Here is a 72,089-nt window from a genome sequence, read left to right on the forward strand (position 1 = left end):
AAAATACAAAACCCAGAATTTTAACACAAAAATAGCATATTTTTGCATACGGTAGTCATTTTTACCATGAAGACAAATCCAGAGGTCAAATTTTTTTTTTTCACATTAAAGTATATTACATAAGCTTTAATTTAAGATATATTTAAAAGTGTCAGTATTTCCGGAATACTTTCAAAAATTAAATTGAAAATATCGTAGTAACAATACGCATGTTTAAAGTTTTGACCCCCCTTGTTAAAGGGGTATGATCCGATTTACAAAAAAAGCGTGCCAGATGAAAGGGGTATATAAATATTTATTATAAAAAAATAATAATATTGATCCATACATTTTTCCAAAAGTTATATAAAATATAAATTAAATAATATAACATATAAAATCGAGATTTTTTTCACGGAAATCGTACGTTTTTCTTTAACTTTGATGTCCGTTTTCACCACGAAGACAAGTCCAGAGGTCAAATTTTTTTTTTTCAAATTAAAGTATATTACATAAGCTTTAATTTAAGATATATATAAAAGTGTCAGTCTTTCCGGAACATTTTCAAAAGTTAAGTTGAAAAAGTTCTACTTTCTATACGCATTTTAAAAGGTTTGCACCCCCCCTGTATAAAGGGAAATGGTCCGATTTTAAAAAAAAGTATGTCGAATGAAAGAAGTATATATAAAGTATTTATCATTAAAGAATAAAGTTGATTCATGCATTTTTTAAAAAGTTATAGCAACATAATGTTAAAAAATGTAAAATATAATATCAAGAATTTTTTCACAAAAATAGCATATTTTTGCATACGGTAGTCATTTTCACCATGAAGACAAGTCCAGAGGTCAAATTTTTTTTTTTCAAATTAAAGTATATTACATTAGCTTTAATTTAAGGTATATATAAAATTGTCAGTCTTTCCGGAACATTTTCAAAAGTTAAGTTGAAAAAGTTAATTTTTTGTAAAAAAGTTACCATTTTGAAACCCCATCCTTTGGGCTGTTAAAGGGTCAAATGTTCACAAAAATATATAAAATGATAGGTAATTATCTAAGGTATCTATAAAAAAAAAAATTATATTGATTCGGTCATTTTTAAAAAAGTTATGGCAATTTTAAGTAAAAAAAATTGAAAAAATATCGAAAATTAGCGATTTTTAAATTTGTAATTTTTTGGGGGATTTCCCCCGTTTACGGGGAACGAGGGAATTTTTTTCAATTTTTGAGGGTAATGTCTTCGACTAGATACGATTTGTGATCTTTTGACATATTGTTCATCAAAATCGGTCCAGCGAGAGCTGAGATTGAGCGTTCACAGACACAAAAAAATAAAAAAACACATCATAGTAAAATTAATACCTTCTCAGCTTCGCATCGAAGCTAAAATTATATTGATATGTTTATTTTTAAANATTATATTGATATGTTCATTTTTGAAAAAGTTAGAGCATTATTAAGTTAAAAATATAAAAAAAAATTATTTTACAAAAATCGTAATTTTTTATTAAGTTTAATGTCTGTTTTCACCATGAAGATAAAATAAAGTCTGAAATTTTTTTTTACCATTATAAAGTATATTACATAAGCTTTAATTTAAGATATATATAAAAGTGTCAGACCTTCCGGAACATTTTCAAAAGTTAAGTTGAAAAAGTTAATTTTTTGTGAAAAAGTTGTCATTTTAAATCCCTCCCTGTGGGCAGAAAAAAGGTCAAATTTACAAAAAAAATATACCAAATAATAGGTAAAGACATCAAGCATCTATAAAAAAAAAAATTATATTGATATGTTCATTTTTGAAAAAGTTACGGCAGATTTTAGTAAAAAAAATTGAAAAAAATGTCGAAAATTAGCGATTTTTAAATTTATAATTTTTTAAGGGATTTCTACCGTTTACGGGGAACGAGGAATTTTTTTTCAAATTTTGATGGTAATGTCTTCGAATAGATACGATTTGTGATCTTTTGACATATTTTTCATCAAAATCGGTCCAGCGAGAGCTGAGATTGAGCGTATACAGACACAAAAAATAAATTAATTAATTAAAAAAAAACACATAGTATAATTAATACCTTTTTAGCTTCGCATCGAAGCTAAAAAAGATTGACATGTGTCACAAATGTGAAATACTTTTACTGAAAATTAAATTTAAAGAGTTTTAATATTGTATTTTATTTATTATCAGTGGAGAAGCTGATAGTAAGTAACCATTGCTTATTTAATTGTTTTGTTATTACATGGTTTGAAAGTAAGAAAATGATTGTCTAATATTAAACATGGTTGTTTTCAATTGAGCAATAAAACTATTGTACTTCTTTACATTGTACTTTGTAATGATTTAGAAACAAAGTTTGTAAACATTTTTATTTTATTTTATTAATGTTTAGGTAGAGTTAAAACTTACATTGAGATTCTGTAACAAAATATAGAGGCTATAAAATAAAAAAAAAGTTTTTTAGTCATTATATTTTATGATTATTATATTTAATTATTTAAAATATCAAAACGAAAAAAAAGGTATTAATATTATTATATTAGGATTAGCGCTTACAATACAATTTAGAATTTATAGTAGGGTAATTAATTACTTGAATCAAAGTCGTATTTATGATGGCCTAAAAGGGCTTGGAGTCACCTTCCCCAAAATTTTTATTCAAATTTAGGTATAAATTGAAAAGTAATAAGCAAAAAATAGTCATCAAAATATAAATTTTTCTTGTTAGCTATCGAGAAAAAATTCCTGTATGAACAGATACAAAGAAAATGCTTATATTTACACACAAAAATATTTTAGATTGTTCTTAGTATATTTTAAAATACAAATGAACATAAAATAATCATAATTACCAACATAATAGAAAAAAAATTTTAATCGACAATATTTATAGATTTTGCTCTTTAAGATTTGAGATTTACCCCTAAGAATTTTTAGTGGGGCTATTGTCCCTCCATGCTACTCACCAAATATGACCTGTAGTATAGATCTCTCTAATTGACATATCTACTAGGACCAATGTTACAAAACTTTAATCAGCTGTATTTAATATAAAATATAAATCGATAGTGACTAAAAAAATTAAGGTCACCGTAAACCTATTTATGATTAATAGTTTCTTATTAAGTAAGCTTATCAAAACATTTAACAACTTACTTGTTTTATTAGTTTAACTAAATCATTTTTTTCAAAACTATGTGGATTTTGATGATCAATGTGACCTGGTTCATTTTGAAAATCATTGTAAGCTCTTTTAGCCATATTTCGTAATCTATTAAGTTCTTGTCGTTTTAATTCATCAAGTTTTGAACGAACATGATGTTTCACATAATCTAGTTCATCAGCAATCTTGCCAGTCTGTTAAATAAGTAATATACATGATTAATTAAATTATATTACCTGTTATTTATTTAGTTTTACTAAAAATTTAATATTAAAAGAAAATAAAAACTTCCCACATAACATTTTATTATGTCAAAGATTTAAAAACTTTGAATAAACATTTATTTAAGGTTGAAACAGCATTTTAAAAACTATACAATAACTAATCATTGATATTGATAAATAATTTAATAATTAAAAGCTTTTGTATGGGCCGAAAGTGAAATACTTCATCTAATCACCACACTTCTTTAACAATGGTTGCCTTCTTGGTATATCACTTCAAGGACTGACAAACCTGTTAATGTGTAACACGGTAAAAAAATTGCTGTTAGTGGGAAGGATCATCCGGGCAAAACCATCTATGTAGTGCTCAATTGTGTAAGTGTATATATATGTACAGTGTGTGCCTTTAAACTAAATAAATAACTCAAGTAGAATATGATAATAATCTATACGGTCTCAAAAGCTCTAATTTTAAACATAATTTTTTTACCCTTATATCAGCTTCATTGGTTCTTTCAAGTTTTTTTCTAAAATCTTCATCTTTCTCTAATGTTTCAACAACTTCACGTAAATAACGATTGTATTCAATACCTAAATCATCCTGAAAAATTATGATTTAAATGTCAATAGAACTATCAGCCAAATATCATTTACACATAATAGTAAATGAGATATTTAGGTTGACAAATACAAATATCTTAAGAATCAAGAGTTTTTTTTCATCATAAAATAATTTTCCTCTGCATCGATAAATGCCAAAGAACTCATCAAACAGATTTGTTCAATACATTGCTTAAAAATTCAAATACCGTTAATAATATCCAGAGGGAAGGACTACAACTCCAAACGCCTTCTGATTGTGCTACTGTATATATATATACAGGGTTTAAACATATTTTTTTGTTTTTATTTATTTATAAACAACACATTAGGTCTAAGTAAAATTGAAAAATATTTTTTCTTACAAAACTGATATGATTTTAAACACACAAAATAATATAAAATGAAAAGTCTTAATCTATAAAAGAATTATATTACACACATATAGTTTATAATACCACAAATTATAATTTAATAATTATAAAAAGGTAAGTAGCTGATAATATTATGTTTACTTAGACATACAGGAATGTGTGAATTATAGATGTATAAAGCTTATAAGTCATAGTATGAAGATTTGGGAAAACGTAATAGACAAAAGAATAAGAGAAGAACCAGTTCCCTTTTTGCCCTGAAAGTCAGCGATGGAGTTAGTTTTTGTGTAAGACAACTAATAGAAAAGTATATAAGTATAAGGAAAAGCAGTATGGTATTTAAAGATTTAGAGAAAGCGTATGATAGAGTACCGAGAAAGATTTTAAAGTGGGCATTAATAAAAAAAGAAGTCCCGAAAAGGTACATTAATATAATAGAAAATATGTATAACTTGTACTATAGGATAACTTGTACCAGAAAAAAATTGTGGGCGGAGTAACAAAATATTTTAAGGTAAGAGTAAGAGTACACCAAGGTTCTGCATTAAGCTCTTACTTATTTTCTAAAAGGATGGATTAAATTACTAGAGAAATACAAGGAAAGTTACTGTAGTGTATATTGTTCTTTTACGATATAGTGTTAATAGGAAAAAATAAATCAAAGGCTAGAAGTAAGGAGATCAGCTCTTGAAGGAAAGGGATTAAAAATTTAATAGTTTTATTCGGGAATTTTTTAATATAAAAAAAAAATGCTACCAAAAAATAATTATTAAAACAGTCGTAAAAATAAAAAAAAAAAAATTCAATAAGCGAAAATTTATTATTTATTTCTCACCCCATTTTTATAGTTTCGAGATTTTATTGAAGGGTTTTTGAAATACGCACTATATTTGGTGGTAATAATGGTGGGAGATGTTATATCAACGGGTTAGATTATGACGGGTATGTGGGGCATACCAGATTAAAATATGAATTTAAATTTAAATTTCGATTCAACTGTTATAATTAAATCGAAAAAAAATTATAAGATATAAAAGAATATTTATTTATTTTTTGTTACAATTGTAAAATGTATTCATTAAGATAAAATAGATAAATGTTTTTAATTTATTTTATTTTATTGATGGAAAAACTATTATCACTTAATTACTAAAAACAAAAATGTTTATTATTATTATTTCATTAAAAAATAATATCGGAAAGTTAAATAAAAAAGGTTCAAAAACCTTATCATGTGGAAAAAATACATAGATAGCAACATATTTATATATATCTAAGATAATTAAGAATTATTTTCAAAATAAACAAATATCATGTCATTGTATGCAATACTAAAGAAAAATATCTTACTTATTTTTCCAGAACACCATTAATACATATTATGTATTAAATTAAAAATACAAAATAAGATATGCAGTATTTGATTAATGTGAATCCAGCAAAATAGAAAGATTCAATTAAAAATAATATAATTCATTTAATTCTATAAATTATTTAAACATATTCAATAAGTTACAAGGTAAATTTCAACTTTATTAACGATAATAACTATCTAAAAAATAAAATATACAAGCGTTATACCAGTGTATTTCCATTGGAAGGTTCTTGGTTAAGTTTTTGCTTTTGTTGTTGTTCTTCTTCCATAAGAAGGTTAAATTCTTGATCTGATAATCGATTACTTGATTTTGTGTTTTTAACATATGAACGTGGAGGACAAACACAATTATCAACCCACAATAATAGTGTGAAATACAAGTATAAATAAGTAGAAGCCATCTTGTTACCTAGCATACAAAAATTTACATTGAAATAAGTACAAATAGATTAAAATATGTCAAATGAGGTTTTTTTATAAAAGACAATATCTTAAAGGCTTGGGATAAAAAAAAATCTTATTATATAATAGAACAAGGAAAAAAACGCTTTTCAGAAAAAATTACTTAGCGTACTGGGATTTTCAAATTTTTTTTTTTTCAACGAAAACACTCGTTCACAAGACTCCGGGAAAATTATTGGCGAAGGTCGGAAAATTTTTGACGCTCACCCGCGAGCGTTTTAAAATTTCGACAGTTTTCGAGAAAAACACTAGCTGACGCCAGCGTTTTACGACTTAAAGTTTGAAATTTTCATCAGACCCGCCCAATAACATTCTTGAGATATGATGAAAAAATCAATTCAATCCGTTCATTTTTCACCCTTTTACGATCTTTTTTTCACGCACCCAAGACGCCAGGGCGCGGCGCCCGAAATTCTTGTGACACAAAATCGTTTTCATGTCGTAAAACGATTTTTTTACGATTCGCAATCATACCATGGGCGTTCTGTACGTGCCGAGGAAGCGCCAAAAATCCGAAAATCCGAGATCCCACCAAAACTCTGGCCGCTACGAACGTTTGAAATTCATCAAATTTTAACGAAAAATAACGATTTTTCTGTATGCCAATAACACATGTACGCGTCCTATTATATCTTATTATATAATAGAACAAGGAAAAAAACGCTTTTCTGGAAAAATTACATTTTTTTTTCCACGCGCGTGGTTTTAATATGCGCATTGACTCATTTTTGCGCATACGTTTATTATGAACCTTAATTATATGGTGTAATATGTATTTTTATTAGGACACTATTTTGCATTTGCACATAGCACTATATTTTATCAAGGAATATTATATATTATGTATAAATTTCAAGACGGTTATAATTATATAAGTTTGTACTTTCATTATCAGAACAGTACATTTCACTCAAATATTAAATGTTTGATAAATTATTTGCTTATTTATATTCATTTATTTATAATAACATAAATTATTTGGCAAATAAATTTTACTATTGTCTCGGTGTTCATGGTCAACAAAATAAAGGAAATTTTGTTCTTGTTTTTCACTATTTTTGTCAATAGGATATAATTTTTTCCTTGTTCGAATGTTAGTTATCTCACTTGCGTAATGATCTTTTCTATTAAGTCTCTTATAATTTCGCATCCTTCAGTTTCTGGATGTAATCCTCCAATTACAACACGCATTTTTTTTTCTGTTAACTGATATATGTGATACTCAATTTTATATTTTTTAAGTACTTTTAAAGTATACCTGAACTGGTGTTCGACAACTATCATATTTTTAATATCAGTAATAGTATTATAGCAATAGTTTTTAAATGTTGCTCATATTGAACCGATTGGTTTAAACTTCTCGGGTTAAACTTGAAATTAAGTCTTTCATATTTTTTTACACCACAGGGACTTATTGACGATGGTTTATACATTTTTGTCATCAATTTCAATACATTTTTTTCATCTATTTATTGAGTACTAAATAATGAAGCATCTGTACTACAATCCAGTTTACTGTTTATGATATTTTTATTATTACGTTCTCTACTTACATGCTGATTAACTGGTTGAATTTTCAATGATTCAATACTCACTTGGCGCTCTACAACCATTTTTCTTAATGATTTATTTTCACTTTTTAATTAAGTCAAAATACTGTGATAAATTACAATTTGGTTAGGCCGAGTAATTATATTTTGAAAAAAAATGTGAAACATGCGTGTCACTCGTTCAATATTTAAATCACAACTGCGAAATAATAGTATTATACATTTATTTATTTGATGGGTTACATTAATATGAAACTCTTTTCCATTATTAAATATAAAGTTCAGAGAAGGGGCAAATTTAATTTATTTGTTAATTAATCTTAATTTTTTTGAAAATTTTGTGGGAAATACTGTAACAATGTTTATTTTTGATTCATATAAAAAATTTTTTCAGCTGTCTCATTATTAATTTATAAAGATTTTAATATAATTACACAATTTAATAAATTCGAAAAATAGAAGGATATAAAACTGATTAATATATATATATGATATCTGTGATACAAAATTAAATGGAAATAGATTGTTATATTGATAAAAAATGGTGAATCTTTTAACATTAACCTTTTTATATCTCTTAAAATAATAATTATGTTAAGAAAATTGTTTTGTATATTTGAAATTTTAGAAAATAAAATACTTATTTTAAAATAACCTTAAAACTGGGTCAAAAATATTTTTCAAATTCACCAATGATTAACCTGGGTTGTCTTTCAACTTGAAGTTTTTCTTACAACAAATTTTAATGGGTCAATAACAATTTAAAGACATTTTACAATAGAGTATGTGTAATATATGAGCTTATAATATAGATATATATGAGCATAGTATATATACACTAGTATGGGTTTCACTAACCAACGCTATATACCCTCTTTATGTATTAAAATACACAAAACTCAATGAATCATTTTTTTATGACCATCCTTTAATCTACGTTCACATTAGCTGTCCTCAAATCACATTCAATAGTATCCCTCCATTTCTATTTTGGTCTTCCTGTACCTCTTCTTCCTTTAACATTCTTTTCTATAACTGTTCTTACAGCTTCCGATTCACCTCTCGTCATAACATGACCAAATCATCTATGTTTATTTTCTCTCATCATACCTATGATTGACGCTACACCTATACACCCTCATATGTGTTCGTACCTTATCCTATCTTCTCTAGTCACTCCAATCATCCATCTAAGTATTCTCATCTCTGCTACACTCATTCTCTGCTCTACTTTCTTATCAACCGCCCAACACTCTGAAACATACATCATAGCTGGCCTTATTACGATCTTGTAAAATTTACCTTTCAGCCTCATTGGAATTATTTTATTGCATAAGACGCCAGACGCTTCTCTCCACTTCAACCACCTGCACTTAATTCTGTTTCTTACATCCTCGTCAATACCACCACTCTTTTGCACAACTGACCCTAAATACTTAAAACTCTCCACCTCTCCAATCACGTCCTCACTATTGTCACTGACCTCCTCATTTCTCCTACCTCGTGTTTTCCGTTATCAAACTCGCACTCTATATACTGTCTTACTTCTATTTATTCTTAAACCCTTTTCTTCAAGAGCTGATCTCCACACCTCTAGCCTTTGGTTAATTTCCTCCCTATTTTTTTCTATTAACACTATATCGTCAGCAAACAACATGCACCACGGCACCACTCCTTGTATTTCTCTAGTAATTTCATCCATCACTATAGAGAATAAGTAAGGGCTTAAAGCAGAACCTTGGTGCACTCCTACTCTTACTCAAAAACCTTTTGATACTCCTCCTACCCTTATTACCCTGGTACAAGTGCCATCATACATATCTTCTATTATATTAATGTACCTATTCATCATTTTGGTGTACAATTATTAATGGTACAAATTTAAAAAAAAAAATGATGTAGAGCAACTAGTTTATTAGATAAAATAAAACTTATCAAAAAACTGAATCCAACCATAATCATTTCAGTTTTGATCTCCTCCTCTCACCTAGGTATAAAAATATTAATAACATTCATAGCACTCATCCAAAAGTTGTTATCGACCTGTCATTGTTTTAATTATATCATTGTTTAATAAATAAACTAGTTAAATGTGTATGTCACCAATTAAAGTTTTAATAGATAGATACTCTCATAAGGTATAAGGAATAAATTAAAAATGTAGATAAAAACTGATAAAGAAATATATAAAAATAAATAATACCAAGTATAATTTATAGAGTGTCTAACATTTAAAGAATCATTCTATACATAATGTAAATAAAAAAAGGAAATGAAGAATTTTTTTAATATTATCCATTTACACAATCTGATAAGAATAGAATTTAGACAACACAACCAATAATAATTAATAAATATGAATAGTAAAATTTTAAATTTAGGATTTTTGAGTTATATATACTACAATATTTATTGCTATTACTTACTCGCTAATTTGTTCATAATTTGTTCCAAGTTTTAGAAAATATTCTTTTACTTTGTTATAAAATGAAATATAACTAAGCACTACTAAAAATAAGTTATACAACAATCATAATTTATTTATTCAACAACTTTACATATGCCATGGAAGTCTCTTACAAGAATTCTATTATGATTAATTATTTTAATGAGATAAGTTGATAAAATTAGTATTTAATGATATCATTTGTATCATTTTTAATCCAAAACAATTTAACCACTTTTAAAGACCTTAATTATCAGAATTTCAGTCATGATTTACGATAAGTCTTATCATTGAATATTTGAAATTTAACCTTTTAAGTTGTGATTATAAAGAAGATAATAATAGTCTTATCTTAGATTATAGATAGTCTTATCTATAATCATGATATTATCACAAATAAGGAAAAACACGGTGAACTTTGAAAGGTTACAAATCTAAAAAAGAATTGCATTAATTGGCCACAACGAAAAATTTGTAACTTTCATGGCGCATTGAAAAATTCAAAAAGAAAGGGTGGCCAACCCACTGGGCTAGACAATGTATTGTCGTACCACAGTAGGATTTTAAAAAGAAATTAAATTTTGTACATTAAAAACAATTTAATATAAAAAAAATAGAAAAGTCCTAAAATTATATTTGATGTTTGTTGAGTCATTTATAGTTGATGTTCACCAAAACTTCGTGACAGTGGTCACATAATCATATTGATCAGGGATGACCTTATACAAGGCCGTTGCCCGTACCTTATAAACTAGGGGAGTTGATTTTTGAAAGGAAAAAAATACACGGGTCCATTGAAGATGGAACACGCAAAAAATATAATAAGATAATAGTTAAGTTAAATTAAGGGGACTTTATTAAATAAAAACAAAAAAAAAATTAAGTTAATACGAGGCAAAAAACCTCATCTACAAATTAAAGGGGAACAGAGAAAAAAACTGATATATATATTAGCGGACACTCACGTAAAAACATATATAAAAAAACAATTGGTTGCAACACACACAACAAAAAATCACTACCACGACAGACGAAATTAACCAACAACCACTAACGACAAAACTTCCGTCATTTGATCCGGCGGTCAGTTAGCGACAACACGGCTAGCCTTTAGAGTAGGGGTCAACAAATTTTATTACCCAGTGTTGGAAATAATTCAGAAAAGTTTGAATAATCACGTATCATAAGTAGTGATGGGCATAATCGAATGATTTCGATAATCGAATGATTAGTAATCGAGACATTTTCATAATCGAGTGAATCTCTCGAAAAATCACTCGAAGTTAAAATCGTCTGCTCGTATGATAAGAATAATCAACTATTATTATTTATCGAGAGAATCGACAAATTATACGAAATATGAATAAATATACCTATAGTAAATAATTATTAATTTAATTTTGCTTTTTTTATTTGTTGGTGTTTATTTATAATTAATATATTAAACTATAATTTAGGAATAATAATAACAATAATATATTAATAATGCATTATTAATAAGTGCTTTAAATAAAAGACAAGTTGTTATTTTTTTTATTTAATAATTATTACCTATATTTTAAAAAAACCGATAACAAATTTAAAAATAAAAACATAAGATAAGGTAGCAATAGCCTGCTTGACCATCATAATTAAAACACCTAATTCCACACCTAATTGATTTTTCATAAATTCACAACTAGTGAGAGAATCAGAACTCAGTAGTTTAGCCAGTTCAGGACAAAACTTTGTTCTAATCGTCACATACTTCCCAAAAATGTGACAGATAAGGTGTTGCCATGAGTAGCGATTGAACGAGTTGAAAATAAGACTCGAAGTCAACAATTTAATAATAATTCGACTATAATTTATGCTAAATAAAAACTTAAAAATAGTATTCTCTCGTTTCATCGTTTCATGGACATCATTCGAAATAACTTTTATTCGATTATATACATTTCAAGATCAAGAAATCATTGTTTTTATAATAAACGAGAAATCATTAGAAATAATCACTCGATTATAGAATAATCAATATTATTCTAATATTATTTATTAAAAAAATCAGAATATCTCGATTATATAATTGATATGATTTCAATAATCGTAATATCTCGATTATTTTCATAATCGAGACATCTCGATTATATATCTCGATTATGCCCATCACTAATCATAAGGTGACAATGAAGGTGGTGATCAGTGAAAATGACGTTAAAGATAGGAAAGGAGCAGGGTGAATGTACACACAAATGCCGACCATAAACCGGTCTGAAGTAGTACACAGATGACTATCTTGCACGAGCACAAATAAATCACAACTTATCATGATTTTTTAACTGATAAACGCCGTCGCAGTACGCATTCGGCTCAACCAAGATAATTCAGAACACAAATATATACATATTCAAATAGACAAAAAATAAACAGATACAACTTTCAATTCAAGACGTGTAAATCTCCAAAATGCAACAACCCAAAATTTTCTTGAAATCAGTATCGCCTCTCTTAGGAAAAAAGTCTTTATGAAAAATTATTGTTTTTCAATTATGCAACATTTTATATTTTAAATTTATTTATTTAATGTTAATATTTGTACAAATGTTTTTGTGCGGTTGGTTTTTAAATTATCAACAATATAAAATGTTAATCTCCAAACTTAATTTTAATTATTACATCACATTTAATACAAAAAGAAAGAAACAATGGGGTTTATAGATATAGCAAAGAATTGAAACAATTTGCTTTAACTGTTTATTATTTAGGTTCAAAGGTTTATATTTTTTGTTATGAAAAAACACTTTCTATGCCAAAACTAAATACACTCAAAATTACAAAATCAAAATTTAAAATTCTATTGGGTCTAAATCATTTTTCATTTAATTTTCTTAATTTTAAATCTAGCTGTAATCGATTTGAAATTGCCATTAGTGTTGACTTTTCATCCTTCTTCTGTTATTAACCGTGATAGATGGCACATGTTTGTTGTCTTATTGTCACTATTTTTTCAATAATGGAGTAAATCCGCCAACGGCGAACAGCTTAATCTTTTCGGCGAAGCATCTAGACTATCGGATGGGTCTCTTCAGAGATGGGGTATCGTTTTTTTTTATATTTATATTTATGTAATGAACTGTATTTTACTATTTATATTTTTATTTTATTATAAATTAACTTAATTTTATTTATGTCGGGAGAGCACGTGTTTCCTTTTTCTTCTAGCCATCGCTAAGGAGTGAGTGTCCAGACCACTCCTGGTGTTTTTGATTAATTTCTGATTAACATTAACGGATTTGTTCCAATACCGTCCGTAATGTTTGTTATATTATTTGATTTTGTTTAAATATCTAAATTTATTTTTGTTGCCTTTCTTTTTTTGATACATTTGTATTATTATCCATGTTTAACTTCATTTTCTTTTTTTAACAATTATATTAAATTTCCTTATTAATTTTAACTGTAATATTTATTTTATTTCGCAAGTAACTTAAGTACTCGCATATATTTTATCCCTGTTCCTTTGTCTAGACACGGGCTATGATTTGTTTTACATATCAACCACTTACAACTTCAATTATCATAGTTGTGGTTAATAAACCACGAGATGTTATAATAATTTATACATATAACGAAATATTAACTTAAATTAAACTATTAATTAACTTAAAATTAAATTACCAACCTATAGTCCGGTGTTCATATCTGATAGGTGTGACACCTCGCCTAGGTGATGGCGACCCTTGCTTCTATAGCTAGTTGTTATGCGACTGGCAAACCACGTTGTTGTTACAGGCCGACAAAAAGCCCACTTGCTTGGCCAAAATTTATTTGTATATTTTTTGTAATTAAATTAAATAAGTTACTGATAACAAGAAATCAGGCTTTGAACACTACTTAATGTAAACAATAATTGGTGGCCATTTTTTGTAGGTTAAGTTATCATTTTTTACTGAAGTGTTTTTTTAACACTTTATAAATTCATTAATGGTCATAGCGGGCTCCTACAAAGTAGAAAGTTTCTTAACCTTTAATACTCCGGGACGCGTGGTTAGTCCGTCACCGGAGAGAAGAATGGCGACTCCAATTATCGAACTGATATTTTGCCAGGCAAATAAAACCCCCTGTTACCGAGTTTAGTGCGCATAAAGCACTGCCGCAGTACCACAGATTATATGATGACACGGCCGGTAATAGCGCACTATTCATTTAATGTGAATTAGCACGTTATCTGAACATGATTATCAGCTGTCCACCGCACTTCATACGAAATTCTTGGAGCACTCGAGCAATGAGAGGCAGAGGGCTAGACTACTCCATTATTCCATCCCCGAGCTAACCCAGTCGAAAGTCGCAATCAAGAGCTAAAAAAAAAAGGGACTCCGTGCACTTTTAGTGGGTAAAATTCATCGCTTTTGGCACACTAAAATATTGTCGATACTCTTCAAAATTCAGAATCGAATGAATGAGGCAACAGGATTTTTCCCGTCAGTATTATTGCATGATAGAGAAGACAACAAACCTGGCGATTGGACCCTGTCCGAACCTTCCGTCATTTCTATGGAGGAGACTAACTAACATGGCCGAGGGCAAGAGATGGCACCTTGTTAAACCAAGAAAAAATATCTGTTCGAACAAGTTGCGTACCAACATGCAGTCAGCTGATGGCTAGCTTATCTCCCCGCCCGGGACAAATATTTAGAAAATTCTAGAAGCTTACGGTGGGATAAACCGGTCCGTGTGTCCAGCTGCCCGACGAATTGGACACATGCCGCAGAAGTGTTGACGGTGGTCATATTGTATTTTTGTGCATACGTAATTTTCGTTCGACGGTGTGTACGTAGAAACCGCGTGGCTTCCAGAATTACTGTGAAAAAGGATCTGGATAATATATGCAGGAACTAATTTTGCGAGTGTATCAATCAGCTGTGGTGCGATTCAATGTTAAGTAGAGGGGATAGGTGAATCATCCAGGAGACCAGGTTGGGTTGGGTTTTCGTTCTTTAGTTTTTATTACATATCTGTAGTTGTTAATATATCTTGTAAAAATATATTGAAATGAAACTTTACAATTCCCAGAGTAAATTATTTCACGACTTTATACTTTTAACGTTAAGTTAATTATCTTAACATAAATTACGGGTTTTACTTGACAATCGTATAATATCAATTCCAAACAGTAATTTTATTATATATATATACAAACTAATAAATATTCAATATATCTGTTTCACACAATTACGCAGTGGAATAAATAATTATGCTATATTTTAACAATCAGCTTATAATAATAAAAAGTTTGGGCGTCCCCTGCTTTAAACAATGTTTCATACAAATAAATTAAATATATATACAAAAATATTTTGATTCGATCCGACCTGATTATTGTTCTCTTCACCTCTTGCTAAATATTGTCAAGTCGCCGATGCTTATTCGATCCGCTATATGATAGTCACCAAATTCCACCGGTACATCAATTGTACACAAACCCAAGGCGAAGAAACTCTTCGAAATGCGACCCTCGAACCGTTGCAATAATAATAATAATAAAATGAATAACCGACAACGAACAACACAGTCACCACTGTGACTTAATAATCCGAGCGAGCGACATAATAAAAACATGTGCTCGGGGCACCGCCGACCGAAAAAGCAACTACGAGGTTAAAAAAGATAATAATCCGAACAACAGACAGAAAAACTAAAACCGTGTTCGGGCAGCCGCCGACCGATGGTCACCGAACCGGCTCCACTGATAAGGCCGACAGTGGTATCAGCTGACCACGGAGGCGGCACTACTGCCTGGCGTGAACATCCTCCCCCTGGTGAAGACATAGTTTTCACAATTGGTTTTTGATGATAAGGACATCCATTGCGCTGTGGATCAGACTGGAGCGAGGTGAGAATATCTTCGCCAGTGTGGCACGTGCTTCCCCTTTCTTTTTTTTTTTACATAAATATATAATTTTATAAACATACAAAATACACATAAAAAGAAACAATATTTTTTAACAACTAAAAGGTATAACAATAATTTACATAAATGGGTAACGCCTGGTAACCAGATGGGTACTTAAGTTAATCCCCGTGACCCGTGATGCGGTCCTAATAATTAATTGGTAAGATTGTATTTGAAAAGAATATGGAAAACATGTGTTGGTAAGAGCACAAGAGCACAAGAAAGAATAAAACAAATAAAAAATAAATAAATAACTATAAGAACTAAGATGACAGCAAAGGCACCAATTTCACCACCGGGCGATTTATCCATCCATTGATGGTTTTCAACTGGACGACCCGCACCACACCATCATCACCGGGAAATACCTTTTCAACGCAACCGAGATGCCATCTTAACGGAGGTGCATGATCTTCCTTAATGATCACTAAATCACCGACCTTCAAATTTCGATCGCCTCTAGTCCATCGGCTCCGAATTTGAAGACAATTCAAATACTCAACGGTCCATCTTTTCCAAAATGCTTGATGGCATTGCTTGAGCAACTTCCATCGTTGAGTGATCGTGCGTTGAGTTTCAGGGACTAACTCCTCTGGTGGAGCTAAAAGTGGTTGACCTATGAGAAAATGACCAGGAGTTAAACACGTTGTGTCGTTTGGGTCATCACTCATTGGGGTCAGCGGTCTCGAGTTTAACACAGCCTCAACGCGGGTAATAATAGTGACGAACTCTTCCAGAGTGAACAAGTGCGATCCCATAGTCCGATATAGAAGTGCCTTCATAGATTTCACCGCGGCTTCCCAAAGGCCTCCAAAGTGAGGGGCATTTGGGGGATTAAAGTTCCACATACAAGGTATGGAAGCACTCCAATTATTACGAATGTCGGGGTTGTTTACAAACTGGCGCAACATTCTATCTACTCCAACAAAATTGGTTCCGTAGTCCGAATAGATTTGTGATGGTAGTCCCCTTCTACTAACGAAACGGTCTAATGTCGCTAAGAATGCGGGGGTGGATAGATCCGACACTACTTCCAAATGGACCGCCTTGGTGGTCATACACACGAAAACGGCCACATAAACTTTGTACTCCCGTGATTTTCTAAGTCGCTGCTCTTTCATGGCAAATGCTCCAGCATAATCAATTCCCACATTTGAAAACGGACGGCTAGCTTGAACTCGAACCGCCGGTAATTGAGCCATCATAGGTTGGGGATTTACAGCGGCGAATCGAACACATTTCACGCACTCTTTAATTACTCTTCTTGCAACCTTCCGTGCAGAAATTATCCAGAACTGGCGGGCCACCATATTCATCATAAATTTTGGTCCGGAGTGACAACCTACAATATGCCAGTACCGGAACAGTAACAAAGCTAAATGGGACTGACTAGACAACAACAATGGGTGTTTTTGATTGGTATCGAGTGACGCATGTTTAATACGGCCTCCGACTCGAATAAGTCCCAATGAATCTATAAAAAGTGCAAGTCTCGCATACAACCTTGATGATACTCGTCGTCCTCCGTCCAACTCCATTTTTAACTCAGAAAAACTTTTGTGTGTGCATTACAATAGCGTACAAGGATGCTGTTTACTCATTCTGAGGCCAGGAGTTCGACGCAGAAGTCCTCCCGCGACTTTTGGACATAAAACGCCGCAATAACACTCCAACTCGAATCAAACGCGTATAAGATGAAAATCGGTGAAACCATTCAACCTCTGAGTTTTCAACGATCGCTAACGTGACTGCATTAGTTTTGACCTCTGGCAGTTCAGACGCTGACATAACAGGAATAGACGACGGCCAAACCCGTGGTTCGTTCTTCAAAAAATCTGGGCCGTTCCAATACAATACTGAAGATTTTAATTTTGAGGGCAATACACCCCTGGATGCACAATCGGCCGGATTAATAGAGGTAGGTACATAACGCCATTCACAATTGGGTAACAAATCACGAATTTGCTTGACTCGGTTGGACACGAATATTTTAAATGAAACCTGTGGTAAGTTAATCCATGACAATACGACCGTTGAATCTGACCACGCGTATAATTTATGAATACGCGACAACCACTTGGATAACAAAACCGCCGCGCACAACTCTAACCGCGGTACTGTGGTAGGCTTCATTGGGGATAGCTTAGTTTTGCTACCTATTAACCGAACATTTATATTACCAGTATCATCAACTGAATGCAGATACACTAAAGCTGCGTAGCCCTTTGTGGACGCATCACAAAATCCGCACAAAGTTACCTGCTTTGGCGAGGGACTACAAATAACTCGCGGAATTCGAATGGTTTTCAAGTCTTCCAATTCGTCAAGGAACATTGTCCAACGCTCCATGATACTAGATGGCAAGGAAGAGTCCCATTGTAGATCGTATTTCCACACTTCTTGCATTATACTTTTGGCATAGAAGATCACTGGAGCCACCAAACCCAACGGATCAAACAAGCGGCCGATGGTCGACAACAGACTCCTCTTCGTCATCACACGCTCACCAAGTATAATGTCATACGTAAACTCATCATTGCTGGGAAGCCAACGCATACCCAGTACTTTTACGCCTCCTCCGTCTGAGACCGTAATATCCAACATATCCGATTGGTCTTCAACAGGAATTCCAGCCAAAACTTCTTTGTAATTTGATGACCATTTCTTCAACTCTAAACCACTCTTTGCCAACACATGAACTAAGGCGTCACGTAGACGTTTAGCTTCTTCCAAGGTTTGAGCTCCTGTACAGATGTCATCCATATAAGTGGAGCTTTGCAAAGCTCTACTTATATCAGGCTCTTCATCCTGTACCTCCATCGCTATCTCCTTGAGAACTCTTAAAGCTAAATAAGGGGCGCAGTTTAATCCATAAGTGACAGTATTTAATTCATATTCTTTTAATTCTTCCTTAGGGGAAGAACGCCACAAAATATGTTGTAGAGGCCGATATTTTTTATGGATCCAGAACTGTCTGTACATTTTACAAATGTCGGCCGTAAAAACAACTCGATAAGAACGGAACCCGATCAACACGTCTACTACATCTTGCTGGAGCTTTGGTCCTGGATACAGAAGATCATTGAGTGATTTACCGGATACACCACGAGCCGACCCATCGAATACGACCCGCAATTTCAACTTATCTTCAACCATTTTACACACCCCATGGTGGGGAATGAAATATACACCGGGTTCTTTAGCAACGGACATGTGATTTAGTGCTTCATATTCTTGCATAAAGGCCTGATAATGTTCGGCTAACATTTTATCTCGGGATAACTTATTCTCAAGTTGCAGAAACCTCTTAATAGCTATTTGCTTCGAGTCAGCAAATAACTCAGGCGAATAACCATTTCTCAAAGGTAGTGGCACGATAAATCTTCCATCTTCCGCCCGGTCCACTTCATTTTGACAAATATCTTCACAGTGTCCTTCATCTGTAAATTGCATTGGAGCCTCCTCCGGTTCCTCTATTGTCCAGAACCTTCCCATCAATTGCTCCAAGGATACATGAAAGCAAGATATCATTGAAAGCTGTTGGTCTGCTGGTGTAATTGTAGAGCGATCTTCTCCTATAAGAACCCAACCAAACACCGAGCCGAATGCTGTTGGCATCCTTTCGTTAACCACAACACGTTTACCATCCATGACTGCAGGGAATAAATCTGCTCCGATTAACATATCCACGGGACCTGGCTTATAAAACTGAGGATCGGCTAATACTAAATGCGAATACTTGTTCTGAATGTCTGGAGTCAACGGTCCGTGAGGCATTTTTCCTGTGATTTTGGGTAATATCCATGCCTTAAATTGTAATTTCGGCTCATCAGCATGCCGAGGGGTTAAAGTACAATGAGCTACACCATCTATACCAGGCACATTAACTCCCGACAAGCCAGAGATAGGAGCGGTCCAACGAGTACGACTGAGTCCCAAACGCTCTACACATCCGGCAGTTATGATACTAATCTGAGAAGCCGAATCAATCAAAACTCTGACAATTTGCGAATTACCCCAACAATCACGGGCATGAGCAAGAGCAGTGCCTAACACCACCATTGTATGTGGCAGGGAACCCATCAGGGTGGCAGGACTGTTGTCTGCTTGAGAAGGTACTTCTGTAGCAAGCCGATGCAGCAGCGAATGATGACGAAAAGAACATTTATTACATTTAGCAGCTTTACATTTCAAAGCTAAATGTTGACTAGAAAGGCAGATAAAACACAACCGATGAGCCTTAACAATGGAGAAGCGCTCAGCAACTGTCAAAGACTTAAATTTATCGCAATCTGGTAAATTGTGATGGGTATCACAAACATAACATTTAACCAAATTATTCACCTTGGTACTAGTTTGGCGAGCAATAAGAGCAGTTTTGGATGTGAGTGATTGCTTATTGTAATTAAATTTGCCATATTTGTATTTATTGTCCGTGGTTTTATTATCTGCTGATTGAATTCCCACGTTTTCCAGGATTCTTGCTCGTTCCTTCACAAATGTAATTAAGTCCTCGACCGATGGAAAGCTACCACCACATTCTGATTCAAAAACTTTTCTACAACCTATTGGTAAGCACCTCATTCCTAATGTAAACAACACAAAGTCACCCACGTCAGGTATAGGAAGAGTGTGTAATAGTGCTATGGAATCTTCAAACACCTTTAAGAACTCATTGAGATGAACAACCGTTTCTTGTCCCACACGTGTCATATTAAGCAATCTTTCCACCAAAGAATTGGCTAATTGACGCGGTTTATTGTATCTGTCTTCCAATGCCGCCCAAGCAAGAGTGAAGCTATTGGTCGATAGATGATAACCCTTTGTAATTTCTTCTGCTTCTCCATATAAGCAACCCATTAAATAGAAATATTTCTCTTCATTATTTAATTCATTGTGCTGAACAACTTGAGACTCAAAACGCCCACTAAATGCCGACCATTCATCTAATTTACCACCAAACCTAGGTAGCGGTATGGTTGGAAGTTTTGGATCTCTTATAACGCCATTTGACAAAGTGGAAGCCTGAGGAAAAGCGATAGATGGTACCACAGTGTTTTGAATTCCTTCCTGAATACCATTTGAATTGCTCCTGACTGCCATGCCATCTTGTTCTACCTCAGCTCTCATAGCGGATACGCTGCGGACCAACGCTCGAATCTCCGGCTCCAATTCAGGCTTAAATTTGTCCAACTCGTTAAGTTCAATCATAGCGTCTAGTACTGCTTCATTTTCAACTAAAAATGCTTCCCAAAGGGCGTCGATGTCAGCAGCCATCATTAAAAATTGTCCCACATCCTTTTTCTCTTTTACTGCTGCCGTGCCTAACGTATAAGTATGCCGAATACTCATTAACAGACTTTCCCGCTTAGTTAGCGCTTTATCCCTGGCACATGTTGTTCTTTCCGTCATGGTTTCCAAATAAGTATATAGACCTCTTCACTGAACAACCAAAGGAGAAAAAAAAAATAAATATATAAATAAATAAGTAAGTAAAACCACGGAAGAACACTAATAAATTAATATAAAATAATAAAAAAAAATCAAAGAAAAANACACTAATAAATTAATATAAAATAAAAAAAAAATCAAAGAAAAATAATAATAATTTCCAACAACAAAAAATTTCTTGATTACTAAATGTTTTCACATCCGATGTAAAAACCACCGACTCCGATCATAGAATTGTAAGACTGCAACTTTACCGATAGAGATCACTAATTAGTGGAACCGACCTCCATTCTCCAATGATGCAGGTTGAATTTACTGACAGTTTGTCACACCGACAAAAAAAAAAAAAATTAATTTTTCCGACAAACATACAGCAAATTTAATTAACTAATATTCAAAAATTTTCCGAACAAAACAAAATTTGTTATAGCTACATAAAATACTACAATGAATTATTCTATTAGCAACAAAAAAAAACCAGAAAAAGCAAATAAAATTATAAATAAAATAAAATAATTAATTTTAATCCGCTGACTGAAAACAAGCTTTCAATGATGTTGTTAAAACCGTACAAAACCAACACATATATCAACAATAATGAGGTAATTAATTTTTATTAAAAAAAAAATCAAGATACCCTTTTTTCCCATATATGAACATAAGTCAAAAGACGGTAATTCCATTATTTTTTATGTGATATACCAAGTTTTTGTTTAGTATTTGGATTTACTGTGTTTTCGCTTACAAAACATCAAATATATTGAACTTACCGTATATTTTCTTATTTTATATTTCAATTTTAGATGGGTTTTAATAGGAAATATGCTATTTTTACATCAAAAATCGGGGTAAAACCACTAAATTTACCTATAGAAACAAAAAAAAAAATTTTTTAATTTTGGAGTTAACCTGTTTTTGCTTAGCACGGCAGAATGATGAACGAAAAATACTTGTATTATTTTGATAAAAGCGTGTTTTTTTATTTTTTTTAAACTACATTTATTTCTAATATTTAATTCGAAGATTTATGTTATATCAGCTGTTTTCACGATTATTGATAATCTAAATTAAAATTCTAATCTCATTTTGCGATCAATAAATTAATTTCCTAGTGTTATCACTAATATCACTTATTATGTTCAGACATTAAAAAACCCTTAATTTTACTTAAGACAAATAAAGTCATTAGTTATTAGTTCGAATTCAAAATTTACTCCTGATGCTATGACTTAAAAGTTGATTAAGTAAAGTTTATGCACGTTATTTTGAAACATGTCGGATTTAAAAGATCAACCTAATAAGTCTAAAAAACCTGCTGGTACTTAATTTATACAGAATAAAATAATAACAATTTAAATTACATAAATTTATTAGTATTTGCTTAAAAAATAATTTTTAGATACAGCATTTAAACAACAACGTTTACCTGCATGGCAACCTATACTTACAGCTCGTAATGTAATGCCAATATTTTTTGCACTTGCCATCGCATTTATACCTATTGGTATTGGATTATTATTCCTGACAAATCAAGTAAATATTTAATTACCAGGTAAATATTCAACAATTATTCTTATAATTTATTGTGTTATAGGTACAAGAGTTTAATTATGATTACACTTACTGTAAATCTTCAAGTGATATGACCCGTACCTGTGCTGACATTATAGGGAATTATCGTAATTTGAGCTGTGATTGTAAAATTACATTTAGTTTAGAAAATCATTTTTCTGTAAGATTACACTATGTTTTCAGTCATTTTTACAACAATAACATACATAGAAATTTAAATTTTTTATGTGATGAATAATTTAATTGTTATTATACAACTTACAGAGCAAAAGGATCAATGTCTTGTTTTACAAAAAAAAATAAGATTAATGAAAAACTAAACAATAAATTTATTATTCTTAAATATTCCATAAAACAGATATACTAAGATAATTTATTAATTTTAAATTCAATAACATTGAATTAATTTTATAGTCAGTTTGATCCTTTGGCTTTAAGAATGTATAACAGCTGTCACAAAAGTTTCATGAATTCCAATTAGACTTAAAATTGATTTCCATAACATGACATTGTATGATATTATTTTTATTAAAATAGGATCAAATTGTTTTTGACATTAAAATGAAATATTTCTGCACTTTATATGACATTTCATTGCATCAAATTTTATTTATAAATATTAGTATTTAATTCAAATCTCTCTTGAGACTTTTGTAACACTTTTTAGCATATATAAAAACTTGAAATTTTTAACATACATATTTTTTGTAAATAGCCTAATGTTTACATGTATTATGGACTCACCAATTATTATCAAAACCATAGACGTTATGTGAAATCACGAGATGATTTTCAACTTTTAGGAATATTAAGTAATACACCATCAAGAGATTGTCATCCTTATGATTTTGATGATAATAAGCCTATTGCACCTTGTGGAGCTATTGCCAATTCTTTATTTAGTGGTAAGCATAAACACATTATGTATATTAAAAAAGTTATTATTAAATTTATTGGTTATTTTTATCACTATTGATCTTTATTCTGATACCATGCTGTTAAACGATAATATTGTGAAAATTTTTCAAAATAATATAAAAAATTTATAGTAATTATAACAGTATGATATGAAAAATATTTTCCATAAAATGTTAAAACAGTGCAAAACTTAGATTTTCTTGTATCATTTTCAAAAAAAATAAGTTTTAAATCTAGGTATGTAATAAATTAAGTTCTGAATATTTCAGTTGTAAAATCTTTTTTAACACCAATAATTACTTAGAAATGATTACTATGATTTCTATTTAAGTGATCTATTACGATAAAAATACAACAAAATATTGAGGTTTTCTTATAAATTTACTGTAAATAGTAATTACACAATTTCCTAATTGCATATTAATCTTAACAATACAATTTGTTTTATTCTCATAGAATTTTCAATTTCAAACTTTTTTTTATTATAAACATTCACAAAAATTAACTTAAAGAACCAAAAAAAAAAGACTAAATATAATATTTTTCACTGATTATTTTTAACATATTAAAAAACAAAATCAGTAACACAATTATTTTTTTTAATAATTCTTTTATATGTAAATACTCATATATTAATAGTTAGTAAAAATATCAAAACTTAGAAGTGATAGAAAAAGTCTCATTTCAGATATGAAAATAGTGCAAAAAGTTGATTTAGAAAAGAATATTTTTGATTCTAATGAAAGTTCCTTGTAGTTCAGTGTATTTGTTCATAAGTATCAAACATTTTTTATTAAAGAGTATTGCATCAAGCTCTTTAAATTTTTATACGCGTCAAAAGTAAAGAAATATACAACTATTTTATTATTTTTATAATTTCTCATATTAATTACAATATTAAATTATTGAATATAGATTTCATATTAAATTTTATTACTAAAACTATTATTTATTCATATATTATAATTATAAATCAAATAACTAATCGGGATAAAATTAAGGGAATAAGAGCTATTGTTATTTTTGAAATATAAAATACAGGATACTAGGCAAAGGGTGTAAAAAATATATTTTAACAAAATAAAAAAAACCAACACAGGGGGTCGTGATACAGTGGTGACCTGGCATAGTTGGATCAAGTATACATTTAATCTGATAGTAATTAAAATCACTATCATAAAAAACGCATCGATGCAAATCTGTAGATAGTGTTTCATTTTGAAAATTTGGTGGATAATTCCAAAAGCTACATCCTATTTCCTTATATATATCCTGATTACAAATTTTATGATTCATTAATGTAATATATATATGTATAATATATAAATATAGGAAAATTATTTTATTAAAAAAAAATATGTCAAATAAAATCTTTTGTGGGCAAGTAAAGGGTCAAGTTTATAAAAAAAATATATCAAATGATAGGTAAATACCTCATATATCTATATAAAAAATTGTTTATCGATTTTGTCATTTTTAAAAAAGCTATGACAATTTAAAGTAAAATAAATTGAAAAAATGTAATTTTTAAATTTGTAATTTTTTTGAAGATTTGCCACATTTACACGGAACGAGGAAAATTTTTCAATTTTTGGGGGTAATGTCTTCAACTAGATACAATTTATAATCTTTTGACATATCGTTGAATGAAATCGGTTCGGTGATAGCTGAGAAAAAGTGGTAACAGACACAAAAAAAAAACACATCATAATAAAAATAATACCTTCTCAGCTTCGCATCGAAGCTAAATTGTGCAAAATAAAATTTTATTTTTAATATAAAGACACTGAAACAAATTTGAATCAAATAAAAATACCAATATGCATTTTTCTGACTAATATGAATTTGTCTAAACTCTAAACCCTTGATCAATTTATTAAAAATAAATTGTTATGGAATTATTAACATTTATAGATCAAATGTATTGTTCTTATCTAGATGTATTAAAACTTAAATACAATACAATAGATGTACCATTGTTGAGAACTGGAATAGCATGGCCATCGGATAAAAATGTGAAGTATCAAAATCCACCTGGGGATTTAAAAATTGGTAACTTTTTATTTTTTATTTTTATTTTAGAAAATAGTATGCTAGTTCATAATAAAAATTTATCCACTATTAGCAATTCAAAAAACTGTTAGTATTTAAATTCTTAAAATCCTAGTGGAAACAGTTTCAAATCAATTGGAAGAGTAGTGGTACAGACACTTATTATAGAATTATGGCTTATATTGATTTAAATAATCTAAGTTTAGTTTATTTTTATAAATGTTTGGTTTTAGAAATGTAATATATGTACTATTGTATTAATTAAAGATACCATTTTTGAATTCAAGTCTTACTGGTTTATCACTTAAAACTGTCATTCCCTACAGTAATGAATTATAAAAATTTAGGAAAATTTGCTTTTGAAAAAATGTTCTTTTTCCATTCTTTAAAATAAAAGTTTAAATTTATTTATTTTTCATTACATTAATAGCTCTATTAACAATTATTTAAATAATGTTTAATTTTTTTCTATTTTTCTTCTTCCTTGCCTTAATCCCAACTACTTGGGGTCGGCCACCCTTATCATAAACTTCCACTTGACACGATCTCCCACATCCTCTATACTCATATCAGCTGTCCTCATATCGCATTCAATAACATCTCTCTATCTCTTTTTTGGTCTTCCTCTACCTCTTCTTCCTTCAACATTCATTTCATTCATATGTTAATCTTTACATTTTTCAAAAAGTTATATAAATATAAAGTTAAATATGTAAAATATAAAATCGAGAATTTTCACATAGAAATAGCATTTGGTATCCATTTTCATTGTAAAGACAAAATAAAGTCCGGAATTTTTTTTTCCATAATTAAGTATACTACATTATCTTTAATTTAAGATATATATAAAAGTGTCAGATTTTCCGGAACACTTTCAAAAGTTAATTTTTTGTGAAAAAATTGTCATTTTGAATCCCCCCTGTGGGCAGGTTAAGTGTCATATTTATAAAAAAATATATACCAAATTATAGGTATTATGCATCAATAAAAAAAAATGTATATTGATTTGATCATTTTTAAAAAAGTTTTGGCCATTTTAAGCAAAATAAATTGAAAAAATGTCGAAAATTAACGATTTTTAAATTTGTTATTTTTTTGGAAATTTCCTCCTTTTACAGGGAATGAAAGAAATTTTTTCAATATTTGACTATTATATCTTCGAATATATACGATTTGTGACCTTTGACATATCGTTGAAAGAAATCGGTTCGGTGAGAGCTGAGAAAAAGTGGTAACAGACACAAAAAAAAAACACATAGTAAAACTAATAACTTCTCAGCTTCGCATCAAAGCGAAAAATGAAAAAAAAACTCAAAATTATTCTATATTTTTTTGTATGTTTAAGTATTTTTAAAAGATGAACATTTCAAAATTAAATTTTTTCGTGGTTAGTTATGGGATGATTTTAAATAGTTACAAATGGAAAATGGATAGTTAAATGAGATATTGGTGTTGGTTTTTTTATATATTCTAACATCATTTGGCTATTCAATTCATTGCTTTCTAATTCTCCTATAATCTATAGGTATCAGAAATACAGACTCCTCTTTAATTTTTTAGTAATTAATTTAATTATTTTGTTTATTTTCTTGTTTTGAAAAAATTATCTTATTATGTAAATATTATTAATTGTATACCTATGTAATATGTGTCAGTAATGCAATTCAAAATTTTTTATGGGAGTCCAAATAACTTAAAGAACGTAAAATAGTAGAGAAATCCACCACTCCACTACCCACTACCATTTCAATAATTTTATGTTCATAGGTCTCTGGACCCAAGGACCCCCTAATTGCGCCGCCACTCGGCTACCTGTATCTTATAACTAAGACTTATCCTTTAAATGTAAATAAATAAAAAAATAATATTAGAATAACATTTCAATATTAATGAAAAAAGTATGATGTTTTTTAAGCATTTAAAGATTATGCAAAACCAGTTGATTGGCACTTGAATATTTGGGAATTGGATATAGAAAATCCTAGTAATAATGGTTTTGAGAACGAAGATTTAATTGTTTGGATGCGCACAGCTGCATTACCTGATTTTCGTAAATTGTATAGACGAATAGATCATTCTAGTGATACTTTTAAAAATGGGTTACCAATAGGAAATTATACATTGTCCATAGAATACAGTAAGTAAAGTATAATATGATAAATTGCATTAATTAATATGAAATTTGTTACATTATAAATCCACTGGGATGCATTTAGCCATTGTGCTGTCTAGGTAATTAATTCTGCCGCTTCCAATAACCTTTTTATTTTAATTATCAAAAAAAGTTTAAAAAAATTGTCATCACTAGAAAAGTTTTACCATATTCTGATGAAGAAATATTTTAATATTTATGTATTTACTTCTATGGACTTTTTAACAATTTAGAAACATACCCTTCCAAAAGTAAATTTTTATTTATTTACTCAAGTATTTGATATAATTATTTAAAATTGTTAAAAATAGTAATATACATTTCTTTTGATTAAAAACTATATTATACATTAAGATAGAAAATCTAATAAAAAAAATAATAATCATTTTTAAATCCTTATATTTCCCTGGGAATCAAACTCAAGACTCCGTGAGATGAAACATATATTTCTACCCACTAAGCCAGACCAACCCTTGTAAGATAGAAAACATAAAATGAAAATTATCATATTCTAAATATTAAAAAAATTACTGAGATATTAATTCAAACTATGTAATAATAGATTACCCTGTAGCTGGATTTGGAGGAACTAAGAGTTTTATATTATCTAACACATCATTTACTGGAGGAAAGAATTATTTTCTGGGATATGCATATATAGTAGCTGGATGCATATCTTTTTTCTTGGGCCTTTTGTTTATGGTCATTCACATTAAATATAAATCCAGGTATGTTAACATTATATTTTTGATTCTTAGGATTATATTTATAGTTGATATTTATGAATATGTTTTGATTAAGCTATTCTTAAGCATATTATTTAGATAGCTTTAGTACAACTTATTCATAAGAACTAACTATAAATATTTTTTTGTAATTTTTGAAAAATCTTAAAATACATTAGTGTTACAAGTAGGATATATTATTTTTATCGGATTTGTTTTCAGAAAACGTTCAAATGTATGAATATAAAAAAGTTAGAGGAGGTAAATGAAAGAGGAATTTAGATGGATAAATCCCTCCCTCAATATACCCTTTTTGACATATTTTTTTTATATAGTAGTGTTCCATCAGGTCTTGACATCTTCAATAACTTTTGATCCAGTGAATATTTTGTTACTTTTTTAAAAATAGTTTTTAGAGTTTTAAACTATGTTAAAAAACATTTTTTCCCAAATTTCAAAAAAGCCGTTTTTAAGTTTTTTTTTCATAAAAATGTTATATAACATTATGAATAATAATTTTAGTTCTAATCAATAATTTACAAACATTTTTATACATAGAGTTGGTGTGAAACACATGTGGATTATGTGTACACCAGTACAAGTGTACCCACCAACTTAACATTCATACCTACTCTATATATTTAAATGCTTGTAACTCATTAAGTACACATCCTTAAGTTGTTTACAACACGACAAAATTTGTATAAAAATATAATAAAAAATCGTACTTTAAAATTTTGATTAAAATTTAAAAATTAAGATATATTTTTTAATGTAAAATTTTTTTTTTTTATTGCTTTAACAGTTCTTTAATGGTCATAGCGGCCTCCTCCAAATAAGGAGATTTCTTAACCATTGATACTCCGGAACGGGTGGTTAATCCGCCGAGAGGGATGGTGACTCAAATTACCAAACTGATCTCTCATTCGGCAAATGTAGCCACCCGTGTCTGAGTTTTGAACCCTAGGTAGTGCAGGTTAAACACTGCCATGTTACCGACTCGGCCACACCGTCCCTGAGTGTGAAAAATAAAATAATTATTTTTTTTTATTAGAAATAAATAATAAAACATATGTTTTTAATATACTCCAAATCTGTAAAAATTATTTAAAAAAAAGTAACGCAACATGTTTGCTGGTTCTAAAGTTTTTAAAAATGTTAAAACCTGTTAGGACACATACAAAGTAAATTAAAGGAAATACTATTGCAAAAATTAATTAAAAAATTGAGATAGGCTTAATGAGAAAAATGATATTTATGCATATCTAATAGTATCATTACGATATATTGATATATCAAAGAAAAAAAATCAATGTCATATTAAGTTGATAAATATTGCCCATCATTACTTGCAGTTTCAGTACCTATTCCATTGCGCTTGGAAATGGTTTTCGAATCAACTTATAATACTCGCTATTTTTTTAGAAATTTGTTATGTATCAAAGTTTTACATTATGAAAATAAAAAAAAGTTATTAATTTAAAACTTATAAAGTATTTATCTCAAAAAGTCACGCGAAATTACTAGCAAAATCAAGGAAACGTATTTCGGGAACAATGTTTTCATTATCAACCTAACCTATCCAAACCTTTTGAAGATTTGAAAATTTGAAAAACTATAAATAAAGAAATTCACTAATTTGTTGCGCTGAAAATTTTTTTTGCCAAAATAGCATCTCAATCTCAAACAAATTTTAAACGCCTTTATAGAATACTGTAACTAATAAAAAGCCAAACCAAATCAAATTTATCTAATATTAATATAAATTAAAAAAATTTAAAAATAGTATACAAATTGATATACAAAAATATTTTTTAAATACATTTAAAATTGTTTAACCTGTGCGAACAATTAAAAGTTATGTATTCACATACCCTTGCTTAAATATTTCTAAGAGATATTTAGAGGTTAACTTCTGAGCTGCTGAAATTAAAGCCATTACTTCCCCCCGTTATGCCCCTGAACATTATATGATAATTGTACTTTTCGTGAACATTGATCTGCCCTTAAGCCGCGCCCCAAGAGGTTAAATTTTTAAAAAATGGTATTTTTTACATTTACGTCTCAAAGTTTTGACAATAGGAAATTTATAAAATTAAAGTTTAATTAAATTTTTAATAATAGTTATGTCTTGTAATCTTTTCATAAAATTCCATTCATAAAAGCCCATTCAATCATAAAATAAAAAAAAAATGATTTCGATATTATGTATTGCTTTTACAGTCGTGCAAATAAACAGCGCGATGTATACCTTCATAATTTTAATTTTGCGATGGCGTAGTTCCTTTACCAAATAGGGGTCTCCATATCCATGCCGACGTCTTTAAAATCACGTTGTGAAAGAACACGAGAAATTAGCAAATCTCCCATCATTGGGTTTGGACGAGCGGCTTTATGTCTTACACAAGTAAATAATAAAGTTTAATACTTATACAAGTAAAAATAAACTGTCGTACGGCTTCACGACCAGAAACTATCGGAAACCTTCTTCGTATCATTGATAAAATCAGCTCGGTCCGGCATGTAAATATCCGTTGTGATAGTGTTGAATTATTAAACGCGTAAGGTGCGAATTTTTAGGTAACAGTATCGAATTTTTCGAATCTGGACCTAACGACGCGTAGCGGAAACGGATGCCGACACGATTTAGACCAGTCGCGACAATAGACGGCCCTAGCTGAACTATAGAGCTTGGTGAGACATAATTCTGATTAAGATGTTACATATCTTTTTTTTTTCAAAATATCATAAAAAATTTTATTGCTTTATGTTGTACGACTCGTCAACAACATTCTCTCAAATTTTTATGAAGATCTGAGCAATAGATGAAAAGTTGCATCGTTTTGAAGCGCGAATGTATATTCACATACACCAGACTTAAAACTTTAAACGCAATTATCTCAGAATAATGAATTTCGAAAAGTGCTTTTACCGTGATCGCGATTGCCGATCAACTATTCAAACGATTTTCATCATTTTTTTATGCAATTGTCCGTATTGAATTCTGTCAGTACTTGAACGATTCGCGTTCTCTCCATAAAATGGAATGTTGAAAATAAAAATTTTTAAATGAATATTTTAAGGATAAAAAAATCGAATTTCATGAAAAACGTTCCATTTGCAGAAAAAACAAAATATTTATCTAACTAATCGTTTACACACTAGCGACGTCCCTCTCCTAATGAAATTCGAAGGGATTAATGATTTCAGTTGACCTGCTGGACTGCATCGTGATCACCGCAAGCCTCTTCAAAAAAAGGGGTTCCAGGAGAATGGCCAGAACTCCGCCAATTATTAATATTTTTTCACAAGCTTACGCTTGTTTTCTTTGTTGAAAATAGTACTATCGAAAAATAAAATCTTCAATGTAATAGAATTATTGCTGCATACCAAAAAAAAATTCAAAATTACTGAAATTTTTCCACATAAAAAAGTATATAACCGCTTAAGCAATTGTTTTTTGAAATTTTTGAAATGTTCTTCCTGTGTCAGTAATGCAGTGTAAAATTTCATCGTCGGCGGTTATTTTGTCGATGGTAGTGAGAACTACTGTCTTTTGTTGATAATCCAGCAATTGTTCAGGCTTCAATAGTTCATAATTATGCCGCGGCCATTGTTCATCGGGTATCGTAAAAACGCTGGTCCTCGTCTATGAATGTGGCATAATACGGTATTATGTGGTAGTAGACCGCGCCATGTCCCGGGTCCGCTAATTATCGACCGGGTTGGTATAAAACCATTTACACTCCGGTATTAATTGCTCTATTTTAGCAATTTTGTTTGTTACGAATACTTTAAAGGATTTTTGGCTAACGGTTAATCATGATAACACGACGGTTGAGTCGGTTCGCGCATAGATCTTTGAAATATCAATGTTTAAACAGTTTTTTACGCGGTTTAACGTTGTAGCTAGTAATAAAGCAGCATATAATTCAAAGCGCAACACCGTAATTTGACACTTACTGCTTTTTATTGGCGCTACCTTGGTCTTACATGTGACAAAACTTATCGTGGCATGACTATAGATGTCTACTACCCGCAAATAAACAACAGCCGCGTAACAACGTAATGAGGCGTCGGAGAATGTTACTAATTCTATTTTTGAATATGCGCGTATGTCAATATGTCGAGGTAACATTATTTTGTCGATGAATGGCAGTTCTGTTACCAACTGATTCCATGACGTGTTTAACTCCTCTGGTAGGTAGATGACTGTCCCAATCAAGACCAGATTGCCATAACTTTTGCATAAATGATTTTGCCCATAAGAGTGTGGGTACAAGCGTACCTATAGGATCGAAGAGTCTAGCAAATGTAGAAAGTACCTTGCGTTTCGTATAAGGATGATCAGATTGAATGTTAGTATGATAGGCAAACATATCCGATGTAGGATCCCAATGCATACCTAACACCTTCACAGAGGTATCAGTATTCTTTGGGTCTAAAGATAACAGTGCTGAGCGATCAGCACAATTTACTTGTCGAAGTACTCGTCCACTTTTTTAAAGAGCAGCCACGTGTCTTTTAATAGTCCAATCAAATCGCTCTAAATTCTTAATAATTCATCAACGGTGTCAGCGCCTGTCACAATATCGTCGTGATTTATTTTTTAGTTAATACACTTTTTGCTACAGGAAAACCAGACCTATTTTGAGCGTCTAGCTCATGTAAGAAATTTTTAGCGAGATAAAGAACTGAAGTAACACCATACGTAACTGTGCATAACTCATATTCAATAATCTCGCACTCAACTGTGTCCCTCCACAAAATATGCTGATACCGGCGGTCTGCGTCTCGTCCTATTTCTGGCGATACATTTTTGTAATATAGTTATTCAGCCATTCTGTTTAAGATATAAATTTTGTTCATTTTTATACTTTGTACATGTCTTAATTAAAATATGTTAATATAATAATATTTTTTTTCTAGTGTCAATTTAGGAAATGTTGTTATAGTTCCTCCATCAACATCCTACAACTGAATAAGTTAATTTAATAGTATAATTAAAAATTTAGCTATTATTTCTTCACAGCACATGTAATGTATATTGTAATTGTTAATTTATGAGCTTATGAAACACTATGTGATACGCATATTATTTAATGAATATTTATTACTCATTATTCAATTTCTCAATTGTTATAATGGTCAGTTGTAGAATATCCATCTTTATTAATATGGATAATACACTATTTTAATATTAATAACACAATGTTTAATTATGGTACATTTGATTTATAATTTATACTTAATACTATTTATGTATGAAGTAAATATTTTTAAAAGATAGTGTAAATGACTACTATAGCAAAACATAAACAAACACAAATGTATGCCAAAATATTTAAAAAATATAATCTAAATTTATATTATTTTTTAATTATTTACGTTTATGAAAATACTAATGACAATTTTTATAACTACCCATAAATAAAAAAATTAGTCATAATAAAATATTTTTTAAATACTTTTAATGTCGATTGAACAGTTTTTTAATTTTATGTCCAAGTTTTTTATTTAAATAAATTTAGAAAATAGTGTTATTAAAGAAAATAATTATGGAAATTTTATTACTTAAGAAAATATTTATTTTTAATTACTGAGGTTCAATGTGTTAGATTTAATTATCTAAAGTAAACATATAGATTATTATTCTTGACAATTTAATAAATTTTTATATCTAGAGAGCTTAAAAGAAAAATAATTTTATTTCATTAGTTTTATACGTAAAGGAAAAAAAAATAAGTAAAAATGTCATCTGACATATAAAAAAAGTGCCTAAATCAATTTTCTTTTTACTTTTTTTGAATTTACCATCAAATGGTTGATAAAAATAAAAAATTCAACATATTTTTTTGAAATAGAAGATTCATATAGTTTCATGTACTATAATATACGTAGTTTAACATTTTTCACATAATGGTATTTGATAAAAAATGTATTGATTTAATTTTAACACTACTATTTTGTGCCCTCTTAACAAATATTTTTCTATTATAAATAATTTTTTTTTTATGTGTTAATACTTTCGTGGATTGTCGTATTGCTTGAAATTTTTACGGACGTATCCACGTTTTCTGTTATGAGCTGATATTTTGGACTCATTGAAGAGTCCATTTTCAGAGCAATAGTTACAAGGTGGGGCGATTGTCACAGTATAGTTACAATAACTGAAAACGTTCATACATCCGTAAACATTCCAAGAAATTTTTTTAAGTTCATCATAAATGTAATTATGTATTCTAAACGTACATTCATTCTACATATATGTTTGGGTTAATTGAGGATTAGTGTATAAAATATAATTGAAAATCATAGAATATCTAACGCTTTTGACACATAATATAAAATCGTTCAAAATTTAACAAATTAAATCTTGATTACTTAGTTTTATACACTGATTAATTTTTAGCCAATTTTCAAATGATCAATCAAATAATTTATATTTAATGAATTGTATTTACTATCTTAAACTGATAAAGTAATGTAATTTTATAGTACAATAATATTTATAGATAATTTTATTTTTTTTGAATATCTAGTCAAAAGTATTTTATGTTAAAAATATAAGTTATTGTCAATTATAATGACACTGTTTCAAGTTATAGGTTATTTATTTATACTTCATGTAAAACTTTAATAGTGAAATATATATTATTAAACACTTTACAATTAATACATTTTTTTAACTTATTAATATTTAATATGCTTATTAGTATTATTAGAATTAGAGTTAATTTTTGTGAAATCTAGGACTTCTTTTTCATCGCCTTAACCTAACTACTTGGGATCGGCCACCTTTATCCTAAACTTCCACTTGACACAATCTTCATTATCAGCCGTCCTCATATTGCATTCAATAACATAGCTCCATTTCATTTTTTGTCTTCCTCTACCTTCAACATTCATTTCTATAACTTCTTACAGCTAGCGATTGCTCTCTCCTCATAAAATAACCAAACCATCAAAGTCTTTTTTCTCAAATCTTATCCACGATTAACGCTATAATTATACTCCTCCTTATATTTTCGTTCCTTATACTGTCTTCTCTAAATTTTTTTTTTTTTTAATAGCGACATAAATATTTAAAACAACTTCTAAATCAGTAAATCAGAAATTATTAATAATTTAAAATATAGCTATATTTATATTGAGTCTATAGACTGGATGCGAGGTGCAGGTTAAGTCATTTATCAGAAAGACGCCCCAACGGCCCGAGTACCTCATAGTTACTTGGGTCGCTTTGGATGAGGCGGCTTCTACCCCGTGGAAAGCTAGTGGAAAAGGAGGTAGGCCGAGGCTACTCATCATTCAATAGCCTATACTCGGAAAATTAGGAATATGGAATAAGTGAAAGGAAAGTGGTCTGGGCCTAAGGGACCCACACCTTTGAGACGAGGAGGCTCCCGTGTCGCGAGGGGACGGCGATGTTCACCTAACGCCAACCCGCCCAAACACCCTAGTCGTTCTATTAAACGTATGCCAATTCAGCAGTGTATCGCGGAGGACTGACTTTACAAGTCCACCCAAGAGTTTCGAGGCTCTCAAGTGAGCTAGGTAGCCATACCCCTCGCCATGTAATGATCGCGGCGACTGTGTGTACTGCAGTCGATTGATGTCTCGCCATGATTTCGAACTTTAAATCTTGGCGGCTGGCGTACTTTCGTACTTTCTCTTCGTGCCAATCTTTGGTGTTTGTGGCCGAAACAACCTGTACATCCAGGATAACGGATCTCGTACCTCTTGTCTCATCATCGATAGTCGCGACGAGGTCCGGTTTGAGATTACCATCCCTTAACGCGTATAGGTGCTCACGTTCTACTCGAAACCCTTTTTCGGTAAGCGCTCCAGCTATGCGCTTCACAATATGATCGTGTCGGAGAACTCTGCCTCCATGAGTTCTAGGCAGTGTTGAGAAGGAACTGGTTCCAAAAGGAACGGATTCCTGGAACGAGTTCTTTTTGAAGGAACGATGCTAGGAACTGCTTCCTTTTAAAATAAAGGAACGAGGAAAATGAACAAATTCCATTTTTTAAGGAACGTGAACGGAAATTACAGTTCCTAAAATTTTTTATAAACATGTTTTAGTGTAGTTTTCTTCGTATCTAGACATTAAAATATTATGGTATTTTTAGTTGACTTTTGACAATGGAAGTCCCCTATATACCCAGCCGAGATCGTAGGCTGTTTAAATGAATCAATTGACTATAAATAGAGTTATTATCACATGTAGGTATACAGTAAATATTTAATATATGTGTACATATATTAAATAATGCACTAAATATTATCATCGATTCTTGTTAACTAATATATGTTAAAGGTTTTGGGTTTTCTGATTTATTATTTCTAACTTATATGTAGACAATAGACATTGGTCGCGTTGACACAAGTCGTTAGCATTTACTACCTGCTTATAAATATAATTTTCGAATACTTTTAGATAAGGAATACTACAAATTTGTTTTGTATTCGACTGCTGATGAAAATCATTGATGACCGTTATCATGATCTCATTACCACAATTTTTTAAATAACTTGGTTACATAAAAAGAACGAAGAGTGGAACGAGTTCTTATTTTGGAGGAACTGGATCTGGAACAAGTTCCTTCTTAATATAAAGAACTAGGATCGGGAACGAGTTCATATTTTAGAAAATGAACGGGGAACGGAACGAGTTTCATTTAAAAAGGAACTTTCCCAACACTGGTTCTAGGGCACACTTGCACGATGTGCGCAAGGGTCTCAGAGGGCGCAACACAACCCCGGGATGTTGCGCCCCCGTCCAACTCGCTTGCGGCTGGGTAGGGCGTTAATCCTAATCTTGGCGTACTGCTTGAAGTCACGGCCGGTTATACCATACGGCCTGCGCATGTACGCTGTCGATTCCCAGCTACCAGGACAAAGCTTAAGATCAGCTCCATCCACCGAACTAAGGAGAAGTTCCTGGTGACTAGTCATCGCTGCGACCCTATCTACACGGCGCCTTAGGGTTGCTACCACACTCGCCCCAAAGAGACGAAATGCTTCACACACCGCAGGAACCTGCGAATGTTCGAGCTTAGTCAACCTAGCGAACCGATTATTAGGGACGAATCTTTCAAAGTCAGCGATCCCTAGGCCCCCAGATGACGTGGGGGCATGGATGTACAAGTTGGGGCACAAAGTCAGGAGATCTAACCATCTCCGAATCGCGCGTCTAGTCTCGTAACTTAACTGTCTTAACTTACAATCGGGGAGCTTTGTGAAAGTGAGCCCGTGGACAAACTTTGGAATCACATAGTCCCGTGCGATTGCCATTCTCATTTGCGGCGTCATAGGGCGCCTCCAGAGCGCTGACAAAAGACGCGCATTTGAATCCAGATAGGTAATTTCCCTGAAACTGTATGCCGAAATACCTCCAGAACTCGCCTATCTGAGTCACCGCCAACGACGAACCCCGAGGGAATAAGAAGTGGCGGCCACCTTTAGTTTGCGATCGCGCCCCGAAGGAACCAGGGTAAGAGTAGCAGACTTCGTTGAGTTAAGCCTCAAACCAGCTAATGCTAATCGTGCGGTGAACTTTCGCATGACATCTGCAGTCCCCGCGCCGTCTCCGACACGAGAATAACATCGTCCGCGAACGCTAGAGCATTCACACGCTCATTGCCCAACATATAGCCAACCGCGCCTGGGATTGCTCGCAGACCGAAGTCTATCACCAGGTTAAACAAAAGTGGCGATAAAGGATCGCCTTGCCCAACGCCATTTGTTGCCCTCAAGGACCGGGAGGAATTCTTGCCGACTTGAATGAAAGTCTTACTCTGTACACACGGTCGATGTAATATTAATTAAACATCGCGCATTTATCTGTCATACTACACCTCTGATCAATGTACAAAAATATGCTGAACTTTTGAACAACTGGTTAAAAAATTGTACTTAACCAGTTATATCCTTAGTTGCATCATTTTTTTTTATAAAAGCTATTTACACATGCATGTTGCTATTTTGAAAAATTAAGTTGGTAACCTTATGTATAATGGTAAACCTAAAAAATTATACTATTTATAAATCCAGAAAAAAATATTAGTGGTCAACGATTATTCAATCACCATGTATACTAATATTAATTCTATTTTCTTTTTTATGTAATATTACGATTAAAATTAAAACTTTGATTGGATAAAATCTTGAACTACATTATCGAGTACTGATTAAAAATGTTTAGTAATTATATGCATAAAATACGACTATATTTATCTTCAAGTGTAGATAAATTAAAATTAATTACTTCGAATTTAATAAAAAAAATTCTGATAGTAGTATAGTTTCATAAATACACAAGTCAACATTAATTAAAATATGAATGATCTAATACATTTGTATCCATTGGTCTCATTTAACTCAATTATTAAAATTTGGAATAATCAACCAACATATATAATTGTACAGTTACTATTTATAATTGGAGCACTGATAACTTTAATTCATGGCAAGTAAATTTTATTATATTAACTTATAATGAAAATAAATACTAAAATACACATTTCTAGCAATAACTTATAAAGGGAGGCGTCTTTCATTATGGATTTGCATAACATGTCATGGTTTATTAATTGAATTAATATCTTATTTTCTGCCAGAAATTGATAATTTTTGGCATAGTCAATCACCAATCATGTTGTTTGGTCACAGACTACCATTACATATTTTATTAGTGTGTAAGTAAAAATAAATTACATATTTTCACTATAAAAATTTAGTATAGTCAAACGCGCTTTATTATTTTACAGACCCAGTATTTTATTATTTAGCTATAATAACAGCATACAGAAAAGGTATAAAAAAACTTAGTCTAATGCTAACAGTTGGTTTAAATGTATTACTCTTAGATATTCCTTTTGATATGATAGGAGTCAAGTTCATTCATTGGACTTGGCATGATACAGATCCAAATATTTTTGATCGTGTTTATTTAGTTCCCTGCACTTCATATTTTTTTTACATGACAACCTCTGCATCCTTTACATATTGGTTTTTCAACAAGGAAGTAACATTTGATGAAATTTCATTTAAAAAAGAAATAGGAATTTTTATGAGAACTATTATGCTTAGTTTTCCATGTGGAGTTATATGTTTTTCTATATTTTATCATCCTTTACATGATATTTTTTATATTTCAACCCAAACAATAGTCATATTCTTAATTGCATTATACAATATAATAGTTAAGATTATAAAAATAGTACAAAATAACGACCACAAAGAGAATAATGAAAATATGAATACAATAACTATTTATCTAGTGATATATTACACAACATTTTTTATATTATCATTAATCGGAAAACCAGAAAATGAAATTTCAACAGGAATTCATGAAGAAATTGGACCTTGCAATATTACAGTTAATGCATTTAACACAGTAAGAATTATTTATTTAATTATATTTATAATTATATAAAAATATATTAAATGATGATAGGATTTAATCAAACGTAAATACTTATGCATTCAAGACTACAATGAAGAATATGATTTTCATTGCATAGAAAATGCTCCTGCAATATTTAGTAAAATATATACAATTTGTGGAAAAGCTTTTGAAAATCGTATGGAATATGTTATTATTATAAGTACAATTGCAGTGGTAGCTTTGATAAAATTTAACAATTCATTTAACATAAACAAAATTACTAAAAAAAAGGTTTTATAAAAAAATTAATGACATCAAAAGTTTATTTGATTTAAATTTAATCAGTAGTTTTAGAAAATATTGTTCCAAGTATTTTTGTTAATTAATATTAAAATTTTACTTTGCGTCTGTTAGTTAAACATTCTTAAATACCACCAAAGAGTAGAAAAAATTGGACAAATAACATTATGTTCGCCTAAGAAATTATAACTATGATATACATATATGTATTAAACTTATATATATATATAAAGTAAAATGTAAAAAAAAAAACTAAGTTAATAGTAGTTAAAATAAAAGCATCCTCCCGTTTGTTGTTGGTATACTTCTATTGTATCACCTTCTTCCATCTCTAATGATGAAGGTGTATCTGCTTCACTAATTGCTTGACCATCAAATCTGAATCTAACAGTAGCCATAGCAAGACCCTAAAAATTTATTTTTTTCAATTTAAGTACTACAAATGTGTTTAAATAATAATCACATAAAAATTGTTTTTATTAATTGGAAGATGTACAAACCTATATACATGATGTGTTAATTAAGGATAATGCACTAACTTTTTCATAAACTATTGAGAATTTATAATTTTTGTGAAAATAAAAAATATTTGGTTCATAAAACTCTATTATTACATAAGAGGTGATTTTTTTATCATAACAGACTTAATTCAAAACTTAAAAGTTTTATATCTATTAAACAGATAAAGTTATATTAAAATTATTCAAATAAAACCTAAAACATTTTAAAAAATTCAAAATTTGTTCCCATTTGAAAAAAACAAAGTTAACATAAGGAATGAACTTAAAAAGTACTAGATAACTAAAAACACGAGAACAATATGTAATAAAAGTAAAAAAAAAAATTAATTTTAATCTTAAAGTAATTGAATGGGTTATGATAAAAAATTACCTGTAAAGTTACATCTCTTTTTATCCCTTTAGGAATAAAAATTTAACTTAAATTTTCTTAAATAAAAATCACTATATTTTTCTATAATATTATAGAATTAAAAATAGTAGTTCCATTTCCATATCCCATTTAATAAATCATAGGCTAGCCTTATAAAAATTTACACTGTACACTCAGGGCTTTGAACAAAATTAGCCACCCATTTTTGTTCAACAAAACATCAGTACAATGTAATATTTCAATATGAAGAAATATAAACATCAATAAAATGTTATAATACAACCTTAAAAAATTATAGATTGAGATAGATTTATTTTCAGTAACACTTAAAATAAGACATATACATAATACAATTTTATTAAAAAAACTTGACTGCAATATTATATTGTCGTAATCAATAAGATTATTGATTACGACAATATCTACTAATTTATAGAAATACAATAACACGGTAAAGATAAAGATGCAGTTTTTTAAAATATATATAATTTTTTTCTTCAAATTACTCTAATTCTAATTATCTAATCATTTATACATCTGTAACTCATTGAAAATTAATAAATTTGTTAAAATCTTATTCAAAAGTTAGTCGAAATAAATAAATATATACTTACTGTTCTTTCACAATATGCATTCATTAATTTTTTTAAAGGTGTGTGTTTCTTTATTTTAAACTGTACTACAGCATTATCTTGTCCTAATACCTTTAAATTAATATGTTCAGGTGCATCCTAGAGATAAAGATACTTTGTGGTTAGAATTCAAATTAGATTAATTTTAAAAGTATTGAAGTATCATACTTTAATAATTATTAAGAATTAAGGAATAAAAACAACGAAGAGCTTAGATAATGCAATAGCAAAGGTAAGTATATCTAGTAAATTAAATTAAATCTTAAAAAATACTAGTTTCGAAAAGCTTAAACTTGATAAATTTAAAATTCATACAAAAATTTCAGAATTTTTCTTAAACATGTAAAACATATAGCAGGAATAAGGGAGATAAAAAATAATCTGTCAATAACTTCAGTTAAAAACGACTTGCTAAAAAAACCTATATACATGTCTAGTTATTTGAAACCTGTACGAGTACTATTGGAAAGCTGATTATAGCTAATTTTACAATAATGAAATTAATTGAAATAATTATCAAACATTAGTTATTAAAATTGTTATTTTGGAGAGGAAGTATTAGTTTTAAAGCGGGAAAATAGTAATCATCCGACGCCATTATGTACGATATTAAAAATGAACACATAAAACACTTACTCCTTTGTCTACTGCCATTTTTTATTTTTCGTATATCTAAATAAAAATTTATGAAAAACCTAGATTGGTAAAATAGCTTAAAGAAAGTAACAGAAACGTGACGTTACCGGTAAAAAATATTCACACGCTTAGCACAATGCATGAATCATGAACAGTGAAATCCAACAATAAACAAATGAAACATGAACAAAATGTAACGCTTAACGCAACTGCAAGAAGTGCTTTAACCGTTCAATAACCACCGGTACTATATTTCTTTTTCTCACTTATACCGTGGTTTATTGTCAGTGAAATTCGACATCATAGGTAAAAGCGTCTAAATATCATATATCTTGTAAACGGGTTACGGGGATTGTTACGAACTGATAATGCTCCGACATTCATATACTCCGATATTGTAAAAAAATCCTCCGAATACAATTACTCCGACAACAATTACTGCGAATACCTGGTTACAAAAATTTGGATTTTACTACGACAATGATTACTCCGAATAAGACAATTAATTGATTGCTCTGAATATCGATTAAAAAAGTATGACATTTCGGATTAGATGAATATCGTAGCAAAATATATTATCTGATGGAAAAATATAACCCTTATCACTAATTAGTATATATTAATTAATATAATAAAAAATCGTTTTAATTGATTACTGTCTATTAACGAATAATTATAACAATAAAAACCCTCTAATTGCATCCGACTTTCGATACGATAGGAACATTAAAATAAGGAAGGAGGCTTTAAATTAAAACAACCCCAGTTATATAATTGATGTAAGCCCTCAAAAAGTTTTTTTTTTGGAGGAGGAAGAAGAGCGATTCCAAATTTCAGACTTAAATTTTTTTTTTGTCTCACCTTATTAGTGTCCATTATTAAAACAATTAATTAGTTGTAGTTTTTTCATTTATTAATTGGTAAAAAAAAATATAGGTGTGCATGTCTCTGATGGATAGGCTTCGTCATTAAACAGATGTTTTATAAAAGTATTCGGTATCCCATTCTCTAAAACTGTTATTCTAATTAGTCTCGTATAAAATCAAACAAAAATATGATTTTATTGTTTAAAGGTGAACAACAAAATTAATTAAGTCCAATTTGGATTCGATCTTTTGATTGGCCGCAATCTAAAGAGTCTTGAGGGGGCTTAGTCTCCAAAATTTCTGCCCTTAAAATATATCGCAAAAATGAATTAATTTGTATTTCTTGTTGTATAGAAATATTTTTCTGATTAAGTAAAAAATTATGTAAATGAGAATTCCCAAATATTTTGTTGCAATACTTTTACGCTCTAGTCAATTTAAGTAAACACAAGACAGTTATAAGTTAACAGTCGACAATAGTTTATGATTAATCATAAATTTACTTAACTCTTCTGTTAAGATAATAAGTTTTAAACTTAACTAAGTCGAGTTGATTAATATGCAGTCGATTCAGTAAAAAAATGGTTGAGTTTTTTCATTTGTATGAGGATTACCTAAAGATTTGTCAGTTGTTTTTACGACAAATCAAATATAAAAATAAACGTGATTTTATTTTAGCTTCGATACGAAGCTGAGAAGGTATTGGTTTTACTATGATGTGTTTTTTTTGTGTCTGTTACCACTTTTTATGAGCTCTCACCGAACGGATTTCTTTCAACGATACGTCAAAAGATCACAAATCGTATCTAGTCGAAGACATTACCTTCAAAAATTGAAAAAATTTCCATCGTTCCCTGTAAATGGGGGAAACCTCCAAAAAAATTACAAATTTAAAAATCGCTAATTTTCGAAATTTTTTCAATTTTTTTTACTAAAAACTGCCGTAACTTTTTCAAAAATGAACATATCGATATAATTTTTTTTTTATTTTGCACCAAAAAAATTTCTTTGAAACTTAGAATCTATAAAACTTATATATCGAGGGAGGTTAAAATACATTGTTTTTCAGCACATGTTCGTTGGGTCAAAAAAAAACATACAGTCGAGACGAATAGCAAGATGATAATGCGCCTTTTGCCATTATTATTATTTGTCTATACTTAAGCGAATAATTTTTCACTTCTATTTTACATATTAAAAAAAACCTATGTACACAATAAAAGACAATAATTGTGTACAAATAAATTATTTATTTTGTGCGTTTGAGAAACGATAAAGATTTCCACATTAAAATCGCCTACTTTCCCCGATTTGCAGATATATTTGAAAGTACAAGCCTTTTTTTGAATCGGAACACCAGTGCAAATCGTGATCATTAAGGTTTACATTACTAATGAATATTGATAGCAGAACATCCTAATAAATTCACTCCTATAAATCTATTTTGAATATGATGATAACAAGGAATTCATTCATTTGTCTTGGTGACAATTTGCCTCAAGTATAGTAACTCAAAAAAAAGAAATTTTATTTAAAAGATTTATTAATAATATTTAAAGAATAAATTTATTAAAATTATTTGTTAATTGTTAGTATTGTATGAGCATGAGAATAATTGAGTTACTATAATATTTATTGAATAAAAAATGATATAATATAATTTTCTTTTGGCATATGAGTACGAGGGTTTATAAGAAGATGTAAAATATAAAAAAGCAAAGTGATGTTGAAAATTTATTAATATAATAATAATTTGAAATAGAAATTATTGTGATTAATTATCACACATAGATCATCAACAATGCCACTCGTACCAGTAGTTATCTAGGCTTGTGCTAACTGTGAGTCGAGTCAATAAATACCTCGAGTAGTATAAGAACCACAAGTGGGTTCTCTATCTTCGCAAGAGAGTCTTTATTAGTATTGACTACACAGGTAACCCACTCAAAGATTAGACTAGGCTGGCTAACTTCGTACAAACGTTATTGATTCTCTTTATTTATTTAGACAATATTTTATTCTAGAGATCACTTTATATTTTCTGGTTTCCTACTTAATTTATGTACTCATTATATTTAACTTTAAACCTTATGAATCTTTTGTATAATATGAATTTACCTTAATGATATCAGAACTAATGTTGAAAAAATGAATATACTTCAATTTTCTATGTAAAATCGTATTTTGTCAAGCCACTTCTTGCATCCGTTAAAAGTTCATAAGGTGAAGTAGTAGTGAGAGAGATTGACAGTTTTTATGCCCTTTTATATTAAATTTAATTTATCTATCTATGCAAGAAGTGTCACGATCTTTTTCTATTATCTGTTTATTACTTAATTTGTGTTATTTATTACATATTATTTTACTTAAAATAGATAATTTGTCAAAACTAAAGAATTTCTTATAATTATTACAGTAGATTAATATCAATGTATTTTTAGACGTATTTCTTGAATAGTTTAAAGTATTAACATGAATAATATATATTTAATTTGATGACTAATAGATAATAACATATAGACTACTGAATAATGAGTGGTGTATGTATTATAACACAAGTAACATGACCAGTTGGACTTTGATCTAATCACCTGGGAATCTCAAAACTGCCAAAAGAGTGGCAATATGAAAACGATTTGGTCTATACGAGCAATGTACGACACCCATCCTTTACCTAAGTCAAATCAGTGAAGTAGAATCGACAGTTTTTTTTTAATCTTATTAAATCTATAGTTCTTTTCCAATTTAATAATTATTTATATTATTATTTAAATTATTTATTTTTTAAAAAAATATCTTCAGGTACAACTCTTTAAATTACTACAGTAAAAATAAAAATTTATCCATCGTATAGTTCTTAAGCTTTACTTCAAAAATATGTTATGCATAACATAATAGCTGTGAATTTAATATCTAATTTAATGGCCACATTCAAAATATTTTCATTAAGCTTTAGTGATATGTAACATATACGATCGATGCGCCCTATTACTAATAATACAATCAAAATATAACATAACTTTTGATGCATAATCGAACTATTAAACTATCAATAATTTCGGAGTTTTTACAGTCTTATTTTTTTAATTTAATGTCTGAGTAAAATCCGTCGTGGATAAAGTAGCCTATGGTATCAGATGGTCAGATTACCAGATGTTCGAAACAATTACTACTTTGTCAAATGTCGAAGTATGTAAATGTCGGAGCATTATCAGTTCGTGGCAAAGATGTTTTCCCCTTGTGTTGTTTGTTGTAAACAACTGTGTTATATAATAACTGCTAAATATCAGAATACACGGCAATGTGTTCATGCGCATAGTTATTGTACATTCTTGTGATACTATGCATTGACAAAAAAAAATTACCATGATGCGGTGGGATTTCAAATTTTATAGTAATGGATATTTTATTAATATAGTATTATTAATACTATATTAATAAAATTGTTAATACTGTATTAACAATTTTATTATATAAAATCATAAAATTTTACAAACTCGCACGCTTGTGTAATGAGACGGTGTATTCCTATACTTAGACGGTTAAATATCGTAAAAATACGTTTAAATTAACACACGACATTATTAGTATCCCAAGTCAGACTAATCCTCAATGGTCATTTAGTTCCTTTGTCAACTAGATACCTACTATTAATTTGATAGATATTAAGTTAACGTGGTGGCGGAAAATTTAAAAATATCAATATTTTATAATATCTAATTATCATAATTATTATTCTGTAAGTATAATATAATGATTTACAGATCATTATCTATTAAATAGGATATTTATGTATATTACCATTGGACAAAAATAATGTTTACATCCTAATATGCATAAGGTCTTATGTATTATGTTCATTTTAAGATCAACATAAAAAATATCTTGTGACTAATACATTAAGAAAAACATTTAGCTAAAAAAACAAATAAAAATGTCTAAATATCATTTTTAAAAAAAATTAAAAATTTAAAACAAAAAAATTATGACTTTAAATCGACAAATTTCAACATTTTTCATATTATTTTTGATAAAAATAGCCATAACTTATTGAAAAATAAATATATCAAACAAATTTTTTATTATTAATATCTTAGATATATCCCTTTCATTTGGTGTGTTTTTTTTTGAAAACATAAGAGGAATTTTAAAATGCGCCTTTTTTTTGAAAAAAAAAACTTTTAAAATAACAGTTATTTAAATCATTTTTTTCTAGTTGTAAATTACGAACGATGAGTTATTAAATATTGTGTTTATTTAAGTTCAAGTACGTTTAGTAAACATTGTTCACCGAGTATAAAAATTAAAAATGGAGAGAAACATGTGGAATGGCGAGTATACGTGAACTGATAGGCTAGACGAATGACCGAGAAAATCTCAGTGGGCCTACATTATATGATAGGTGTAGTAACTTTTAGATAGTTCTAATACTATGATAAAACAACTAAAACGTGCACACATCGTTCACAGATGGAATGTGGTGTTGTTTTGAAAATTATATCCATAATTGATATCATATCAGAATTCTCAATTCGAAAAAAGCGTGTTTTTAAAGTGCATTCGACAGTAATCATGTTTTACCGATCGTATACGAATGCACAAAAACACAAAGCGATGCATATGCGCATAATACGATAAAAACGCGGACTATGATAGTGTATACTTCTAATTCATTTTACTATGGTTGCAACTATGACAAAATAAATCTATTTTGTCATGGTTGCAACAACACTGAACCAGTTTACAACGATTCACAAGAGATGATTGTTAGAGTGTGGTAGTAGTGGCTGACGGTGTTACCTTGCCGCCTATATGGAACACAATGCCATCTCTGGAGCGTTGTATGCGTATCGTTTTTACTAGAACGTCCTCTTAATTAAGTAATTTATGAGAAATGAATCACTCTGTATAGGTGAAATAATTTCCGTGAGGAGAGGTTAAAACCTTAGAACCCTACCCCTGCGTAGACTACTGTTGTAGTTACTGTAAGTTGTTTCATGATTATATGCATATCATATGTTGAGTGAAACAAATCTAAGTGACAACTCTTATAACTTATATATTTTATTATTTGTCTCTTATAAGAAAATTTTTTTGAAATTACAAAATATTGTAAATTAGAACATGTATTATAAATATACATCAGAACGAGGTTAATCCACCCACGCTTCTTATCCACTCTATATGCAGGGCATTTGTAAGGTATCTGCAAAGTGTGCCCTCGCACTAGTCCCAAATTTTCTAGCTGGCCCTATATGTTCTTGTAGAAATTAATACAAAACTGATTTATAAATAAGTTTTGCATAATTTTTGATAAGATTCACCTTGTTATTTATATTTTATTTATAACAGTGATTTTGGATTTTCTTATCGTATATTGATAACATAATATTTTTATCGCGTTCACTATGTATTAATAAAAATTTGTTATAATTTTAAATAAACGTTTTGGTATTAATTAAATCGGTACATGTTTAAAACTTCAAATCAGTGATTTTATTTAAGATGCATGATTCGCTTATGGTTCATGGAGTTGGCGGAATTCCGGATAAATCTTGGAAACCGAAATTTGGAATAATTGAAACTTCGTGAGAATTGTTAATTATTTATATTAAATATTTATTTTATTAATGAGTATTTTATTTAAATAGAATGGGTCACATAACTATTGAGCTGTATTGGGATCATGCTCCAGAAACCTGTCGTAATTTTGCAGAATTGTTAAGACGCGGGTATTACAATAATACAAAATTTCATAGAATTATTCGTAATTTTATGATTCAAGGTAAGTTGTGGGTAAATTTAGTTTTTTATAATCATTTCTCTTCTGAATACATATTGTGATAAAAATTAGAATATTGAATTCTAAGAAATTGTAATAAGAAAACATTTCGATAGGTGCAATAAATAAGCTAGTAACTCATTTTTACTTATCAGGATCCCAACAAAAAATGTATTCTTCGATTACACTCTATATGTTGATCAATTTTCTAAGTATTTTAATTTCGATTCAAACTAAATTTTCAATGTTTTGATGAAAATATAAGAAAAGTAAAACCAAGTACCTCATAATATCAAAGTTGAATATTTTGAGNCGGTTGCCGACCACTGGGCTAGACGAATGACCGAGAAAATCTCAGTGGGCCTACATTATATGATAGGTGTAGTAACTTTTAGATAGTTCTAATACTATGATAAAACAACTAAAACGTGCACACATCGTTCACAGATGGAATGTGGTGTTGTTTTGAAAATTATATCCATAATTGATATCATATCAGAATTCTCAATTCGAAAAAAGCGTGTTTTTAAAGTGCATTCAACAGTAATCATGTTTTACCGATCGTATACGAATGCACAAAAACACAAAGCGATGCATATGCGCATAATACGATAAAAACGCGGACTATGATAGTGTATACTTCTAATTCATTTTACTATGGTTGCAACTATGACAAAATAAATCTATTTTGTCATGGTTGCAACAACACTGAACCAGTTTACAACGATTCACAAGAGATGATTGTTAGAGTGTGGTAGTAGTGGCTGACGGTGTTACCTTGCCGCCTATATGGAACACAATGCCATCTCTGGAGCGTTGTATGCGTATCGTTTTTACTAGAACGTCCTCTTAATTAAGTAATTTATGAGAAATGAATCACTCTGTATAGGTGAAATAATTTCCGTGAGGAGAGGTTAAAACCTTAGAACCCTACCCCTGCGTAGACTACTGTTGTAGTTACTGTAAGTTGTTTCATGATTATATGCATATCATATGTTGAGTGAAACAAATCTAAGTCACAACTCTTATAACTTATATATTTTATTATTTGTCTCTTATAAGAAAATTTTTTTGAAATTACAAAATATTGTAAATTAGAACATGTATTATAAATATACATCAGAACGAGGTTAATCCACCCACGCTTCTTATCCACTCTATATGCAGGGCATTTGTAAGGTATCTGCAAAGTGTGCCCTCGCACTAGTCCCAAATTTTCTAGCTGGCCCTATATGTTCTTGTAGAAATTAATACAAAACTGATTTATAAATAAGTTTTGCATAATTTTTGATAAGATTCACCTTGTTATTTATATTTTATTTATAACAGTGATTTTGGATTTTCTTATCGTATATTGATAACATAATATTTTTATCGCGTTCACTATGTATTAATAAAAATTTGTTATAATTTTAAATAAACGTTTTGGTATTAATTAAATCGGTACATGTTTAAAACTTCAAATCAGTGATTTTATTTAAGATGCATGATTCGCTTATGGTTCATGGAGTTGGCGGAATTCCGGATAAATCTTGGAAACCGAAATATGGAATAATTGAAACTTCGTGAGAATTGTTAATTATTTACATTAAATATTTATTTTATTAATGAGTATTTTATTTAAATAGAATGGGTCACATAACTATTGAGCTGTATTGGGATCATGCTCCAGAAACCTGTCGTAATTTTGCAGAATTGTTAAGACGCGGGTATTACAATAATACAAAATTTCATAGAATTATTCGTAATTTTATGATTCAAGGTAAGTTGTGGGTAAATTTAGTTTTTTATAATCATTTCTCTTCTGAATACATATTGTGATAAAAATTAGAATATTGAATTCTAAGAAATTGTAATAAGAAAACATTTCGATAGGTGCAATAAATAAGCTAGTAACTCATTTTTACTTATCAGGATCCCAACAAAAAATGTATTCTTCGATTACACTCTATATGTTGATCAATTTTCTAAGTATTTTAATTTCGATTCAAACTAAATTTTCAATGTTTTGATGAAAATATAAGAAAAGTAAAACCAAGTACCTCATAATATCAAAGTTGAATATTTTGAGTTACTGCCTTATTAATTGCACATGGTGACTTGATCACTATGGATATGATCATTTTGATTAGCTTAACATCTTTATATGGGCGATTGTAAACTCCCATAAAATTAACTGCCGCTGAATTACGTGTATGTAAAGTTAAAAAATAAACTCATAACTTGTATGGATACATTTACTAAGTAAATAAATTACAAAAAATAGTAATAAATAAATACATTTACTTAGTAATTCTTCTTCTTCTTTTTCCTTGCCTTAATCCCAACTACTTGGGGTCGGCCACACTTATCCTAAACTTCCACTTGACACAATCTCCACATCATCTACACTCATATCAGCCATCACATTTACTTAATAATTCAATTTTAAAAAGTTAAAGTTAATCAGTTAATTTTTAAATTGAAATAAGAAAAAACTACTTTCTACATACACTGAGTATTCATATATGATTACGTCTTTGTTATTGATATTTTCATAACCAATGATTTTTTATAGAATTTCCTTAAAGTATTTGCCTATAAAATTACCTATAACAATTCATTATTGAAATATTGGGATATCAGTATTGTAATCTACAAACTTAATTATTTGAGAGTTTTTATAGGGGTAGTGACTATTTTAAAATATCAAACTTAGAATTTTTACTACTAATGAAGACATATTTAGGTAAGGGCAAAAATTCTTAAATACATCCCTATGTTTAATTTTACATACTGTATTACGTACAAGTCTGAATTTATTTCTAACTTCAAATCCTTAAAGTATACATTTAATAAAATTTTCTTAATTAAAAAAAAATGGATGTTGTTAAGGAAATTTTTTTGTAATTGACACTTTCAAAGTTGAAATATTTTTAGTCTAATACAAAATAATTTATCTTATTGTAAAGTCTTTATATCTTTTCAAATGCATATCTGTGTTAAGAGAAATAAATTTAATTGATTAATCAATAAATTTACTTCTTATTAATATGTCAAACATAAGCCAGATGGTATGTTTAATTATGTAACCACAAAAGTACGATTTTTAAAAAAAATTTTAATTAGTCACTTAATTTCTCTATTATAATAATTATTATATTAAGAAAATTCTATTTGGTATTTTTAGTTTCATATATTTCTTGATTTATCAATTATTAAATATTATTTTAATTCATCCTTTATACTTTATAAATGTGTCACTTTATTTTTATTTTTTAATGATAATCTACTTATTTAACTATATTACAAAAAAAAAATGATCTAATTGAGAAAATGCTTGGACTACAACAACTTTTGAACTAATACTGCACAAGCTATTAACATTTTTTAGTTTACAGTAGAGAAAAAGCGTGGCAAATAATATTTAATGATAAAAATAACATAATTTACAACTCACATTCACTCTATATTTTAAAACAGTTATAACTTTCAAAATAATGAGTAAAAAGTTTTTATCAACCAGTCATTTTCTTAATTAGATTACTTTTAATTAATAATCTAGTTAAATATGAATGGTTGTCATTTAAAAAAATATAGTTAACACCCTTATAATGGATGAATTAAAAATTGACTTAATGATTAATAAATTGATAAAAATATATAAAATTTAAAATTGCTAAAAATAATTTTTTTTTAATAATTATTATTTTAAGAAAAATAGGATAGATAATATTTAAAGAAAAACTTTGCATAGCAATGATTTAATAATGAACACCTAAATGATTTATATATATATATGAAATTTATGAATTATTTCAATTTGAAAGATATAGGTTTTGTTAAGCTTGTACTTTTAATCTAAAAACTAAAACTATTACATAAAACATATTTGAACGAAAGTAATCATTAAAACTTAAAAAACACTGATTCTTAAAAATTACCACCACATAAATTACATTGAATAATTATTTTTTGAGAAAATTAACATAATCATCAAATAATATAATTATTGGTAAATCTACTTATTTATACAAACAAAACTCTTTATTTTTGTTTAATAACAATCCATTTAAACAAATACAAGTATTCCTTAAAATCTAAATAAAAAAAACCCAGCACAGCGGGGTTGCGGCATAATTGGGTCTAGTATAGATTTAATTTAACAGTGATTAAAATCTCTTTCATAAAAAATACTTTGATGCAAATCTGTAGAAAGTGTTTAAAATTTTAAAAATTTGTTGGATTATTTCAAGAGCAACATGATCTCCTATTTCCTTATTACAAGTTTTAGTACAATCCTGACCACAAGTTTTATGATTTATAAATTTAATATATGAATAAATTTTTATTATAGCAATTAAATATAGTATGAAATTGATATTTAATAATTTAGTCATTTTTACGGAGAATTTATAAAGTAGTTATTACTTTTATGGCAAACGTTTATAAAAGTTTAAGTTCTTGATGCAATACTTAAAAAAAAAAAAATTGTTTGTTATTTATAAATAAATTTACTGCTCTACAAGGAATTTTCATCAGAGACCAAAATATACTTTTTTAAACCCATTTTTGCGTCAATTTCAAATCTGCAATTAGAGTTTTGCATTTGGCCTAAATATTAACAAATTCCTTCTAATTAATATTACAAATATTTATGTTTAATTATTATGTTACTTAGAAAAATCAATAAATATATTTTAATTAAAAATAATTTGAAAAAGTTCTACTTTCTATACGCATTTTTAAGTTTTGAACCTCCACTGTTGAAGTGAAAGGGTCCGATTTAAAAAAAAATGTATGTTGAATGAAAGAAGTATATAAATAGTATTTATCATAAAAAAATTGTATTGATCCATACATTTTTCAAAAAGATAGCATTATAAAGTTAAAAATATAAAAAAGAATTTTTTACAAAAATCGTATTTTTTTTATTAACTTTGATGTCTGTTTCACCATGAAAACAAATAAGAGTATGAATATTTTTCATATTAAAGTATATTATATAAACATTAATTAAGAATATATATAAAAGTGTCAGTATTTCTGGAACACTTTCAAAAATTAAGTTAAAAAAGTTAATTTTTATAAAGAAGTTGTCATTTTGAATTCCTTCTGTGGGCAGGTATAGGGTCAAATTTATAAAAAAAATATACAAACTGATAGGTAAATACCTCATATATCTATAAATAAAACTTATATTGATCCATATATTTTCAAAAAGTAATGACAGTTTTAAGTAAAAAAAATAAAAAAATGTTGAAAATTAGCAATTTTGAAATTTGTAATTTTTTGGAGATTTCCCCCACTTAAGGGGAAAAAAAGAAACTTTTTCAATTTCGGAGTATGATTCTTTGAATATATGATTTGTGATCTTTTGACGTATCTTTGAAAGAAATTGGTTCGGTGAGATCTAAGAAAAAGTGGTAACAGACATAAAAAAATAAAATAAAAAAACATCATAGTAAAATTAATACCTTCTCAGCTTCGCATCGAAGCTAAAAGGGACATTAATATAATAGAGGATATGTATGATGACACTTATACTAGGGTAAAAAGTGTGGGAGGAGTAACAGAAGGTTTTTGGGTAAGATTAGGAATGTATCAACGTTCTGCTTTAAGCTCTTACTGATTTTTTTATAGTGATGGATGAAATTACTAGATAAATTCTAATTAATTTGATTTAATAATTGTAGTTTATTTTAAAACTTGTTTAATGAGCTTACCAATTTTCTTAAAAATATAAAACTTGACTCAATATATTTAGATATATAAAATAAAATCTGAACATCCCTAGTAAATTTTCTATTGTACGATAAAAGTTATATTTTTTAATAAAAATACAATTATAATAATAAATTATTCATTTAAGAAAAAGTTAGTTGCAGGCACACTTATAGAATGACTAAAAAAAGTTAATCATTTTTTAGTTCTAATAATCATATTAAAAACATAAAATTATTGCAATTAAAAAAAAACTTCTTATATTAGATGAATTTTATGTGATTTCATATTTCATTAATAGAGCCAAAACCAATAGCCTAAGAATTTTTACTTATAATTTGTATGAACTGTGATGTATTTTTTCAGGTGGTGATCCCACTGGAACTGGTAGGGGTGGAACATCTATTTATGGAACACAATTTGATGATGAAATACATGAAGACCTCAGACATACAGGTTATAAAATTTTTACTGATATAAAAGTTATTAACATATAATATGTTTTATGTTCTTTAAAATTTCAAGATGTTATTATATTATAGGAGCTGGAATTTTATCTATGGCAAATTCAGGACCTAACACAAATGGATCACAGTTTTTCATCACCTTAGCCCCTACTCAATGGCTTGATAAAAAACATACAATATTTGGTAAGATTTAAACTTTTTTATTATTTTAAAATTTAATTGATCACTTTACTTTAATTAATAAAGAAATTAACACTTTGATTTAATATAATGAAACATTTTATAAAAGATGATTTTTTATAAGAGCTCTAATAAATAATGTAACAATTTTTTATAATTCTGGAACCTTCTAAAATGAATGTTCTGTATATTTTTTTGTTATATTGACGATCTCATATTCCCAATAGTACATTTTTGATTTTAAAATGAAATATAACATATATATATTTGGTTGTATAATATTTTAAACAAACCAAATCGAGCTTTGCAATAATTTTAATTGTAAAAATTTTAATGAAATTTATTTTTGTGCAAATTTTGTGAACCCTTAAGTTTGAAGTATTTGTCTTTGTTTAAGTTGCCACAATATTGAAATAAGTTATAATAGAAGAAATAATATTGTAAAAATGATGTTTATAAAACAAAATTTCTTTGAATCCTTTCAAAAATAAAATTGAAAATTTTTATTTGAAAATATTTTGTCAATGTTATAAAATATATTTAACCTGTCATCAGTAGCTTCAGTTTTTTTGCACAAAAAATAAATTATTTTATGAATTACATGTGTTTAAAACATCTTACCATTTTTACATCTTATGCATTTTCAAATTAACTGATATTTAACTTAATTAATAATAGGATGGTCCTATAAAATTTAATTTAAAATAAATAAAAATGATCAAAGCTGTTTAAGCTACAAGCTTTTATTTACACTATAAGACCTCCTATCATAGTGCCAAATTTCATGCTTCTACCTTAACATTAAGGTTAAATGATTTACAATATTCTAAGCTACTTGAGCCTAATCTATATTTCAAATTTATATTTTTAAAATACCAAAGCTACTTCTCACTTGACTTTTTAATATGTCACTAATAATTTAGTTAATTGTCCCATTTGTTACTCTTAAAAATATATATTGAAACATCAATAGTCTGATATAAATTAGATATAAGAAAGGCTTTGAACTTATAGTACTTAAAATCATCAAAAAAAAATATAACCGAAATTAAAAATATTCTTTTATTTCTAAATTTTAGTTTTATACAATGAAAACTGTTAAATATATTATAAATCTCTACAGGTGTCCCACCAGGATTTGACATCTTTAATAAATTTTGATCTAGTGACTGTTTTATATAATTTTTTTTTCAATTTTTATGATTTTGGACTACATTAAAAATACATTTTAATATTAAAAAAAAATTAATTTTTAATTGAGTTGATAGGTCAATTTTAAGATAAGTATTTGTTGAGTTACAAGTATTTTAATACAAAGTGTGTGTATGTAGCGCGGTCAAAGTATGTGTTATATATATAGACACTATGTATTTGGGAGAACAACGCACTCTATCTATATTTGTAACTAGTTTGTTTGTAACTTATAGGGATATTTTTATAGTTCAAAAATCTTATCAAAAAAATAGCTATTTAAAACAAATTTTTTTTTTTAATTTGTCGTGTTTGTTTTTTATTCTAAACAAAAAGTTTAATGTGCAAGAATATGAAGAAATTCATATTTATTAAATTATCTTAAGTTATTTTTAAGTTTTGAACATATTTGTATACTATGCATATAGTTTGATCACAGAGTTATGTAGAGTTCTAATACTACGCACAACTCTGTTTTATAAATTCATGTTGTGCATACATATTAAAATATTTATTTTTAATTAATGTTAACACTTTTTAATAACAATAATTTATTACTAATACATATAAATTTATTAATGTGAATATGTACTGCATTTTTTATTTTAAATAATTTAATTACACAAATTCTAAAAAAAAATGCACAGTTGCATACATTTTAATTTAAATTAATTAAATACATTTATTTTAGCTTTGATGCGAAGCTGAGAAGGTATTAATTTTACTATGATGTGTTTTTTTTTTTTTTATAATTATATTAATAATAATAAATAAATATAATTAAATGAAAAAAATTCTTAATATTATTTAGTAATAATAAATATAGATAATACTTATTATTTATATTAAATCTATTCTTATTTATTTTTATTAATAATGAAATAGATAAATTGTCAATAAAAATAATGATTGAATATTTTTTATTGCATTATTTATAAATAATTATGTATAATATAATTAAATATTATCTAAACAAAGTGATTGGTTTATTAAGATATTTATTATGAATCACTTTCTATAGATAAAAAACCACTCAGTTACTCGAAAAATAAATATAATTTTGGAATAATGATTTTTTATTTCTTTTAATTACGTAATTTTTTTATTTATCAGATAATAATTACATTTTAGAATTATTTCTGATAATATACATATTTAATTAACTTAAAAAATTATCTATTTTAGAAAATGACTGGTCAATAACACCTTTTGGTCTAGTACTTTAAATTTAATTCTCATTTCTATACATAGTCGGGACGAAAAGTACATTGGGGAGACGATTAGTGATAAAAAAAAGTAGCACCTTTTCGTCACCTCCAGTCATTCTTTAAAAAATTGTTCATAATATCTAAAATGACTCTGAAAGAAGTTTCACTTCATCTACACATACTCTTATATGTAAGGGTTTTATTTTCTTTTTTGTGTATTCTTAGACTATGTAAAAATCATATTTTTAGTTACTTATTTTTAATAAAAATATTTTTTAAATATATCATTTTAATATAATTTTCTCGAATTTTCAAAATTGCCATATTTAAGAGCTTCTTTTACAAAAAAATTTAATGGGTCAATAATATATTTAGGACAAGTATCTTTTAAGTTACATAATTTTTGTACATACAGTTTATCAATATAAATTGTACACTCACACGTTACATACTTAATCCATGTATTAAAATTTTTGTAACTCGGTGGTATGGTACTTATCTTAAAATTGTTATTGTCCTTTCAATTTATTTTGTAAAAATAAACTAAAAAAAAGCTATTTAAAATGTTGAAAAAATTAAATTTATATTTTTTTCTTATTAGAGACAAATAAGAAAAAATATGCATTTAGTAATCCAAAACTAAAAATTATTTAAAAAAAATAGTTATGTAAAATATTTGGTACATAAAAAGTTATTAAAGATGTGAAAACTGGTGGTACTTCCTGTACTTAATTATAAATATAAATATTAATATTAATACTTATAACTTCTTCTTTTTCTTCCTCCTCGCCTTAATCCTAACTACTTGGGGTCAGCCACTCTTATCACAAACTTCCACGTGACATGATCTCCCACATCCTCTACGCTCACATCACATGTGCTCATATCACATTCAATAACATCTCTCCATCTCTTTTTTAGTCTTTATCTACCTCTTTTTCCTTCAACATTCATTTCTACAACTGATCTTACGGCTTCCAATTCTTCTCTTCTCATAACATGACCAAACTATCTAAGTCTATTTTCTCTCATCTTATCCACGATTGACGCTACACCTAAACTCCCTCCTTTATGCTTGTTCCTTATAAACTATCCATGGATATAAGTATAATATTAAACTTTATTTTAGTCTGAATAAATTTTTATATTATAATAATTATTATAATTATACTATAATTGTTTTTTTTTAAGGGCGTATTCATTCTGGTATGAATGTAGTCAAAAAGATGGGTATGGTAGAAACAGATAAAAATGATAGGCCAGTTGATGATGTTAAAATCCTAAAAGGTGGTGTACAAATGTTATAATCAAAGTATAATCTAATAATGTGTAATTTTAATAATGATTTTTTTTAAATAAAGTTTTCAGTCATTTTTTAAGTTATTTGTTTTTTTAATTATATATATTGAATATTGATGCAAAAAATTTTAATTTACAAAAAAATAAAAATTTTGTTTTGATCCACTAAATATTCCTTACTATAATAGTATTTATGCTAAATAAATATCAATGTTGGTTAATTAAAATAACATAATATCCATCATTTGGTAATAAAATAAAAATAATCTATCAAATCTTAATGATTTGAACCCAATCAAACATTATCTTATTTTTAAAGGTCAGGAATATGTTTAAAATACATAAGGGTGTGTATCAAACAAAATTTTCAATTGACAAACTACCAGAAATACCTTTCTGACCTGTTGTTACTCAGGTCATTAACAAAAGAAAATGTTCAATGTCCAATGTCCAATGTATGCAGGAAGACAGAATACACAATGCAATGAGTTGCATTTTTTCTAAAGCACTGATTTAGCTTAGATAAAAAAAATTTCTCTAAGTTGGTTGAATTGGAGTTTTCAAAATTATCCATAAATTAAAGATTATAGAAATGTATAGTATTCAATAATTTTCTATACTATACATTAAATTATAAAAATTATTTAGTCATTGCAATCGATTAAATTTACACAAGTGATACAAGTTATGTTCATTTTTACATTATTACAAATGTTGAGTGAATAATGATCTGATTAAAATATTATAACACCTAAAAGGACTGTATATAAAATAATTGATAAACGCTATAATGTGATAATTAAAGTTTTTATTTCAAACAGTAAAAACTTTTTAATACAACAATATATTTTTACTTAAAATAACATTATTTCTATAACAACAATTTTGATATTTCAACTGGACAATATATACATTAGTGGTCACATAGTGTTTTACACTAATATATTGCAAATTAACTTCAATAACTACATAATTGAATAGACCTTAATTTCCTAAAATTTAATTAATGTTTCTCCAAAATTAGTTCAACTCTAACTCATGTGTGCCAATCACAATTTTGCTAGTTACAGCAAATATGCAAAGAAAAAAAACTACCGAAATTCATACCGATAAATTACTAGAAAAAAAATTCATGACACTTATACAATTCCTTTTTTACAAAATAATTATCAATTGATATCCCAAAAAAAGTTCAATGAACGCTATAGATAAATCCAATAAAGGAATACTCAAAGCTATAAAAATTCCATTGGTGGTGGTTAACAATATAATAGAAAGCCAACTACAATGGTGTACACTATTTTAACCTAAAAATGGCTAATGAACAATGCAACAAAAACTTGAAGCTACAATTACTTAAGACTGCAACAAAACGAATAATGAACAACCTAACAAATTTTACTGTAAAAAAAAAAAAAGCTGACTTAATTTACAAAAAATTATATATCATACAATGAATAGTTCCTTAACTTGTATAGGAAAAAACAAATCAACTGTTTTCAATTTAGGTTCTATCCAAAAAAGTTATGTTTACAAATCAGTTTTACATCCATCTATTTCCCGAACTTAACATACTATAGAGGATGATGGCCCTCTTTCATTTGTTAAAGAGTCATAGATGGACGGAATGGGTACTATGGCCGGCTTGCACCAGAGACCAAACACCACCAATGAGAAAATCTCGTTGGCATCCGAGGGATTGAACCCGGGACCCGTGTGACGTAACATACGTTTTAATCCACTAGGCCAGGTCGACTCCTTCCAAACAAAATATAACGGCAAAAAATCACAATGACAAAACTTATCATTATCTCCCCTGCGGTAGAACCATAAAGTAATATAACTCTATAGATAGAAGAGGCAGCTGACCGATCCGGCCAGTGCAGCCATTCTGATTTTTCTATACCCACACTAACAAATATACATATAATTTTATGAAAACAAAAAAAATTTAATGGAAATAATTGTTTAAATTGAATAAAATTTATTTATAAAAAGTTATGGAAGTTTTAAGAAAAAAAAGTGAAAAAATTTCGAAAATTAGCGATTTTTAAATTTGTAATTTTTTTGGATATTTCCCCCATTTGCGGGGAACGAGGGAATTTTTTTCAATTTTTAAGGGTAATGTCTTCAACTAGATACGATTTGTGATCTTTTGACGTATTTTTGAAAGAAATCTGTCCAGTGAGAGCCGAGAAAAAGTGGCAACAGATATAAAAAAAAAAAAAACACATCATAGTAAAATTAATACCTTCTCCGCTTCACATCGAAGCTAAAATATGTAAAAATTTCATTTTTTTTTATAAGTTTAAAAGTCCCAATAATTTTATTTATTCTATCCAAAAACAATGCATTTTCTGCTTTTATTCCGTATAAACTATCAACAGTTCATTGAGCAATTACTTTACCTAAGATCATGTCAAACAATAAGTTTTGGTTTTTTCAATTCATTACTATTTATTCATTATCTTTGTTGCGAGTTAACATGTATTTTGAAAGCTTATTTATTAAAATATTATTCATTTGTGGCAACGATATAAATTATCGAGTTGGTTACTTCCATATACGTGTAATATTTTATTTATATTATTAAATAAATATTACAATTGAAATATATAAATACAAATTAATAAATACATATTTTAAAAAAAAATCTTAAATGCAGTTATTATTTTCCTTTCATTATGTCTTACGCTATCCATAAATGGAATTGTTTATACGTAACGAACAGCTTTGGTCGTTCTATAAACCGGTCATTTCGTATAACATGCATCTTTTCTAAATGAAACACCATAGACGGATCGATGTACATAGGGCGTTCACCGGATATGGTTATTCTAGCATGCATATTATATATATAATTTAATGGTTTTTTAGGTGGGCAATAAGGTTACCTCGTAGGTTTCAGCAAATCTTGAAGAATAAGGATATACACTTTCTACTTAACATTTTTTTAGCCTATTGTAAACTAAATATATAAACATAATACTTTGAAAATAGAATGGAATTTTGTTTTAATTAATGTATATTTATTTATAAATAAATAAATACTTAACAAAAAAAAATAATACAATTTTTGTACAAACAAAAGGAATGATTGTGTCATAAAATTGATGATATTTCATAAATATGAGTTAATAATTTAATAGGTATCAACTTTAGGAGCCCAATGAAGTCATTTATTAAAGGGTCAATAAAAAATATGCTTTGCATTACAGAAAAGATCTTGTTATAATCGAAATATTATCAAACGCTTTATTTTTGTATTACAATATATTATTTATTATATTATTAATATATTTATTCCACTTAAATATTTGCTACTTGAAACATCTGTTAATTCTCTTTTTAATTGTATAATAGAAACAAATTTATTTTTAGGCAAACCCGGATTAAAATATTATGAGTCTGGAGACTTATATTTAAATGAAACTTCAATATTGTTAGTGTCATTACAATTTTCATTTAATCCTATAGTTTTACAAACATTTTTGAGTTAACTAATTAAGGGGTAGTTACCCTTAGATCCGGTCTTGTTCTTAGGTGTTATAATAAAGATAATTTTTTTCTGGCTATGCGTACTTCTGGACTCATTTTTTGAGCTATGAGTTGTTTAACTTCATATCGTGAGCGTTCTCATGGAGTGATATGGGGGATAGAACTCCCCATTTTAAAAATAAATATGTGATAAAAATATATTTTGAAGAGGGTAATAAAAACTTTCTTATGCATAACCTCCTCCTTTAAGAAAAAACTTTAAAAATTCTATTGTTTCACATGTTTTCACTACAAAATAAAAACTGTATTGTAATATTACATAAATTTGATATTTTCTTTTATTTCATGTTTCACTTTATTGCAGTGGCGCTGGAACAATTTTTGAATCGTGGGGGCTGAGCACAGCTACAAATACAGAGGAAAGAAACTGTCCGTGAAGGCTATGCCCTCACAGAATTTTTCCCGTGAGGGCAGTTGCCCCCATTGTTCCGGCGCCCATGTTTTATTGTATACATTTATAAGTATCAAGATTGGAAGTGATAACCTCTGAGCCGTCCCTAAAATTTTCGAATCCCGAGGCACAACTCTTTTAGCGGGGCTTACAAAAAAATATGATGCTTTCAATACGAAGGCAGTTGCACTTTTGTAAGTCGACAACTTCTCCCATTTAAAAATGTTAACATACGTAAAGTATTTTTACCTATTACTTTTACCAGCAGGAGTGGACTGGCAAGGAGAAGCCACTGTCTATAGAACGCTATGATAAAAGTAATTCAATTTAAAAGTTTATTTTTGACGTTTTTTTTGCTCATAAATTCCTGTTATGAAACGAAATAAATATTTTTGGAACGAGCTAAGTCACCACAATTATTGTACCTCTTGGATCGTTAGCTTCTCAGTCCGGCTCTGTGTACGAGTACCTCATTTAACCTACATACATTTTTTTTAGTACCCTTTATAGAAGAATATCGACTTTATTATCATAGTTTATACTGTGTTTCGTACTTGATTTATTTTAATTAATAATGATATATTGTTAAATAATAATTCAAACTATATTTATAATATATGTAAATAATTGTGTATAAAAAAACTTAGGGTTTCTTAAGTATGTGAGCGCGGTACTCAAACAAGGCGTGGATTCGCTTTCCCCGATTTTAGGACGGACCTGGATAACAGAACCAACCACTTTGGCAATGATAAAAAATTAAACAGACGAGATTTATAGAATATTATTGTAACAAATGGCTTATAATTTCGTACAATTGTAGTAATATTAAAACTTCTTGAAATAACTCTAGATTACTAGTGTTTAATATGTCATTAGCTATTTAAAACGAATTAAGAAATTTTAAAAAGCGATTTCAACGGATTTTTTATTATCTCTACTCATATCTTATTCATGACGTAGTCACTTTCATATTTAAAATTTAAACTATTAAAGCAATAACCAACTGATTTTCCTTATTATTATTTATTTTATCGACTAACTTATTTTGAAAATATAAAAAGAAAGATGATTCAACTACAAAAAGCCCTCATTGATTGATGAATCACCCGTTTTGTGTTTGAACACCGGCGCCGCGTCGCGTAGGTACCGCAATGTTGAGTATGCCGAACAGCGTATCGTCAGGCTGTAGAACAGTGTTCAAGCATACAACTCAGTTGACTCAGCCAATGACCGTCAATTTGTGTTTGGACGTGAGAGAAGCTGCTTCGATTGCTTCTTGTTTAAACCATACCACACTTAAAGACTTAAAGTTTTTATTTTAACTCGTTCCTTTTTTAATCAACAAAACAACTAAAAATGGTAAGTTACATTTTTTTGTTTCTGTTAAATAAATAAACAATTATTTAAATGATCGGTAAAATATTTATATATTTTATGTCTTACGATACACTATATTTCATCAACTATATGAACTAACATTAATCAAATTTATCAATTAATTAAGAATTTCCAAAATATTGGTTTTTTTTTTTAAGCGAAAGTTATAATTATTATATTATTGCTCATTTATCTAACTTTAATATTAAAGGGATTTATATCAATGATGTGTTGGGGTGGGGCGGAAAACCGTTATAAACTAGTACTTATAATTGTTACACGTTGCATATTTCCTCATTAAATTTTAAGGTTAGAATTCATTGTAGTCCAAAATCATGAATTTATATATGCCATTTTTTGTATTTTAATCAATTATTAGAATTTTTATACCTTTCGAGAACATTTAGCTACCAATGTACGAGTTAATTAATAATTTTGACTTTGATGCTATTTTGTCTCAATTCTTTAAGATTGACAAAGAAAAAACATGGAATTTTTTTAAGTTTAGGTTATTTTTAATTAATATTCTTCAAGTCAATAATTTTTTTTTCCGTTTATTGATTTAATTTTAAAATTATTTATTGGAATATTATGTAACTAGTTGCTAAATCTTTATTTAAATCTGTACAAAATTTCTTGGCTTATTAGGCGATTTCCTTCTTGTTAGGAATCGATTCATTGTGTCATTTTCCAATTGCCTATGAGCAGTGGTGTAGTCCTAAAAATGTTTATGGGTATACGCCTATATAATGAATAGAGAATAACGTGGGGGGCTCCNTTTTAATTTAAATTACCTGACAAGCAGTGGTGTAGTCCTAAAAATGTTTATGGGTATACGCTTATATAATGATTAGAGAATAATGTGGGGGGCGGCCACACCCCCCATTGCACTTTACATTTTCTACATACAATATTTCACATTATCAACAGTGATATAGTCGTAATTTGATCAATAGATAAGTTAAAAACCTAAATGAGGAAACGTGGGGAATTTCACCCCCACACTACTTTTCAAAGGCCTTAACTATAACATAGTNCCCACACTACTCTTCAAAGGCCTTAACTATAACATAATTTTGGGGGACGGAATACAAATATTGTGATGTTTTAGCTGTGTTAAAAATATGTCTTTTCTAATTATTACATAATGCAACTAAAACTCCTAACCCTTCCAGTTGCTCCTTCCAACTTCCAAACTATTACTCGAATACTTTTACTGACACTTCTAAGTTCTTACATAAATTAAATTTCATAGTCATACAATCGATAAGTGTATTATTAGATGCTGTTAGATTTTTTATAAATAAACAATAAACTTTATGCAGTAATAAAATAATCTTACAATCATTGTTTTCAAACCGTTAAAACATAAATGAAATAAACGTGAATAGGTACATGTTAGTACTATCTTAATTCATTATAGGTAATATATTAAATACTAGATTGGTTGGTAAACGGTTTATTACGGAAAAATACAAATTACCAATTTCAACAGCTATAGGTTAACCCAATAACTTTCAGTTTCNTGCTAGGTTAACAAATAGGTTAACCCAATAACTTTCAGTTTCAACTTAGTATTTGCTATATCGTTAATTTCTGGTCGATGTTTTAAATTTTGTCAAATGTCAATAAAATTGTCGTGAAATGATAAACATTATCCTATTTATTTTATTGATATTTATTTATACACTTTGACAGTGTTTTGTTTTACATTTATATTCTATTTTTAAAATGATAATAGTCTCGAGACATATCTGTGTGTTTATAACTTCAGATATATGTTTATATGTGGTATTACTGTAGAGATTAAACAAACTGATAAGAGTTATTCAAAATTTGTGTTTTATGACAAACGTACCTATATTCGATACCCACGTATTACTTTTTATTTTATTCTTTAGTCTATACTCTTTAACTATTTTATAAATACGTATATGCACTAATAAGAAAACTAACGGTGGGTATACGCCGTATACCCGCGTATACGCTCCACGACACCTCTGCTGACAAGGGGAATACAGATTTTCATAAATATTATATAAATAAAAATTTGAGATAACATAGAAAGTTAAACTTATTTAAATTTTTTTTTCTTTTTGAAGTTTAGAAAAATAACTTTGAAAAATGAACTAGCTTAAATAGAAAATTTTTTCAGCCGACGGTAAGCAACGTATGATTGCCGAGTTGGTAAAACTTGTGTTTTACACGATTGAGGTACAAGGTTCCAACCCGCATATGGCATTAAAGTTTTGCATTTTTTCTTAATTCTTTTTAAATTAGAATAAATTTTCAACTGCTTTGATTTTTATCTCATTTAGATTCAATAATTTAGATCCCATTACTATTGTCGCTACTCGCGAGAAGAAATTTTTATTCTTATTAAAATTATTTTACTATATTTTAAGTTTTAACATCGATGCAAATCTGAGATGATATTTTTTGTGACTATCATTTATTTTCTTTGCTCTAACTTGACCTACTTTTTTCAACGATACGTCAAATGACAACAATTCGTATCTAGTTGAAGATATAACCCTCAAAAATTGAAAAAAAATTCTAATTTATCAATTATACAGTTAGTTATTACATGTTCTCCATACAAACAATTAAAATCATTCATATTTAATGTTTTTAAAGTATTTATTGACGAAATAAGTTTGATATGATAGGTTTCAACTACAAAATTAAATGAAGAGTGAATGTGTCAAACGTTCTATGTGCCAAAAAAATATTTGTTCAGAAAACACAAAAAACATCACAAATTAAAAATTTTCTTATAATTTTGTATAAAAATATATGTTATGCTATATNTTAGTAACATGTTAATTAAGTTCTCAATATTTCAATTATAGAATCTCTTCAAACAACAAATGTTACTAGGAAATTATTACTATAACTTTTATTTAAGTTTTCTATTACCATAAAAATGCAAAAAAATATTGAGTTTTTCTGATAAATTTACAATAAATAGTAATTATAAAACTTTCTGACTGCATATTGATCTTAACGATACAATTTTTTTAATTGTCATAAAATTTNGAATATTGAACTTAACGATACAATTTTTTTAATTGTCATAAAATTTTCTATTTTATGGTGTCATTTTCGAACTTGCCAATTGAGCTAAAAGTTATGGTAAAATAAATTATAATTTTTTATTATAGACATTTACAACAATCAACTTTAAACGATTAAAAAAAATAGGTTAAATATGTTATTTTCCTTATTTTTAACATATTAATAATCAAAATCAGCATAAATTTAAAACAATTTTTTTTGTTCTTAATTATTTTTTTGCTTCGATGCAGAGCTGAGAAGGTATTGATTTTACTATGATGTGTTTATTTTTATTTTATTATTTTTTTTTTTTTTGTGTCTGTTACCACTTTTTCTCAGTTCACACCGAACCGATTTCTTTCAATGATACGTTAAAATATCACAAATCGTATCTAGTCGAAGACATTACCCTTAAAAATTGAAAAAATTTCCATCGTTCTCCGTAAATGGGGGAAACCTCCAAAAAAATTACAAATTTAAAAATCGCTAATTTTCAACTTTTTTCAATTTTTTTTACTAAAAACTGCCGTAACTTTTTCAAAAATGAACATATGAATATACATTTTTTTTTTATAAATGCATGATGTCTTTAACTATCATTTCGTATATATTTTTTTTATATTTGACTCTTTAACTGCCCACAGGGAAGGATTTAAAATGACAACTTTTTTACAAAAAATTATTTTTTTCAAATTGATTTTTGAAAATGTTCCGGAAGGTCTGACACTTTTATATATATCTTAAATTAAAGCTAATGTAATATACTTTATCATGGAAAAAAAAAATTTCGGACTTTATTTTATCTTCATGGTGAAAACAGACATTAAACTTAATAAANTATCTTCACAGTGAAAATGGCTACCAAATGCTATTTTTGTGTGAAAAATCTCGATTTTATTTTTTACATTTTTAACTTTATAATGCTATAATTTATTGAAAAATGTATGGATCAATACAATTTTTTTATGAAAAATAATATTTTTTAATAATCCCTTTTTCATTTGACATAATTTATCTTAATCAGAATAATAATAAGGAACCAGCAGATCATGTAGCTTTTGGAATAATACATCAATTTTTTTTAAATTAAACACTAAAGATTTGCATCGAAGCGTTTTTTTTTTTATAGTGATTTTAATCACTGTCAGATATCATAATACTTGATCCAACTATGCCACGTCACCACTGTACCGCGACCGCCCTGTGCTGGGTTTTTTTTATATGTAAATACTATTTTTTTATAATATTAAAACTTAGAAGTGATAGAAAAAGTCTCATTGCTCATTTGAAAACATCGCGAAAAGTTGATTTAGAATAGTATATTTTTGTTTCTGATGAAAGTTCCTTGTAGTCCAGTGTATAAAACTTATAACTTTGTTAACTGTTATAACTTGACAAAAATGTCCAAAACAGTATAATATACTGTATATATGATATACTGTAAATAGTATAAAATTTCCTGACTGCATATTAATCTTAAAAATAACACCGTTTTAATTCTCATCAAATTTTCTATTTAATGATTCATTCTAGTCAACGAAGAAGTAATTTTGGTGAATAGCAAAACAATTCCCAACCAAATTTTTTTTTTTTTTAAGTAGGAAATTAGAAATTTATGGGGGATTTCCCCCCGTTTACGGAGAACGAGGGATTTTATTTCAAATTTTTAGGGTAATGTCTTCAACTAGATACGATTTGTGATCTTTTGAAATATTTTTTATCAAAATAGGGTCAGTGAGAGCTGAGATTGAGCGTATAAAGACACAAAAAAAAAAAATGGTAGCACAGTGTGGACGAGGCATAGATGGGACAATTATAGATAATATCTGACAATAATTAAAATCACTATCATAAGAAACACTTCGATGCAAATCTCTAGATAGTGTTTCATTTAGAGAAATTGGTAGATTATTCCAAAAGCAACATCAACTCTTATTTCTTTGATTATATCCTAATTATTAATTCTTTAATTTTAAAATATAATATATGAATAAGTACTAATTATAATTATTATATTTAGTATACAATTGATATTCAGTAATTTAATATTGTAATTTATACGGAGAAATTTTAAAAAATATGAAAAAGTTATATTTTGCTTTACTTTTACGTGTATAAAAATTTAAAGGGCTTGATACAATAATTATCAATAAAAACTGTTTGTTACTATAAATGAATGCACTGGACTTCAAGGAACTTTCATCATAACCAAAAATATACTTTTCTAAATCAAATTTTCGCGTTGTTTTCAAATTTGCAATTAGACTAGATCTATCAGTTCTAATGTTTTATATTATTACTAATTACATATAAAATAATAATTAAAAGAAAAAAAAATTTTGTTTTTAATTTATTACTGATTTGATTTTTAATATGTTAAAAATAATCAGTCCAAATTTTCATTTTTAACCTATTTTTTTGGTTCTTTAAAGTTGATGAAAAATTTTTGATAAAGATTTATGTAAGTTTATAGTAAAAAAAATTAAATATATTACCATAACTTTTAGCTCAATAATATGTTTGAAATTGACATCTAGGCCAGCCAACAAAGGAAAAATTGCGGAAAAAATTCCCAACCAAATTTTGTTTTTTTAAAAGTTTAATTAAAATATGTATAATGACACACTAATAGTCCTCATTGATTGGAATTGAGCTTTTTTTTACAGCCCCGAAAAAGTTCAAAATTATAGGCTTCTTTAATTTTCTCAAAAAACATTTAACTTACAAAAAAAAGTTTTGTACAAAAGTTGTTTAAAAGACAAATATAAACAAAAAAATTATTTAATATTTTTTCATTTAAACAAATATTTTTCGAATTACATTACATTTAATATGATTACTAAAATTTAATTTCCATTTTTTTCATTTATGGATACTTTTTATCATGTTATACTTACATTAGACACAATGTTATAAATGCATATGTGTGTATGTGTGAGTTTATTTATTTATTGTATCATTAAAGTGTAGTGTATATTAAGATACAACCGATAGAGTAGGTAATTGATTTGACGCTATATTGTTTAAACCCAACTAAACTCTAAATTGTACATTCCCAAACAACAATCATATTATGTCAATTGCCATCGAAATTTTTGGTAATCGTTTTCTTTTTCTTTGCCTTAATCCCAACTACTTGGGGTCGGCCACCCTTATCCTAAGCTTCCACATGACACGATTTCCCACATCTTCTACGCTCACATCAGCTGTCCTCATGTCGCATTCAATAACATCCCTCAATCTCTTTTTTGGTCTTCCTCTACCTCTTCCTTCAAAATTCATTTCTACTGTTCTTACAGATTCCAATTCTCCTCTGCTCATAACATGACTAAACAATCTAAATCTATTTTCTGTCATCTTGTCCACTATTGACTCAACACCTATACTTCCTCTTATTTAGTCGTTCCTTATCCTATCTTCTCTAGTCACTCCACTCATCTAGTTAAGCATTCTCATCTCTGCAACACTTGTTCTCTGCTCTACTTTCTGATCAACCGCCCAACACTATGAACCATACATCATAGAGTGGCCTCACAATTTTACACTAAATTTAAAATCTATAATTAGTATTTATTCATATATTATATTTTAAAATCTATGCCTCGTCACCACTGTGCCGCGTCCCCTCTGTGCTGGGTTTTTTTTTTTATTCAGTTGCTATACTGGATTATTAAGATTGATTGGTGGGGAATACTTCGTAAAATGAGGCTGATGTAAATTTTCCTCAACGATGAACACCATCTTGTGCCCGGTGGTTTCAAATGCGAAACGACATTTTACATATAAAATAAATGGAATCGACAATATGTCGATTCACATCAGTTATCAGTCACTGTATAAAAGTTTTATACAATTATAATTTTTCATCTTATAATTAATAAAAATTTTAAAGAATTAACATGTTACCAATTAATACAGCTATTATCTACGAGTACCTATAATCTTAAAAATAGATATATTCTTTATTCAAATTTACTAAATTAAATGTTTGCCTCACCACTTCTGAGACCCACGAACCGCCACTGCTGTCCACTCTGAGACCGAAACAAAATGTACGTAACTGTATATTCAACTTTTATTATATCATAATGATAATTCACTTAAATTTTTTATTTGATTACACTAATAATAGTTAATATTATTATTCATTGCAGATCGACTACTTTGGGATATTTTAA

General features: G+C 28.5%; 8 protein-coding genes across 14 annotated transcripts in view; 4 read left to right on the forward strand and 4 right to left on the reverse strand.

Annotated features, from left to right (window-relative positions):
• Positions 1 to 10,334, reverse strand: part of LOC126894187 (nucleobindin-2-like) — a 26,573-nt gene extending 16,239 nt beyond the window's left edge. The window contains exons 1-4 of one of the 2 annotated variants that reach the window (XM_050665013.1): positions 10,151 to 10,334; positions 5,919 to 6,121; positions 3,854 to 3,964; positions 3,133 to 3,333 (exon numbers count right to left, since the gene is read on the reverse strand). In XM_050665013.1, the coding sequence (XP_050520970.1) occupies positions 3,133 to 3,333; positions 3,854 to 3,964; positions 5,919 to 6,121; positions 10,151 to 10,166 (531 nt within the window). In that variant the 5' untranslated portion in view covers positions 10,167 to 10,334. The remainder of the gene's footprint in view (positions 1 to 3,132; positions 3,334 to 3,853; positions 3,965 to 5,918; positions 6,122 to 10,150) is intronic. The other variant, XM_050665012.1, reaches the window with a different exon arrangement.
• Positions 10,335 to 16,368: 6,034 nt separating this feature from the next.
• LOC126896556 (uncharacterized) lies at positions 16,369 to 17,643 on the reverse strand. The gene has a single exon (XM_050669461.1). The coding sequence runs from the start codon at positions 17,641 to 17,643 to the stop codon at positions 16,369 to 16,371; it is 1,275 nt and encodes a 424-aa protein (XP_050525418.1).
• A 55-nt stretch (positions 17,644 to 17,698) lies between these two features.
• Positions 17,699 to 21,517, reverse strand: LOC126896565 (uncharacterized). The gene has a single exon (XM_050669471.1). It carries the CDS (start codon positions 21,515 to 21,517, stop codon positions 17,699 to 17,701), a length of 3,819 nt encoding a protein of 1,272 aa, XP_050525428.1.
• Positions 21,518 to 22,666: 1,149 nt separating this feature from the next.
• LOC126907569 (cell cycle control protein 50A) lies at positions 22,667 to 34,347 on the forward strand. Of its 3 annotated transcripts, XR_007704570.1 has the most exons (10): positions 22,667 to 22,874; positions 22,956 to 23,089; positions 23,151 to 23,288; positions 23,844 to 24,033; positions 25,985 to 26,098; positions 28,014 to 28,235; positions 28,813 to 28,978; positions 29,198 to 29,236; positions 31,199 to 31,382; positions 33,905 to 34,347. XR_007704570.1 is itself a non-coding variant. In XM_050688938.1 (8 exons), the coding sequence occupies exons 1-8, from the start codon at positions 22,829 to 22,831 to the stop codon at positions 33,954 to 33,956; spliced, it is 1,062 nt and encodes a 353-aa protein (XP_050544895.1). In that variant the 5' UTR covers positions 22,668 to 22,828; the 3' UTR covers positions 33,957 to 34,347. The 3 variants fall into 3 exon arrangements, 1 of the variants encoding a protein (XP_050544895.1); XR_007704565.1 differs by having other exon boundaries at positions 29,198 to 31,382; XM_050688938.1 differs by lacking the exons at positions 29,198 to 29,236; positions 31,199 to 31,382 and having other exon boundaries at positions 22,668 to 22,874.
• Positions 34,348 to 39,263: 4,916 nt separating this feature from the next.
• Positions 39,264 to 40,988, forward strand: LOC126910377 (uncharacterized). Of its 2 annotated transcripts, none has more exons than XM_050692905.1 (4): positions 39,264 to 39,449; positions 39,511 to 39,678; positions 39,751 to 40,382; positions 40,443 to 40,988. In XM_050692905.1, exons 1-4 carry the CDS (start codon positions 39,320 to 39,322, stop codon positions 40,671 to 40,673), a joined length of 1,161 nt encoding a protein of 386 aa, XP_050548862.1. In that variant the 5' UTR covers positions 39,264 to 39,319; the 3' UTR covers positions 40,674 to 40,988. The 2 variants fall into 2 exon arrangements, with proteins under 2 accessions (XP_050548862.1, XP_050548863.1); XM_050692906.1 differs by having other exon boundaries at positions 39,330 to 39,453.
• Positions 40,427 to 43,067, reverse strand: LOC126910378 (small ubiquitin-related modifier 3). Its single transcript, XM_050692907.1, has 4 exons — positions 42,940 to 43,067; positions 42,833 to 42,868; positions 42,179 to 42,295; positions 40,427 to 41,080 (listed from the first exon to the last, which is right to left on the reverse strand). Exons 2-4 carry the CDS (start codon positions 42,848 to 42,850, stop codon positions 40,931 to 40,933), a joined length of 285 nt encoding a protein of 94 aa, XP_050548864.1. The 5' UTR covers positions 42,851 to 42,868; positions 42,940 to 43,067; the 3' UTR covers positions 40,427 to 40,930.
• Positions 43,068 to 49,074: 6,007 nt separating this feature from the next.
• Positions 49,075 to 59,608, forward strand: LOC126893639 (peptidyl-prolyl cis-trans isomerase-like 1). 3 transcript variants are annotated; one of them, XM_050664025.1, is made up of 5 exons: positions 49,075 to 49,286; positions 49,350 to 49,483; positions 55,550 to 55,639; positions 55,726 to 55,833; positions 59,421 to 59,608. In XM_050664025.1, the coding sequence occupies exons 1-5, from the start codon at positions 49,204 to 49,206 to the stop codon at positions 59,534 to 59,536; spliced, it is 531 nt and encodes a 176-aa protein (XP_050519982.1). In that variant the 5' UTR covers positions 49,075 to 49,203; the 3' UTR covers positions 59,537 to 59,608. The 3 variants fall into 3 exon arrangements, with proteins under 3 accessions (XP_050519982.1, XP_050519984.1, XP_050519983.1); XM_050664027.1 differs by lacking the exon at positions 49,350 to 49,483 and adding an exon at positions 51,109 to 51,242; XM_050664026.1 differs by lacking the exons at positions 49,075 to 49,286; positions 49,350 to 49,483 and adding exons at positions 50,849 to 51,045; positions 51,109 to 51,242.
• Positions 59,609 to 64,667: 5,059 nt separating this feature from the next.
• LOC126895603 (tubulin alpha-1 chain) overlaps positions 64,668 to 72,089 on the forward strand; it is an 11,606-nt gene continuing 4,184 nt past the window's right edge. The window contains exon 1 of the mRNA XM_050667669.1: positions 64,668 to 64,836. Coding sequence (XP_050523626.1) covers positions 64,834 to 64,836 — 3 coding nt within the window. The 5' untranslated portion in view covers positions 64,668 to 64,833. The remainder of the gene's footprint in view (positions 64,837 to 72,089) is intronic.

The sequence above is a fragment of the Daktulosphaira vitifoliae genome, unplaced genomic scaffold (assembly GCF_025091365.1).
Source record: "Daktulosphaira vitifoliae isolate Bord-2020 unplaced genomic scaffold, ASM2509136v1 Scaffold_1, whole genome shotgun sequence".
NCBI lineage: Eukaryota > Metazoa > Arthropoda > Insecta > Hemiptera > Phylloxeridae > Daktulosphaira > Daktulosphaira vitifoliae.

Bases quoted from the DNA above. Each gene is read 5' to 3' on its own strand.
- LOC126893639 (XM_050664025.1), top strand. From the start codon at position 49,204: ATGCATGATTCGCTTATGGTTCATGGAGTTGGCGGAATTCCGGATAAA. The intron at 49,287-49,349 runs GTGAGAATTGTT...TTATTTAAATAG, and splicing joins TTTGGAATAATTGAAACTTC to AATGGGTCACATAACTATTG. The intron at 55,834-59,420 runs GTAAGATTTAAA...TTTTTTTTTAAG, and splicing joins TAAAAAACATACAATATTTG to GGCGTATTCATTCTGGTATG.
- LOC126910377 (XM_050692905.1), top strand. From the start codon at position 39,320: ATGAATGATCTAATACATTTGTATCCATTGGTCTCATTTAACTCAATT. The intron at 39,450-39,510 runs GCAAGTAAATTT...ACACATTTCTAG, and splicing joins ACTGATAACTTTAATTCATG to CAATAACTTATAAAGGGAGG. The intron at 40,383-40,442 runs GTAAGAATTATT...AAATGATGATAG, and splicing joins CAGTTAATGCATTTAACACA to GATTTAATCAAACGTAAATA.
- LOC126896565 (XM_050669471.1), bottom strand. From the start codon at position 21,517: ATGACGGAAAGAACAACATGTGCCAGGGATAAAGCGCTAACTAAGCGG.
- LOC126896556 (XM_050669461.1), bottom strand. From the start codon at position 17,643: ATGGAGTTGGACGGAGGACGACGAGTATCATCAAGGTTGTATGCGAGA.
- LOC126910378 (XM_050692907.1), bottom strand. The intron at 41,081-42,178 runs GTAAGTATATAT...ATAAATTTTTAG, and splicing joins ATGCATATTGTGAAAGAACA to GGTCTTGCTATGGCTACTGT.
- LOC126907569 (XM_050688938.1), top strand. From the start codon at position 22,829: ATGTCGGATTTAAAAGATCAACCTAATAAGTCTAAAAAACCTGCTG. The intron at 22,875-22,955 runs GTACTTAATTTA...AATAATTTTTAG, and splicing joins TAAGTCTAAAAAACCTGCTG to ATACAGCATTTAAACAACAA. The intron at 26,099-28,013 runs GTAACTTTTTAT...ATGTTTTTTAAG, and splicing joins ACCTGGGGATTTAAAAATTG to CATTTAAAGATTATGCAAAA.